The sequence below is a fragment of the Paramisgurnus dabryanus genome, chromosome 7, assembly GCF_030506205.2.
Source record: "Paramisgurnus dabryanus chromosome 7, PD_genome_1.1, whole genome shotgun sequence".
Classification (NCBI taxonomy): Eukaryota; Metazoa; Chordata; class Actinopteri; order Cypriniformes; family Cobitidae; genus Paramisgurnus; species Paramisgurnus dabryanus.
The window spans coordinates 10,241,692-10,313,780 of record NC_133343.1 but is presented as its reverse complement, the minus strand read 5'-3'; the positions used below and the strand labels follow the sequence as shown (position 1 = coordinate 10,313,780).

At 38.0% G+C, this 72,089-nt stretch overlaps 4 protein-coding genes across 5 annotated transcripts in view; 1 reads left to right on the top strand and 3 right to left on the bottom strand.

Annotated features, from left to right (window-relative positions):
• Positions 1-3,628: 3,628 nt before the first annotated feature.
• LOC135717835 (uncharacterized) lies at positions 3,629-8,490 on the bottom strand. The gene is made up of 3 exons (XM_065240073.1): positions 8,177-8,490; positions 7,585-8,095; positions 3,629-6,840 (listed from the first exon to the last, which is right to left on the bottom strand). Exons 1-3 carry the CDS (start codon positions 8,186-8,188, stop codon positions 5,495-5,497), a joined length of 1,869 nt encoding a protein of 622 aa, XP_065096145.1. The 5' UTR covers positions 8,189-8,490; the 3' UTR covers positions 3,629-5,494.
• Positions 8,491-10,038: 1,548 nt separating this feature from the next.
• On the top strand, positions 10,039-26,562 carry tgfbrap1 (transforming growth factor, beta receptor associated protein 1). Its single transcript, XM_065240074.1, has 12 exons — positions 10,039-10,198; positions 10,834-11,535; positions 11,681-11,875; positions 16,209-16,363; positions 17,743-17,825; positions 18,977-19,318; positions 19,568-19,625; positions 20,325-20,468; positions 20,559-20,705; positions 20,923-21,082; positions 24,107-24,543; positions 24,644-26,562. The coding sequence occupies exons 2-12, from the start codon at positions 10,848-10,850 to the stop codon at positions 24,836-24,838; spliced, it is 2,604 nt and encodes an 867-aa protein (XP_065096146.1). The 5' UTR covers positions 10,039-10,198; positions 10,834-10,847; the 3' UTR covers positions 24,839-26,562.
• Positions 26,563-28,598: 2,036 nt separating this feature from the next.
• mrps9 (mitochondrial ribosomal protein S9) lies at positions 28,599-60,303 on the bottom strand. Its single transcript, XM_065240075.2, has 11 exons — positions 60,146-60,303; positions 59,437-59,619; positions 46,145-46,207; positions 46,028-46,058; positions 45,853-45,932; positions 38,536-38,621; positions 38,365-38,440; positions 36,573-36,741; positions 35,357-35,465; positions 34,672-34,841; positions 28,599-29,179 (listed from the first exon to the last, which is right to left on the bottom strand). Exons 1-11 carry the CDS (start codon positions 60,242-60,244, stop codon positions 29,088-29,090), a joined length of 1,158 nt encoding a protein of 385 aa, XP_065096147.1. The 5' UTR covers positions 60,245-60,303; the 3' UTR covers positions 28,599-29,087.
• An 11,209-nt stretch (positions 60,304-71,512) lies between these two features.
• Positions 71,513-72,089, bottom strand: part of pou3f3b (POU class 3 homeobox 3b) — a 5,169-nt gene continuing 4,592 nt past the window's right edge. The window contains exon 2 of one of the 2 annotated variants that reach the window (XM_065240077.2): positions 71,513-72,089. This exon is cut by the window's right edge and continues 2,369 nt beyond it. The gene's annotated coding sequence lies outside the window, so the exon portion shown is untranslated. The other variant, XM_065240076.2, reaches the window with a different exon arrangement.

Below are 72,089 nucleotides of genomic sequence, written 5' to 3'. Positions count from 1 at the left end.
TTAATGGGTACCATCAACTGTGTGCTTACCATCATTTATCAAAACATTTTCTTAGTCATTTATCACAATACTTCCAAATATTTTTTTTCCTACTATGGAAGTCTAAGGTCACTTACTGCTGTGTGTTTACCATCATTTCTCCAAATATCTTTTTTTGTGTTTATCAGAAAAAAGAAATTCATACAGGTTTAGAACAACATGAGGATGAGTAAATGATGACAGAATTTTCATTTTAAAGTGAACTTTCCCTTTTTATTTTATTATGGCAAGAAGATGCACACAATACATTTATCTAACTCCAGATATATTTTTTAAGTTGAGTGTACTTATAATTTATCAATTGAGTGTACTTATATTTTATAAGTAATTTCAGATTAATTATATTCAGAATTGTAGCTAAACTATTTTGTGTAGAATTTACTCAATTTTTTATGTTCAGTACACTCAAATTAATTACATGTAACCAGATCAATTTAATGGTTTAATCCAATCGTTTTTTAATCTCTTATTCTATCTTAACTTTCCACATTTAACTGCCCCATTATGTTAAGCAAGTATTACTCCAGAGCACTCGTAGACAATGATTTTCAAGTGCTACTTAAGTAACGAAGCTTTTGGGAAACGGACCGTAATTTTAAGATGATTCGTACGATCATTTTTACGATCAACTTAGCCTTACGATGCTTTTGGGAAACCCGGCCCTGAATGATGGTAACCACAAAACTCAAAGCAGAAACAGAAACTCTTCTAAATCTCAAAGATAATTTAACCTGAAACACTAACAAGTCTTTCTTTTTTGTTAAAAACACAAAAAATAGCATTTAATTTCAAATTTTACTCTTCAAATGCAGTCCCACACAAAGCATGCTGGGAAGTAGAAGTTCACTGCCTAGTTAGTTATATTCAGTGTCGGCGCCACGAGCGGGCCCTAGGGGGCATGGCCCGGCCACTTGAGTCACTGTGCCCCCTTACTTCTCAAAATAATAATGAACTTAAAAAAAATGTGCTGCAAATACATTTGGTTATACAATGAATACTGATTAAAATTCGGAGTATAATTAATAAAAACATAATAATTAAAATACTAACCCACAATGCAATGCTAACATATAGTCAGCCAGTTACATACACGCAGCCACTACATTTGAACAACACAAATTCTTAAAGCTATCCCCAGTGTTTTGTCTGCACTGAAAGTTACTGTCACGTTCGAGGTCTCAATCGCCATGCGTGAGAACTCAATCTGTCTAAATAATGTACACTTGTAATTCTTGGCATTTGAGCAAGACGAAGAAATTTCGCGACAAATAAAAGGACCTTCTTAAAAAGATTTAAAAAGTCCTCTCGTCGCCTGCAGCTCTTCTTAAGGTAAAATGCATAGTTCATTCTGGTGTTAGATATGTCAGTAACATTGTTTTCTTTTGCTGTTATTTGGTTATGTACTGGTCTTTATGATTTGCGTGAGTTATCCAGTCTTGCACTTTAACGTCATTATAAGTTATGTTTTTACTATAGTGAGGGATTTATTTGTGACAACTTGGCTGGCTGTAACAATCCCGCTAATTTCACGGCTAGTTGCTATATGAGTAAATATATAGACATAACATTTTGATTTGATGTCTTTTATTAGCTTATTTTTAAGAAATACAAACCTTCTGGGAAAACGTTTCTTAATGGCTAAAAGCCAGACGTTAAAACAAGTTAAAAGTCAAAATACGAACATTCGGTTTAATCATTCTAAACACAATCTCATATACGTTATTAATTATGCATATTTATTCTGTATTAATTTGTAGATATTAAACTGTCCCTGTTAACGTGACTCGCTCGCAGTACCCGGGTGAGGCTGTGTTTCAGGCGGTTGTTCAAGGAATAAAATACCTTTGAATGTTGCGACTGGCCACTCAGTACCAAGCATTTTACAGTGCCATCCCATGTAGTAATAATAATAATAAAATAATAATCAGATGAACCTGGTGCCCCCCCAGTGAAACAGGATGCCCCCTCATTCTGTATTCTCTGGCGCCGACACTGGTTATATTTACTTAAATAATTCAAGTAGTCTCAACACAAAATTTCTTTCTTACAAATTTGGGTGGATTTTACATGATAAAATTAAGTGAAATTTACTAATTAATCTGTTAATTTAGAATTACTTAATTTTTAATTTTTTGTATTATTTTTACTTTTTACATTTTTTAATAGAATTTAATCATTCCTTTTTAATTAGATTTACTAAGGCACAGAATCATTTTTTTTTTCAGTGCGAAGCTCAGATGAGCAAACCTTCACCTCAAGGGACCTTCATCTGCGTGTTCCAGATTTGTTAAGGACCTTTTGCACCGACTACAGGACAGCGTCTGCGTGTTCCAGATCGCTAGAATCCTTTCTGTTCTTCTGGAGGTCAGCATTTTCACAGCACTTTGTGTTCAAACTGTTAAACTGAACCTGACTCTGTCCTCATTGAATCGTGGAAAAGTCTGGCCACCACTGGCCTGCTCATTCGACTGCACAGAACGTAAATATCACATAACCAAATCTTTCCTGAAACCATGGCATTTGTACATTCTATTAGTAAATATTTACCATAGGTGCTTTTCAATATTGCATAACTGATTTCTTTGATGTTTAGCAGATAATTCTTTAATTATTTGTGTTATGAAAATTAAGGTTTTCATCAGAAATAGAAAACATTAAACTCAGTCACTTTAATTTTTTATTCTTTGCATTTTACAGTTTATCTTTTTCTATTCTTTAGCATTTTAGTATCATTTAGCAGTGTTTTTAATTATTCTTGTTTATCTTTTGTTAATAAATTCCATTTTATTGCTACTGTGTTTTCCTTTTGTTTATAATACAGTTAAAGGTTCTACAAGCTGGCCAAAATCTCACAAATTCCTTCAGATAAATTAGATGACGAACTCCCTCCAATTGACATATTTTTTATTTGTTGAATGATGTACATAGATCATTCTTATTGTTAACGTGAAAGTCTTTAGCTGGTGCCCCGAAGTAGACAAGGGAGGAGTCATCTAACACACACAAGCGCACACACACACTTGAGGTGAAACCTCTAGTGTCATGTGTATGGCATAATAACCAATGGTTGCCCATGTGAAAATCACTAAATTGATTTGTGTCCATGTCAAAATCACTACAAAGCATTCAAATAAACGAACAAAGCAACATGCAGGCCTGTGTAACATCAAAAACAATAATACAATGATCCAACCTCGCCCCCTGGATTTCGTGTTCTGCAGTGAGGACCATCTCGACAAGCCTCCAAATGTGGCTCTTTTCTTCAAAAGAAATTTGTAGAGGTTTGTAACTGTCGGGTTTAAAATACTTATGAACCTTAACAGAAATAAGACCCACTCAAACCATGAATGGGGTGTATAATATTCTGCAGGGAGAATCCAGCTTGAGATGTCTCATATTAGGATATACTCAGACTTGAGCTTCTCTGCGGACTGTATTTATTTGGGTTTTAATCACTGGTTCACTCGGTTCATTCCGAAGGTCGAACCTCACATACTTTCAAAAACATTCTACCAAAAACAAGATAGTAACTTGATGATGCAGTAACCAAAGGTCATATGATAACAAAAGAACATTCTACGCACTGAGTAGCTAGTAAGATTTAATATGACTCTAATACACTCATAAATCTAAGCCAAGGATTATACATTCATAAATGGTAACATAAAATATTCAAAAATGTAATAAGAAATGCATTTTCTCCAACAGTAACCACATAAGAGTGTTGCATTTTTTTGCGTACTGTCCCTTTAAGGACATCGTAACCTAAAATAAAACTCTAGAAAGCTTTGAAATAAGAGACCTTTTAGTCATTTTTCATCCTCCAAAATACAAACCTGTTAGATCAATCTGAAAAACCCAAACAGGACTGTTTTATTTCATTTATACGTTTGTACTGTTGTATTTATCGGGGATATTGCTCATAATTTGATTATTTGTTCTTATTTTACTATTAACTTTTAAAGTTTTTGCCGTCATAACCTTAAGGTCACTGGTGCTTTACAAAGTTTGACTGTTGATTAACTCTTCCCACAAACATTACAGTGTAAGGGTTTCTCTACAGTATAAACTCTCTGATTATCTCTTCATTGAAATGGAAAAGAGAAGCTCATTCAACAGTGAGAGCAGATTTAAGGGCCAGGTATACTTTTTCCCGCATCAGCGCAGCTTTCAAAGCATACTTACTGTGGCTACGCGCGGATGGCCGTGTACACAATACAAATGATTTCTCATTCAAAGTTTTACTCTAACAGGCTGTCAGAGCCGCACTGATTTGGGACATTTACAGTACATAAAAAAAATGTAGGATAGGTGAAGAAAACTATACGATCCACCATTGCAAACAAAGTTTATTGTAGAAACAAGAAGAAAACATAGACCAGGAATCAAACAGTATGGTGACGAAAATGCCCCACAGCTTTCTGTTCTTGAATTAAGGGAAAACAAAGAAGAAAAAATGATAGTATGTGTGCAAATGCTGTCTTTTGCCTTTGTGTAATTGTTTGTAGTGGGGTGTCCTGTCTCAATATTTTTTCACGCATGCGCTGTTGTACGCGTACTGTCCTCTCAAATTTTGGGCCGAAAAATTATATCATACGGACGGCACGCATACACAGACGTATCTAGTATAGACCCTTTTACAATTGGTAAACAATGTGACATATTTGTGTGGGCGGTGCTTAGCTGGAGACAGAAAGATTCCCCTCAACGCTTTTTAACAGACGGTAGCTAGCGAGTTTTCTTAGCTTTAACCATAGCTGTCGTCGTTTTTTTTGTCTGGCAGTGGCAGCAGGTATCCGATAAAACTTCAAATTGCCTGTTCTCTGTCGATTCTGGCAACCAACAACACAACAAGACGACATTTTAAAAGCTCCTTGTGTAGCCGACCCTGTGTTGGTTTGTATTAGCCGCCTCCAGTAAGTTTTCCGTTTGTTTTGCCTCAAGCTAGCGCCGTGACGTATCTGTGACATCCGCAGAAAAGGGGTCTATACCTTTGGCTTTAAAGGTGACATAGAATGATTGAACGGGGTATTTATCCTTGTTCTGTGATGTGACATGTAGACAAACAGTTTTTTGTTTGATGCCTTAGAAGCTTCCTAAAAACCTCTCTCAGATAGCTCTATTAGGGTGGGGGATTTTAAACAAGTGGTTTTGCACCTATTTGCCTCCCCCTACTGGCTTAACTTGCAATCTCATTACTGATTGGCTGACTTTGCTGCCACTCAAAAAATGTAGCCAATTATTTTAAAGTGGAGGGGGAATTAGATGCCTGTGATGTCATAAGCATCAGTTTTTCAGATTGGGCCGTTTTCTGGCTGACATTTCTAAAAGAGGAATTTCTATGAGACTGAGATGTTTAGCATGTTTAGCACTTTTTGTATGTTTGTGAATGTGGGTAGACTACCATTATTCAACAAAGACAAGGTAAAAATGTTTTTTCCTTTCTTTGTCCCCTTTAAGGTTTCTTTCCAGTATGAACTCTCTGATGGGATTTTAAGAAACTTGACCGAGTAAACGTCTTGTCACACAGAGAGCATTTGAAAGGTTTTTCACCTGTATGAAGTCTCTGGTGCCTTAGTAAGTTTGACTGATTACTAAACGTCTTCCTACATACACTACAGTGATAGGGTTTCTCTCCAGTGTGAACACACTGATGAACTCTTAATTTAGATGGATTAGAGAAGCACTTTCCACAGTGAGAGCAGTCGTAAAGTTTCTCTACAGTATGAAGTCTCTGATGGGATTTCAAGTGATTTGAATAAGTAAACGTCATGTCACACTGAGAGCATTTGAAAGGTTTTTCACCCGTGTGAACTCTATTGTGATTTAGTAAGGTAGTCTGTTGACTAAAACTCTTTCCACAGACACTACAGTGATATGGTTTCTCCCCAGTATGAACTCTTTGATGTGATTTTAAGGAGCCTGACTGAGCAAACGTCTTGTCACACTGAGAGCATTTGAAAGGTTTTTCCCCTGTATGAAGTCTCTGGTGATTTAGTAAGGTAGTCTGTTGACTAAAACTTTTCCCACAGACACTACAGTAGTAAGGTTTCTCTCTAGTATGAAGTCTCTGATGGGATTTCAAGTGACCCGAATAAGCAAACGTCATGTCACACTGAGAGCATTTGAAAGGTTTTTCACCTGTATGAATTCTCTTGTGATTTTGTAATGAATTCCGTTGACGAAAACTCTTCCCACAGATACTACATTGATGAGGTTTCTCTCCAGTATGAACTCTCTCATGGGCTATCAGCTGATGTTGATGGCCATAACGTTTATCACAGTGTGAACATTGATAGAGTTTCTCTTTAAAGTGAATATTCTGGTGTTTTTTTAATGAACCTGAATCCCTAAAGGTTTTTCCACATTCAATGCACTGATACGGTCTCTCATTGGTGTGTGACCGCACATGTGCCTTCAAAACATATTGATGTCTATATCTCTTCTCACAGTGAGGACACTCAAATGGTTTTTCTCCAGTGTGAACTCTCTGAGGATTTTCTTTGATTTTGAAGTAATAGCCACATTCACAAATCTTCCCACACTGTTCACATTGAAACTGTTGCTTCTCTCCGTGCTCCTCTGAATGAAGTTTCTTCTCTTGTAAGATAGTACACCTGATCTCAGATCTGGTGCACGTGAAGAGTTTCTGTTCTGTGTGCTTTCTCTCATGTCTCTCTAAATGTATTTGCGAGCTGAATGTCTTTCCACAGGTGATGCATGAAAGAGGTTGTGCTGTCAGTCGCTCTTTTGATGTTGAGGACGTTATTTCTATATCCAAACATGATTCACTCTTTACATCTGAAATAAACATTAAACATGTAAATTGTCAGATTTAAAAAAGCAGGTCCCAGGCAGTCAAAAAAAAAAGAAAGAAAGAAGTAAAAGGAATTAATAAAAAGCCTTTATTAAGTATGAGTCATATTAAAATAAGTAAGCCAACATGTTTCAACCAACAAGTGATCTTCTTTAGGGCAAAGCAAATTAAATTGTCATGTCACTATTGTTTAGACAAAGAAGGATGAAGAATTGAAATTCTGTATCTTTTTCTAGATTCACACATATAGACAGAAGAAAGGTATCAGTCCTGTTATTTACAGCTGGGACATTGCACGTCAAAAAAATCAAAAATTTGTAAACATATGCAGCAATGCATAATTATTTGTGAGTAATCCACTATTTTGTAGAAGTAAAACGGACCAATATTTTTTATTTGTACAGAGACTTTCACAACAATTTTTGCATTACACTCTTTTTTACACACTTTTTAAAGGGATAGTTCACACCAAAATGTTAATTTGATAAATAAATCACTTCCCCCTGTGTCGTTCTAAACCCCCAAGTGCTATGATTGTTTTCACAACACATTTTTGGATATTTTTGATAAAAACCGGCTTCTGTCTGTCCCAATAAGTATTAGAGCTATCCTAAACTCCTTTAAAATTTTTGGTCTTTTGGTAAGTGAGTTTGTGACTGAAAACCCAAAATAGGTGCTCACATGACAGTTAAAAATGTTTAAGCACAACAATTATTAAGTAGACATACCTGATGGAATAAAATCATCATCTTCCTCAGTGCAATCTTCCTCTTCTGTGGGCTCAGTTTTTATTTCTGTGGGCACAGTTTTTATTTCTGTGGGCTCAGTTTTTATTTCCGTGGGTTCAGTTTTTATTTCCGTGGGTTCAGTTTTTATTTCCGTGGGTTCAGTTTTTATTTCTGTGGGTTCAATTTTAATCTTTATGGTCTGCAGGATCTGCTGCTGCTCTCCAGCGTTACAGGCACAATCCAGAGACTCTGTGGAGGTTTGATCATCCTGTAAGCTATGTTTACTGTCACACACTGTAGTGTCCTGATCCTGAGTGTCTGTGGGCTTTGACTCAGTATAAGAGAGTAACGTCAGACTGAGATCGGAGTCATGTGTGTGTCTGGATTTCTCTTCAGTGAGTTTAAAGTCCAGCAGTGGCTGTAGTGTGCGGCTCTGATCTGTGCTCATCCACACTGAATCCAGACCCCCATCATTAGTCACATCCACTGAAGATTCACAACAATCCACATCCTGACAACACACACAGACAGTAAGATTAGAAATGATTTGATGTTGTCTGATTCAGGTATATGATGTTTAAGCTGTACAAACCTCTCGTTTCATTTTTAAATCTCCTCTTGACCTCAGCTTTGTCTGCACGCCACCTCTTTCAGCTGAGATTTTTCTGTGATGAAATCATCAATATATACAGCATGGACAGGTCAGTTCCTACTGGTTCACAGTAGGGATGGCTGCCGCGAAACTGACGTTTCGACACTGTGTCGAGATCCCGAAGCGTAGATGTTTCGAAACACTGCTCCGAAATGTGATTTGAAACATCCATGTCACGTGATGAAGTGATTCGAAACACCAAAGTCACGTGACTATGGCTAAACGAAGCGGTGCATTTCACAAGTGTTTCGAAAGGTGGCGTACATGAAAAGAAGCAATGTTTCCTCATTTGTATGTAACAGTTAGGCTACTTACAAAAAATTGCATGTCAGCAACAAGTGTCCCTTGTGTGAGAATTTTTTTCAAAGGCTGGACAAATTATATGTAAAAAAGAAGCTGGCTGAGTCCATCAACAAAGAACAATTTTATATATTTGAATAAATATCTTTATATGTAAAAAATGTGGCATATTATGGCTTGATATATTTTATGAATCTCTTATTATTTATTTGGTATATCTGAATTCCATTTTTTTTTTATTAAATAGACCCGAATAGTCTATAGTTATCGACAGTTGTGAGCCTAAAGCTCATGTGGTTGTCAAGCAGATGTTAAAACAACAACAACAAAAATTTATTTTTTATGATGACGTAGAAGTCTATCCACTCTCCCATTCTATCACTTCTGTGTATCAACCAAACAACATGTGAGATACAATTTTTCAGCGCTCGTCTAAAATCTTGCCACGGCTGCTTCATGTAAAGACATGCAAATAACCGCTAGGTGTCACTGTGGAGGCGGTTTCGGATTGATGTTTCGAAGCCTCGGCACAATTGATTCAAGTGTTTCACGAAGCCTCGCTCTGCCCACCACTAATTTACAGCACATCTCATTTCTCAACATCTACACTAAAATACAATCAATGAAACACGCAAAAGAAAAAAACACTGAGGATACACAAACCCATCACGCGAGCGCTTTCTTTCTTTCTTTAGTTAGTTTGTCTGCGGACTAAAGAGCTGTAGCGCCTCCTGCTGTACTGGAGACAGAAGACGCTCGCTGCTTTACAATGGATTTAGCAAAACAAGTATGCGTCTCAATTATGGCCAGAAATCATCCCAAACTATTGTATAAATTAATGACTAAATTAAAAGAAGGGTGGGAAAATAATTGCTAAAAAATAAAGACAAAACATCAAACTTTTAATTGTGCCCTCCTGAGTCAATGTTTCCAATTCAATGAAACAATTTTGTGATTAAGTTTACTAAACCATGTTAATGTCCTTGTGAATGCATCAGAATCAGATTCTGTTTCTTTTCTTTTTTTTCCCTTTTTTATTTGAGTCTGGAGCTAGCAAAGACAGTTCAGATAATCCTCTGGCTCCCTCTTGTGGTAAGATTTACACTCATAATTTAATAAAATAAAATAAAATAACATTAAACATGGGTTTAAAACAAGTTTACGCATGTTATTTGCTCTTAAAAAAATGTCACATTCTGTTAAGAAATATAACGTTTAACCAAGCGCCACGTATTAATCATTAATGAAGCATTGATAACTGTAACTTTGTTATTGAGCTGATAAATTATCTTAATAAAAATCAAAATATAATTAATTGTAGTTTCTATGTTTTTTACTTCACAAATAAAAGATGTTAATATATGCGGCTCTGCGCAGACTGGACTGACTATGACATCGAAGTACAGCGAGAGTTAATCGACTGCAGGGCTTGCGATACTTTGATGTCACACACCGATCAGTTTGCGCAGCGAGCATTAAATCGAAGCTTCAACTCCTACAAGCTGGGGCACACCCACATCACATGGCCGGATACATTTCGGTGGAGAAACCGGAAGCGCTACAGCAGGGAGAGGGAGCAAAAGAGAGAGAAGGAGGATGGTGGAGTGAGACCGTGAAACCTTTGCCATCTCTCAAATCAGGACTGCACATACCATGGCTCGGGTATGACACGCGCTCGCCTCACCTGCGCTCTTTGCATTCCGCGACACACTCACAAGCATAGTGATCTGTCTACTTTGACATAATATTTAAATATCATTTTAAGAACTCTCCCAAAGCAGGGAAGGCAGATCACTTGATTTTGAGACGCGACCATAGACTCCCATAGCCACCTGTAATTAAAGCACTTGGTCTGATTTTGTCGTTCATATGAGTGTTCATGATGGTCTGTTTATGTGCATGTCAAAACAAGTGCTGGTATGTTGATAAATCTAGTTGTAATGGTTTTGCTAGCGTGGCCTTTGGCTGGTTAAACAAAATTGTTTTGCAAATAAATATTTTTTTTCTGTTCATAATGTAACCCTATGAGACTTGCACCAAACTAGGTGATATATAAAATGTTGTATTATGTCATGCTGTTTCTGTGATTTACTGATATGTAGACAAATGGCATTAGACAAATTAAAAGTCATTTTTTTTGACATAACATTGTAATATTGGAAGGCGATTTGAGACGTGCTAAGTCTAATTTGCATACTACTTTAGACAGGTAACTTAGTATGCAAATTGGGATGCAGGTATTCAGCATGATGAATTAATACTATATTACTGTTTGTCCCTCTCTTGTTTTGGCATAGATGTGGGTAGCGCCATGAGTGTGAAAGCTTTTGAGCTGGTTCCCGCCGTGGGGCGGGAGCAGGTGATGGGTGATAAGGTGCGCATTAACATTGAATGCATAGAATGCTGTGGTAATCACCTGTACCTGGGCACCAATGACTGCTTCATACATCACTTTCTACTAGAGGAGCACACGAAAGCCAAGGGAAAACTGGCATACAATGCCCAGAAGCTCCTCCATAAATACCTGGGCTTGAAAAAGCCAGTGCTAGAGCTGAAGGCCACCTCGGCTTTAGAACGTCTCATTGTCCTTTGTGATTCAACCATCACTGTTGTGAACATGGTTACACTGGAGCCTGTGCCCACCGGTGGCATCAAACTAAAAAGTGTGACTGCGTTTTGTATTAACGAGAACCCGGTGACAGGCGACCCGTTCTGCGTGGAAATAGCGGTGGTGTCGGCACGCAGAAGGGCGGTTCAGATCTGTTTGGTCTATGAGGATCGGGTGCAGATGGTAAAGGAGGTAACCACATCGGAGCAGCCATGTGCCCTGAGCTTGGATGGGTACTTTATCTGTCTGGCCCTATCTACACAGTACATGATTCTGAACTACAACACTGGAGCATCCCAGGAACTTTTCCCTTACAACTGTGAGGAGAGGAGACCCATTGTCAAAAGGATCGGCCGGGAAGAGTTTCTCCTGGCAGCCCCAGGAGGGCTTGGTGAGTTTTCAATTCATCCATAAACATGAATGATTCTTTTATAAATTCAGCCTCACCTGACCTGACATAATCTTTTTGGCTCTGACCGTTGTCTTGGTGATCCATCACAATGAGTCACGCTTCTCTCTGTATGTTTATCTCTCAGGAATGTTTGCTAACGCCGAGGGCATATCGCAGCGGGCACCGGTGAGCTGGTCAGAGAATGTGATCGCGGCAGCTGTGTGCTTTCCATACGTGGTCGCCCTGGATGAAGGTTTCGTGACCGTTCACAGCATGTTGGACCAGCAGCTCAAACAAACGCTGTCTTTCAGAGATGGACACCTCCTGCAGGATTTTGAAGGTTAGAGACCGACATATTTTGATTTTACTTGTGAAAATCTAGCTAAAGTCATTTTTGGTGATTTACTGTTTTCTGCACAAAATCATCCTATATATTGTAAAGAGCATTCTCTAAAAATATAACCTTGATAGCTTTAATAACAACTGAGTAAGGGCATGTTAAAAATTAGATCAGTGATTGAAGTTAAACTTGTATGTTTCGAATCGCGTTTAGCTTGGATTTCACAGACTGGGTCACAATTTGACCCTAGTGCCCTGTTCAGACCATCAGCAACTTTGGCCCTGTCCCAAATTGCACCCTACACACTCTGGTCTTCCTACAAGTCCGCACCTTCATGACATAACACCACTTTGACTGTCAGGAAGAACTCTGCTGCGAAGCGCGAACAAAAACACTTTTCTCATTAAAAGTGAGCATCTTTCAATAAGGTCGTTAAGAGGCGTTCCTAATTCTGGTTGTCATAAACAAATGAGTACCATAACTGATGTTTTAAAAAGTGATTTAGTTAACATTGAAAACATTAAACTATTTAACATTAAAATAATTTTAAGAAAAAAATATGTAGTAAATATTTATATATAATTTAAATGATGTATAAATATAAACATGTATATACACATGCAAATGTTTCTTAATTAAATACATCCAGATGTGTGTGTGTGTGTGTGCGTGTGTGTGTGTGTGTGTGTGTGTGTGTACACAGTACACCTATGTAAACATAATTCTGCAAATAATTAGTCGCGACTAATCGTGAGGCAGCACTAACATAAAAACTGTCTAATACCAGAACTCAACATAGTGGAAAATATTTATTGGACTGTACTGTTATCTCAGCTTTAACAGTTGCATTTTGTGTCAAAAAAAAGTATGCTTTGCAACTCGATGTGTAGTGCATTGTGTTGGCAAAACAATGGTCTTTTGGATTCAATCCACCACTGATCTATATAAATGACTGGATTGCGCATGACTTTACAACTGTGAAGCCACCGCGCCGCCATGTTGGTATACCCAAAAATTCTATTAAATCAATGGACTTTCAGATTTTAATTATAAAACATCACTTTACTAGACTCTGTTTTTATATCTGAAGTCTCTCTGTTCTTTATTTCAACGCAAACGTCCTACGCATGTACATAGTTATTTACTGAACGTTGTACATTTCACTTTTTAATTAGTTATTATACATTCATCTTTATTACAGTATCAGATCATTAGACATACCGCAGCATATTTTGTATTAATGATATACATGCTCATTCTGAAATCTAAATAAATAATCATGCTTTGTACCGTATGTGCACACAATAAATTACTGGTTTTGTAATTATGTGGTATTTACAAGTTACCTAAACTTATTTAGAGAAATAACGCTAACCGTGCAGCTTAATGTCAAAAAACTTTATGTATACCTGTGTCATAAACAGAATGCAACAGACACACTCACCTTAACGTTTTTTTTATAAATCCATTATCCTGCCCGATTTAAACATAAACATTGCAAATACCACCAGAATTAACAATTATTTTACATACAAATATCCTTAAAATTAACATTGTGTGACTAATAGCTGTAAAGCGGGTGAAATTAGATCATGTTTTTGAATGGAAGTCAATGACGCCCTCTGCCAGTTAGGTATACCAAGATGGCCGCTCGAACTCTGCGCTGGCTTCACCTCACGCTGTTACGTTAAGCGTTCTATGCACAATCCAGTCATTTATATAGATCAGTGGAACACACATAATGATAATTTAAAATATATACTGAGTTCACTGTAAGTTGCCTTGGATCAAAGCATTTGCCAGATAATAAATGTAAGCGTAAAATATTATTTCTGTTTACATTTACGGTGTAGCTAGTCATTTCTTTGCAGTCTTTGAGATAGAAGCTAAGGCCTTTTCTTGAGCTACTACACATGATGCATGCAGTACATTTTTTAATTCTCATTTCTCATCTAGTGTCATCTTTGATCGGCCATACGCAAAAATTAAAATTTTCTGCTCTCAAAATAATTTTTGCTTTTGATTTTTTTATAAATTGGGTAAGTGTGTTATCTAGCGGATAACCATGATATTACAGATTACCATAAAAATGTATACCATAATCAAAAATACCCCCATGGCATCCAAGATGTAGGTGACTTTTTTTCTCCTTCACTGCTCTCTTTCTTCCTTTGTGCAGTTCTATTTCAGGGGGTTGAACTTAAAGATTAGTGCTGCAAACGCGCAGTTCGTCAATACGTTGTGTGAATTCGATCTTAGCAGTTATGTGTCTGAAACTGGTGAATGTTGCATTTTTTACATATATATCTGTGGTGCAAAAGAGTGGAGGCGGGGACTATTTTGCATATATCTATGGTCCGAGCTGTGCTTTTGAATAGAGGCGTGGTCTAATTCGCATTTTTATAAATTTTCGTATACTAAATGAGGCAAGAGTGTAAAGTTACAATCAAGCTGTTTCATGTAGAAAATTCTGTGATGGGTAAAACTGCTCAAAGATGAGTATTAAAGGCACACAAGGCAAGTCTGAGTATTATCTCTCTACTAGCTCCCCCTAGTGTCTGGGAGTAAATGCGTTCTATATCTAAGACTATACGAGACTGAAGGACACCGGGTCGGATACAGCGAACTTGCAAGTGGGGTATTCTTCCTACAGACGGTAGGGGCGGGCGAGAGAGTCTTCATTCGTCATGTAATGAGTCATTTAAACATATACCGACTTACGAAGATGATTTATTAACATAAAAATGCTGCCTTGTGTCCCTTTAACTGATAAAATTATTGACAGGAAGACTTTAAAACTCCTCTTTGAGTAACGTCAAAAATGTGACCCTGTCTGTGAAATTCAGGCTAAAGAGTATCAAACTTTTGTGGGATTTCACTCATTGATTTCACTTTAATTTCAATCTTTGACATGACCCTAGTCAGTCAAAATTATATATATCATGGTTATATTTTCACAGAATGTTATTTACATTATGTAGGATGATGTTTTGTAAATAAACAGTAAATCTGAATATTTACTTTAGCTTGGTTTTGACAGACTGAGTCTCAAATTTGTTGTAAGCATGACAGGCTCATTTTCTGTGTTTAATGTAAACGGTAGATTTTTAGACTTAAAGGAACAGTTCACCCAATTAGGAAAATTCTAAATTTACTTGCCCTTATGCCAAACGTATATGAAATTGAATCTCATTGGTTTAAACTTACTGCACTGATCTGTATGTTTCAATGGATCTGCAACCAGGGATGTACACCGAATTTTTATCAACACCGACATCCGAATATGTATTTTGCTAGGGCATGCATCCCTGGGAAACTTGTGATTTTCTTACAGGACACAAGTTTTGTGTAGTCTGAACCTGGTAATACGCAGACTTTTACGTTATCAATTTTCATCCAGAGCACATCGCTTATGCTCCTACAGTCTATTTTCAGTATTTTTTTCTTGCAGAAATCTTTGTCACTATGTTCACATTATGTTCTGACTTGGGTAAGATGGTATCTTAAAGGACAAGTTCGGTATTTTAGACTTAAAGCCCTGTTTTCAGATTGTTTATGGTGAAATAGAATGGTTTTGACTGAAATTTCGACATTTGCGGCTGCCCTGAGAATTTTCGCGTGATTGTGTTTCACCTCACACCTCTACAATGGATTTAATGGTGCACTGGAACAATCCTTCCTAAAATGCATTAAACTTTTGTTTACAAAGACGTGAAACTCACCAAGTGTTTAGGGGTGTTCACTGGTATGCTCACACAAAAATCGCTGCAAAAGATGCATTCCAACAGGTTTTATCGTAGTTTTTACCAACTCCATTGACTTGTATTAGATGTTTTGTGAGGTACGGTATTACTCCGTGCCGGGAACTTTGTTTATATTCTTGCAATTGGCAATGGCGGATTAGCGCCACCACCTGGGCTGGAGTGTCTATTATTCAAGCTCTAAGCGGAAGAATGTACGGGTGTGAGGCGTTTGGAAAAATAGGTCCACAAGTTAACAACGAATGCTAAAACAGCTGTTGGGAAGCATCTTTTGCAGCGATTTTTGTGTGAGCATATCAGTGAACACCCCTGACCACTCTGAGAGTTTCACGTCTTTGTAAACGAAAGTTTAATGCATTTTAGGAAGGATTGTTCCAGTGCACCATTAAACCCATTGTAGAGGTGTGAGATGAAACACAAACACGCGAAAATTCTCAGGGCAGCCGCATATGTCGAAATTTCAGTCAAAACCATTCTATTTCACCATAAACAATCTGAAAACAGGGCTTTAAGTCTAAAATACCGAACTTGTCCTTTAAATCTTTCTCTTTATTTCTTGTCCTTTATCTCAGGTAAGGTGGTCTTGGCCTCTACAAAGGCGGTGTATATACTTGTGCCTCTTCCTCTAGAGCGTCAGATCCAAGACCTGTTAGCAAGCCATCGAGTCGAGGAAGCGATGACTCTTACGGAGGCCGCGCAGAGAAACATTCCCAAAGAAAAGTATCAGGTACATTAAACCTTGGTAAAATTATGAGTAAATGAAAGCTTTTGTTTTTAAACAGTTGTTCAACAAAATTTTAAAAATCTCTCATAAAATGTACTTACCCTCATGCCATCCCAAATGTATATGACTGTCTTTCTTCAGCTAAACACAAATTATATATATTTTTTAAAATTAAATCTTATATGTTTTTATTGATTTAATCTGTATTTTCTTATATTTGGCTCAAAATGGTTAATCTTCAGAAAGCACATACATCCATTATTCTAGTAGTCCAATTTACTCCAGTGGGTTAATATCGAGGGGCAACCTTCCGATCTCTCTGATAAAGCCAATACGAAAGTGGCCGCTCGAGGCTGGCTCCAAAAGGGAGTCAATTCCCAAATACCCCCATGTTGCAATGCCCAACTTTACAATAGAAAATAATATGTTTTCAGCCTTGTACAAAAAGTGTTTTTGTGTTTTTGGCCTACATAGCTAATTTTGCCATTCATCACTAACTGTGAGGGGGAGAATTGTTTTGTAACTTATCCTTTAATATATTAATCCTTAAAGTTCTGCATAATTAAGGGCGTGGCCACTTGAGTGGCGGGTGAACTGCCACTGCTGTCACTAGAGTCGAGCTAGGCCGGCATAGTTTCAGGAACCAGCCACCTCAGCTTCAGCAACGTCCTGCCTCTTTACCCAATTTTGGTTATCTGCGAGTGATGCAACAATGTGCACCGCCTAACATTGGCTTCAAAAAAGCTTATGGGTGACGGACACTACATCCATATTTTTAACAGTTTATGTTTAATATATGAAGAGCTGAGATGCAAAACCCCAAGTTTTCTTGTACATTAGCATGTTTTATCAGGCTCTTAATAGATTCAAGGCCAACAATGAATGGCTTAAGACCGGTATTAAGCAGATTTGAAGCAAAAGTATTTAATGAACATATATGACGTGCCATGAGAAATCGTTTATTATCATTATCTCATTTTTGACCGAGGTGGCGTTTAGTGGCTTTTGCAACTAAGCTCCTCATATGTCTTTTGAAACAAAACAAGATGATTAATATTTTGAGGTTATTTAGAGATTAATATGTTGTGAATTAATGTTAACGTGCAGATTGGGAAAATGTCAGTTTGACTTTCAGTCTTGTTGGCTCTTGTTTAGTCAAAACACACATGGCGACAAATCGAGAGATGCAAAAACCAATGATTTTCAAACTATCGAAATGCCACCATGTTTTTGTTATGTACAGCAATTGTTTATGTTCGTTCGAAGAAAGTAACTCATATACATCTGGGATGATGCGAGGGTGAGTAAATTATGAGAGAATTTTCATATTTGGATGAAGAAAAACTTGAAATTGATTTTTCCTTATCTCTTTTTTGTTTCAGAAATTGCACAAACGAATTCTCCAGCAAGCAGGATTCATCCATTTTGGCCAGCTTCGATTTTTAGAAGCGAAAGAACATTTTAGGTGATGTTCACTGTTTGGTAATTAATACTGTTACCTGCCGCATCGGGCCCAGATGTTTCATTGCATGACTGAATGGAGTTAATTAACTTCTTTGCTAATAGCTGCTACTCCCTTGATGCACCTGACCCTAATTGCTGTATGCTAATATAGATAGAGAACAGAAACTTCTAATAGCTGAGTAGATGGCTCTCATAAATATTAGCGAATCTGCCGTGACGCATTTGGCATATTTTAGGTGCCGCATCTGTCACATGGCAAAAACTGTTAATGCATTTGAATCACATATAATACTATATTCATATTCCACTTCGTATAGGGATTGTGAGATGCAAATTACTATGTACATACATGACTATCAAATAGAGTTAAACATAGAATGAATTCACTATACTGTATGTCTATTTGAAATAATTAAACAAAAATAATGCATGTTAATTTCTTTAGTAATATGGAAATAATGTTGGTGTCAACATTAAAAGGATAGTTCACCCAAACATGACAAATCTGTCATCATCTATCCACCCTCATGTTGCCCCACACCTGTATAAATTTGTTAAGTTGGGTCATTCTTAAAGGGATACTTCACCGATTTAGCATTCAGCTTTGTATCTGTAGAAACCCGGCAGTATTACTGAATGAACATGTTTCCCTCCATCATTTCCCCCTGAGAGGAGAGATATCTGCATTTTGGTTCTGCAAAAAAGTCCTCCGATGATGCAAAAATCGTCATATTACATCATCGGAGGACTTTTTTGCAGAACCAAAATGCAGATATCTCTCCTCTCAGGGGGAAATGAGGGAGGGAAACATGGTCATTCAGTAATACTGCCGGGTTTCTACAGATACAAAGCTGAATGCTAAATCGGTGAAGTATCCCTTTAAGTCATAAGTTGGGTATGAGCGCCACCTAGTGGATAATAGCGAAAATACTGATTACCCGGTACAAAAACTCGGAAGCGTTTTCTCTTAATTGACGAGTTAACTCGTAAATGGCGAGCAAAGAGTTAACCAATCCCTTGAAGCCAGGACTATCCCCTGGACTATCTCCTTGCGTAATAACTGATATGTATTACAGCTCTAATCATATGCATAACCAGAAGTGTTTGTTTTACATTACATTAAAAGTTTGTTGTACGTTGTGCCCATCTCAGGAAGGGGCAGTTGGACGTACGAGAACTGATCTCTCTGTATCCGCTTCTCCTGCCTGCATCTTCCTCCTTCACGCGTTGCCATCCACCTCTTCACGAATTCGCTGACCTGAACCACCTGACACAAGGGGACAAGGAGAAAGTGCAGCATTTCAAACGTTTCCTCATCAGCTACCTGCACGAGGTACGCAGCTGCGACAGCGCTAACGGTTGTAGAGAAGACGTGGATACGGCGTTGTTAAAGCTTTATGCCGAGACAGGCCACGAGAGCCTTCTGGATTTGTTGGCCTCCGATAACGCTTGCCTTCTTGCAGACAGCGCCCCCTGGCTGGAGAAGCATCACAAGTGGGTACTCGCTTTAATTTGCCTTTGCTTGCCATTAAACAAAACATTCCTTTTAATACTAATCTTAAGAAGAACTTAAAAAAACACTGTGACTCCTTAAATTATTATGATGCATTAGTCATCCATAACCTCTATGTTCAGTTTCCATAGCAGCACATGAATTAAGCTTTATAAAATAAATGTCAGCGATTGAAATGGTTGAATACATGTGTGTGGTTTGACTGTTAATGGTGTTTTTTTTCCATTCAGGTATTTTGCTCTTGGGCTTCTGTATCACTACAACAGCCAAGATTCTGCTGCTTTACAGGTGAAATCTGCGTCTATACATTTTCTGGGTTTGGGTAATAAAGTTTACTGTAAACGCAAAAGGAGTAGTTTGGGTTAAAAACTAAAGATCTGATATACGACCCAACATTAAATTAATTACAATGTTAAAAACAAAGTTTTGTGTTATATGCTAGTAAATGCAATATGATAGCATTTAGGCTGAAGTTTTACTATTGACATTACAGATAGGTTATGCAGGTCCATACTGAAAAAACACAAATAAACTTACTAGAACATCCATTTACAATCTCCGAACAATTTGTTGTTCCTCAAAATCTGTATCTTCGTCTGATATAGGCTAAAACATATTGAACATATACGGTCTGTTTGCTTTAGTAGCTGCTGATAAACATTAGCAGTGCTGTGAAACAGCCAATCAGAGCAGAGCTCAACATTATTGTTCATGATGTTCACCCTTCCAAATGAAGTAATAACAGCCCATTTAATTCTAGGGACAAATCCTAGGGTTGTAAATGGACATGTAAAACCGTTTCTGTATCATTTTTGCACTTCATAAAGTTACGTACCTTCTATGTAAATATCAGAGAACAATTTAACATATTGTATCAATGCATTCTATGGCACCTTTAAGCAAGTTCTCATTCTAGCGTGTAACGTCACAGTTGGATAGGCGATAGGATTGGGTGATTGATGGCAATTTTCTGTGGTCCCATTGTAGATGTGGATTAAGATTGTCAACGGTGATCTTCAGGACTCAACACGGACCGATCTGTTTGAATATATTGTGGATTTTCTTATTTTTTGTTCCAACCCTGACCTTGTGTGGCGGCATGCAGACTGGGCCCTACAGAAAGATCAAAAGGTGTGTGTTTTATCCTTATCATTATAAATGAATGCATAATCCATACAGATTGAGTGTCATTGACCTACAGAACTCTTGTATCACTCCCAGATTGGCGTCCATATCTTCACCAGAAGGCCAGTTTCTGAGGACAAGATGGGACGGCTAAACCCAGATGACGTGATCACGTATTTGCAGAAGCACAAGCAAGCCCTTCTGCTGTACCTGGAACACCTAGTACTAGAGAAGAAACTACAGGTAACATTGCATGTTAAGTGTCTGGGCAAGCAGAAGAAAGGTTATAGGGTGTAGCCCTTGTGTGGGAACAGACATAAGGATTCCCTTTCAACATAATGCTTGGTAGCCAAGTATGTGATCACAGCTTGCTGTTTGACGTTTGGAGAAAAGCACCTACACAACAAGAACGTATTTTAAAGCTGGTTCTTTAGCACATTTTGTGTCTCTGTTATTACAGAAAGAGAAGTATCACACAGATCTGGCTGTGCTGTATGTAGACCAAGTTCTCAGCCTGACCTCACAACCATCTGCCACCAATGAGCAACTGTCCGCCACTCGACAGAAACTTCAACGGTTACTGAAGGAGTCCAGTCTGTACCAAGTCCGTCTATTACTCAGTGGGTATCTGTAAATCAAAATATTGGATGGTCCATCCAGTGGGTTTTATTTCTCCAGTAGACTTTTTAAGTGTCTCTTAGTCTTTAATCAGATGAATTGACTCAGTGGTTGAAATGTAATTGGTTTTCTTTCTGAGAGACCGAATGCATAGATAAGAGAAGTGGTGGTTGTATTAAGCTATACAGAGATTTATTTAAATTTCAGACTGTGGCTCATTGTACTTTGTGACTGTATGGCTTTTCCTCCACTTTTACAACATTGGAGTTTTGGATCCTTGCCAATGTTGCCTTTTGCTTGTTACTGGGAGATATATGGGTGATTTATGATGATGATGATTTATATATTTATTTATATATTTAGTCCATAATCATAATTTTTTCTTTTTTTTAAATGGTTATATTTTTACAATCACAAGTATTTACAGGTCATAACAATTAGTGCTTTCAAACGATTAATTGCATACAAAAGTAAAGTTTGTGTGTGCATAATATGTGTGTAATTTTTTTGTATATATAAATATACACATACATGTATACTAAAGGTCTTCACTGGTCCACGTAGATCTGAAAACCCGAGGTCCGACCCGAGACCCATTCGGGTCTAAAAAGTTCAAGTGTGCCTCGGACACAGGTTGGGTATAATATAGTGGCATCAGGTCTTGGGTAATTTAAAAGGAATGTGTTTTTGCCGAACGGACCCGAACTCTCTCGCGTGTGTGCGTCAATGTCTTTTTCAAACCTCACCTCTGTTTGCCAAGAGCGCTTGGTGTGGCTGGCGGTAGGTTAATTTTCGTTGAGTAAAACAAAGTCAAACAAATGGAGCAGCTCACCAAATTGGTTGCGAGACCACCGAGGTTTCTTTCTGTCTTACTGCACACTGCTCACACGCCGGTGCCGTTTACATTCAGGTCCAAGTTAAAAAAAAATGCCACTGGTTCAGGTCGGACTCGGGTCTAATTTCCTAGAGTTTGTCTCGGGTCGTGTCTTTCTTTTTGAAAAAATTATTTATGCTCGTCGGGTTCGGGTATAAAGTGATTCTGGTCATTTCGGTTCCGGTACATATCTTTGGACCCGAGAAGACATCTAATGTACACATTTAAGAAAAATAATATAAATATATATAAATATACACAATTTTTTTCAAAAGCTTTTGGGACACCCCTCTAAATCATTGAATTCAGGTGTTCCAATCACTTTCAGTGAAAGGAACTCTTAATGCTTCATCATACCAAGACATTTTGGACAATTTTATGCTCCCAACTTTGTTGGCCCCTTCCCGTTCCAATATGCACCAGTGCACAAAGCAAGGTCCATAAGGACATGGATGAGCGAGTTTGATGTGAAGCCTTGACTGGCCTGCACACAGTCCTGATCCCAACCCAATAGAACATCTTTGGGATAAATTGGAACAGAGACTACAAACAAGACCTTCTTGTCCAACATCAGTGTCGGACCTTACAAATTTACTTTCAGAAAAGTCAAAAATTCCCATAAACACCCTCCTAAAACTTGTAGTCTTCCAAGAAGAGTTGAAGCTGTTTATAGCTGCAAACAGTGTGCCAACTCCATATTAAACCCTATGGATTAAGAATGGGATGTCATTCAGGTTCATGTGAATATAAAGGCAGGTGTCCAAAAACTTTTGGCAAGATATTGTATATTCTCGTAAATGTTAATTTAATATATACATGAATGTGTGTGTGTATTAAATATAAGCATAATAATTACACACAGTACACACTAGAGGTCTTCTCAGATCCAAAGAAATCTACCCAACACAAAATTACCCGAATCACTTTTTACCCGAACCTGACATGCATAATTTTTATTTTATTTTAAAGAAAGACCCAACCAGAGGCAAACCTGTCAAAATTAGACTCGAGTCCGACCCGACCAAGTGGCAATTTTTTTTTTACTGGACTGGACCCAAATGTAAACTGCACTGACGTGTCTGCAGCCCCACACGCACCAGTCAGACAGAAAGAATCCCCAGTGGTCTTTCAACCAATTTGGCCCGCTGCCACATTTATTTTCATTTGTTATCTGACAACGACACCAAGTTAACCAGTTACAGTGTCTGTTCAAAATTGATTGACAGGTCTGGCTCAATGAAAATTGTCGCAAGCTCTTTTGGCAAACAAGGGGGTTGGAAAAGAACTTGATGCACACACGCAAGATAGTTCGGGTCTTCTCGGGTCCATTTGGCACAAACGCACACATTTTAAATTACTTGAGAGTTGAGACCTGAGGCTGCTAATATTACACCTGACCCATGTCCCAGACACGCGTGAAACTCTCTGGTTGAACCTCAGGTTTTCGGATCTAAATGGACCCATGAAGACCTCTAGTACACATACATATTATCCAAACACTAACTTTTATTTCAGTTTGACTGACCTTAATATTTTCTATAAAAGTGTCTTATATTGCTGGAAATCATGATTTCCTGTTATCTAAATTAGTCTGTGTCTGTAATATTACCTTCAAACTTTGTTACCAAGCGTTAACAGTATGTTACAGAACTGGCAGTCATACACAGAGAAATGGACACTTACTCTTCTTTTGTAACAGAGTTTGGCAGTAAAAGAATTGACACTGACTAATTTGAAAAGGAAATCATGAACTTAAGACTATAATCAGCTGTAAATGCAGAAAAAAAATAATGACTTTGAACACCAAATGTACCCAAATATAGAATCGCCCTTACATATATTTTAAGCCAAAAGATTTACATTTTTGTAAGTTGCACTGAATGTTACGCCCCCCCCCCCCCCCACACACACACACACTTTGGCCCTCACACGATTACATAAATTATGACATTTTTGCAATCTACCATGTCCTTCTTTACCTGTCTGTTAAATAACTTTACTATTTCTCATTTTTTATTTAAAAGTTTTTTTTTAATATTTTTGAATATATCCTGTTTTTGTGCTGAAATATCTTTTGTATAGCTGCAACAATACACATTGTGAAAATCTCAAAATTAAATTGATAATCTGAGAGCTGTTTGTTTGCAAACAGGTAAAATCCAGGACTCTGAGCTGCTGCTAGCCGAACGAGCTACACTACATGGGAAGTTAGAGGAACATGACAAAGCTTTGCACATTTTAGTGCACCAGCTCAAAGACTCGCCTGCAGCTGAGGAATATTGCTCATGGGCTTCTGGCTCCCAAGACCAGGTGTACCGCCAGAACCTTTTTCACCAACTTTTGAGCATTTACTTGGACCCCGATGTACCAGGAGGACCACAAACCATAGCCGCTGTTGACTTGCTTAACCGGCACGCTGAAGATTTTGATGCGGTGCGAGTGTTGGAGCTCCTCCCGGGGGAGTGGTCTCTACCGCTACTCCGTCCTTTTCTTTGTGGGACAGTAAGGGCCAGTGTGCATGCACGGTATACCTCACAGGTTGCAGTGCGATTGGCCCGTGCAGAAAATATCCAGCTTAAACATGACAGGGTGAGTTCAAGCTAACATTCATAAACCTCTCAACATAGATTTTCTTTTTGTTTCTCAAAAAGTGTCAGCATTAATTAATGCTTTTTTGTCTTTTCCTCAGCTGAAGTATCGAGGTGGTCCAATAGTAGTTTCTGAAAAGAAGGGGTGCCGGCTCTGCCACAACACCTTTAGTGAACCAGACTGTGTATGCCTACCTGGCGGAACCCCTGTTCATATTCACTGTGTGACTAAAAAAGCCCAGGTCTTGCCAGCTGAGCGGCCACAGGAAAGTGCGCACTACAGTAATCACACATGAAACTAATGGATATTTTGGGGGCTGTCTACTGATTCTGGTGTAGCACATGTAGCGCACAAGGGCTCTTGTCCAGAGCCCGATCAAGAGCGCTCCGTATGACCAGGACCTTGCTATACAAATCTGTTTGTATGCTTGTGAAGAAGTCAGTTTGTGAATGAGCACGCGTGAGAAACTATTTGTTCTGTTGTCCCTCTGTGTGTGAACGCAACACTGATGATGAATATGAGTGATCGTACGTTTTAATGAACATCAAACTAAAAGTTTAACTACTATTGTGTCTTGTTTAGTCTTTTTGTTATCATAGCCTTACAGTGGCTGGTTGAGTGGCTCTTTTGAAATCCTTTACTTTTAAATGGGTAAAAATGCATTGTAAATTCAAAATTCATTGGCTGAAGATGTGATATCTTTGCTAAAAATTAACTATGGTTTGCCATAGTTCTTCCAACACGCAGAATGAACAAAAATGTGTCTGAATACACTAAAAAGAAAGGATACTGGCCTGCAGTTTTCATCAAACCCCAAAGTTACTTTGTACTGAAAATGACCGGTTATAGCCTTACCTGAATGCTTGTGCTTTTGTCATGGTGTATTATATATATATATATATATATGGGAGGAATGGTAATATTTCATTATGAAATATCATAAGGAAGATAGCGAAGTTACACCACAGTCTTATGGAAACTTTTCCTCAAAGTGTATGAAAATGTGCAATACCCAAAAATGGATGGTCTCATGTTGGTCTTCATGGCTCCTGAGCCGGAGGGTTAATTTGGCTTGTTATTCCCTTTCGAAGTTTAAGATACCAAGTAATATTTGTCATTGTCATACCGTGTTCAATCAAACTAAACTGATTGACACAGGATGTTGTGTTTGTATACACGTTAGACTTGGATGCTTGGATTGCTTGCTACATCTCATATATGCATGTGGTGATGTGGGCATGGTTGCTTTTTCTCTCAAGAATGCTAAACTGTGATTAACTTTTTGATTACAATTTTTTTTATGTAAGAAATTAAATTTTTTAAGGTAAGCAAGGGTTATAGATGTCTTTTGCATAAAATAAACATAACCTCATACTTGGGAAAATCTTTTTTTTTAGATTTACAGCATTGTGCAGATGAGGGAAGGGTTTTTTGAAATGTTGAAGGGTTGGCAGAATTGGTTAGTGCAAAAGTGATGAAAAGCACACTGCCTCCTTAAACTAAAAAGACGTCGACCAGGACTGATCAGGGAACAGTTTAATAAGCTGTCACCTTTAACTTAAGACAATGGGAGATGTGAGAACTAGGGATGGAACTTTATGCTAAACTGTCTTACTTTATTCTCACCCCTCAATATAAAAAATACTACAATACTTTGAGTGTTGTACATTGTTGTGGACCCTTTACAAGTTAATATGGCATATAAATCTTGACATGTCTGTGTAGTAACATTTTTATTTAAATTTGCAAATATTCAATCCCAACTGTTTCTCGTGCAACAAATTCTTCCATTCCATAACTGTCTACAGAGAATCTTAATAGTTTATTCAGTTTAAGCGATTGTAATGAAAATCTTACATTGCTACATATCTTTATATCCACTGAAGTATTTTATATATACACAGTAACTGGTGTGTACATACTGTATTAATACTATGTGTTGCTTTGTAAATCAATGCCAACGTGGATGAAATGTACAGAATGTAAAGATGTCCATTTTAATAAACAATACTATGCTTACATGTATAAAGCGTTTAATTTACGCATTTGAGATATTAATTATATTATTATATGTCATAAATATTATATAGGAACTGTAATTTGAATAGATTGCTGCAAAATCCAGCTAAGACCAGCTGATGAGCTGGTTTTAGCTGGTCTCCCAACTTGGCTTTAGCTGGTTTTGCTGGTGTAGCAAGCTGGTCTTAATGTGTTTTGGTCACTTTTTAAGCTTGTCTAACTGGACTTAGCCGGTCAGGCTGGTAGATCAGCTGACCCACCAGCTTGACCCGCTTTGCCAGGCTGCCACCTTAAACAAGCTAAAATCAGCAACCAGCTTATGCTGGTCTTTTCTGGATTTTTCGGTAGATAAATATTGTCAGACTTTTCCATTAAAACCTAATGTTCCCTATGCGGCACAATGAAGCAGAGACTTCTCTAACGGTTATGGCTTTTTATACAAATTAACCCACAATGGTTACAGATGAAGGTGTTAGTCATCCTCTCTAGAATAGGCTACACACTTGTGCGTTCTTCATCCTTTAGGTCAGGAATTTGTCAGCCGAACCGGAATTATTTACTTGAATTACCCCAGAGAATAAAAGCATGTTTAACTTCAAAAACATTTCTTTCTTACCTGTTTTGAAATTTTGATTAGTTTTACTTTACCTAGTTATTGTTGTTATTAACTGATATTGGACCTTCATCTGGTAAGTTTCTTTTATTGGTGCAGGAAACTGTCAATTTGTCATGAGTTATCAGTTTCCTAAGCTGGTTTTAGCTGGTGTAGCAGGCTGATTTTAGAGGGTGGTCATGGTAACATAAAAGGCTGAAAGCTTAGCCAGATGGAAGTAGCTGGTCTTCCGGCATGACCAACTAAAAAAGTGTCCAAAACCCTTCTAAAACCAGCCTGCTTAACCAGCTAAAACCAGCCAACCAGGTTAGACTGGTTTTGGCTTTTCAGTAGGGATTGTAGTTTTGTGTAGTAGTTACATGGCATGCAGACTAAAATAATAAAAAACAACATACAATATTTTACCTTTTTACATTTTGTGATAGAATTGTAATATTTTTTTTCATAAACATGTGACCCTGTGCACTTCCCTTAAATTTCCTAGGTTTGGAAATGCAAACAAAAAATAGCACACATTTTATTTATGTAAACTACAAGGTGCTTTAAACATTATGTAGTTATGCAGATTATGCAGATGCAAGCACCTCACATACCACTGACTGACTTGCATAATTCACACCCCGACAAATTTAACACGTCCACCTTAAGAGGACGGTTCACATGAGCATGGGTCCAACTCTTTCAACGTGCCCCCCCCACTGTGTATGGTGTATCCCTTTATGCCCCCCCCCCCCAAAGAAAATGTATGACATAAAACATTCCAAAAAAAACCCCCACATTTAATTATACAATCTAGTGCTGTTGGTTAGCCTTAATTTTTTGAGGTTTAATTAAACAGAATTTATAACAAATTAATGTATTTTATAAAATGTCATTTAACTGGGTCCCCCTGGCACCATCTCATGCCCCCCCAGTTTGAGAACCACTGAGTTAGAGGGCACCATGAAGGAGACCACCGAGTTGAAGTATTCAACACGTCCACCTTATAAGGGCAGTTCCCAAAAAGTTGAAATAATGTTGTGCCGTTGTCATGTGTATTTGAGTTGTCTCAATAAAGTCACGTTGTTGTTGTAAATACTGATAGGTATGGAGCTACAATTACACATTATTCTACCCTAAAACTATTATTATTTTGGGTGCTTCTAGATAGCATAGAGAGAGAGACCTAATTATTTTCTCTAAAGGTGAGTGTTGTTCAGTGTAATGAGTTTTTGTGTTTATGTGCAGGTGTCATCTGTGTTAATTGGTCACGCATGTATGGACACTATGACACATAGATGCTTTAATTTGGTCTCTCAGTAATCATTGGTAAAAGCAACCATCAAAATATCTTACAAGATTATTTAGACAGTGGCCCATTTCAATTTACTGTTCATCAAGTATTCAAATGTGAATTAAAACCAATCAAAATCAGTTTGGTTGCAAAAGGTTGTATTTTTGTATAAATAGCTTTAAAGCAATCCATGAAACAAAGTTATAATGTTCATTGATCACAAATACATAAAATAAGTCTCATCTCAAATTATAATATGGACAAAATTTGACTTCAATGCAAATGCTTTTGTCACCCTCTTGTGGTATGTAGAAAGCAGTAAACTAATCTCACAAACATCTTTTTTTTTTTTGAATGAAAAATAAACATTCACAAACATTTTTTTATTTTTTAAGTTTTGACAATATTTTAATATAGTATAAATATACACAATCCACACAGATGAAGACAGCAGTGTCAGCAGAATTCAGAGATGTTCAAAATAAACAGCAGTCATATTTAATAACTGCATGGTTAAATGCAGAATGACTGAATTATGCCTTTGTTTAGCAGGGTATGGTTACCGCAACCATAAAATAGTCCCACAATCTTTGCCTTGTCATCCTGCGATGCCACTGTGCTGTACTGATCTGGTTCTGTTCACCGCTTTTTCCAAGTGAACTTCTTGCGTGCTCCCTCCTGGCCTGGCTTCTTCCTTTCCTTGATTCTGGGGTCAGCGGTCAACAGGCCAGCTATATGGGTAACCAGAGAGAGTAGAAAAGTACAGGTTTTAGTTTTTTGGGTAACTACGGTATTAAACTAAAAATATTCTTGCTTGCAACTTCATGTCAGTGTGCAACATCTGTGTCATTATATGGTAGGAAATAAATATAAATAAACCTGGCCTTTAATTTGTAAAGGGATGAAAAAGATAAAAAAAAAATAACGTAGTACATTTACAGAAGCCTAGCAGAAAAGAGGGCTGGAGGGTTTAAAATGTTTTAAAAATGATTTAACTTGTGTATTCAGGGTTCCCACACCATAGTTCACTTCAAGTTCAAGGACCTTTCAAGGACTTTCCAGGTCCAATACCCTCAAATTCAAGGACTAAATGTGGGGACACATTTCAAGTGACACATTACATCGTGTTACCTTTAAAGATACATTGTTACAGTTCCCTTTCGAGGGAACTCGCGCTGCGTCACTGCGGTGACACTTTGGTAAGTGCGTCTGAATGTGTATATCAAATTCAACCAATGGTGAGGCTTAACGACAAAAAGGGGGGACATTGGAGCCAGGAAGCAGGGTTTCCCGCAGCACTTTTCAGTTCGGGAGGCCCACCTAAGCTGGGATTCCCTACCACCTTAACTAGGTCGTCCAAAAAAAAATAATCATTGTACATAAGGCTGTCAAGTGCATCTCGGAGAATAGCATGGACGCGCTTCACACCGCGAGCGGGCACGCGCCACATGGCCGAAATGAGAGAAAGACATGGTCCGTCATTGTCTGGAGGATAACTAGCCTGTTGATAAAACAATTAATTAAATAATAATCTAGTATGTGTTCATTTTCTGTCATAGTTTCTTCAAAATTGAGTTTAATTTGAGTGTTTCAAATAAAATTAAAACTGCAAGCAGTGATGGAAGGGCCCTCGCACACCTGACACCGCCACGCCGTGGCATGAGAAGAATTAAAGGGAACAGTAGTAAATAGGCATTTAAGCATGTAAACATAGGTGAACCATTTAAAAGTGTAGTATAATGTGCCACATTTCCTGTTGCTAATTACAAATGACAGCGAGGTAGCATCGTGTAAGATAGCATGAGAGAGAGAGAGTGAGTGAGCGAGTGTGTGTGTGTATGAGTGACTACATGTAAATATTGGCACGTAGATGTGTTCTGTCCAGGACTCTTATCAATCATGTGAAGTTTGGGACAAATCCGACATTGCATTATCATTGTAAACATGTTACTTCCTGTTACCAGCTGGTGGCGCTATGACCGTAACTGACTATTGGCATCATAAGTGACTATCAGTGATGGGAGTAACGCGTTACTGTAACTCCACTATTTTTTTAAATCAAGTAACGCAATTACAATTACTGAAATTTAAATGAGTTCGTTACGCGCGTTACTCTATTTTGTAAAAAATAGACAAGACATATCTGACGTCGCAGGACTGTAGTTGGCGGCGCAATGATTCATTACACTTCATCATAGCTGACAGTGCATATAAAATGAACATGAAAAATCTAAACGGGACAACATACCTTTGTTTAAAAATTGTGCGCAAGTCATAATCCATCCGGTCTCATGTTTGTAAATTATCTTCACCAAGCAATCGCAGTATGACATCAACTTGCATTTGTAGTCCACAAAGGTAATAAATCTAAGAAATGATCATATATTCTTAGATGTTTACATCGGCTTCATGGAAGAGAACGATCCGCGATTGTTGTTTCCACTAAAATATTCACACTGCGGTGTACACCCGTGTTAAAACTCCATAGTATGTGTGAGCTCGCTTTTAGTTTTAGTTTCAGTCTCTCCGTATCCGAACAAAAAATCCACTCGCTCTGTGTCCATCTGACAAAACAATCCACTCGCTCTGTGTCCGTCCGACAAAACAATCCACGTAGCCTACTCGGTTTTAGGAATAAATATCTTCCTTTAATCCTGTGTATCATTTAAATCCAACAGAAAACAAACAATATATGACCAAAGAGCGCAGTCCCTGTGGCAAGCTTCACAAGCTGTGTTCCAATTCAAGTGCTGCACACTACTAAGCATGCAATAAAAGGTGAGCACTTGCCCATTCAAGGCGCTCAGAAGTTCGCGAAGAGAACTGAAATGAGACTGTCTAACCTTCGGAGGACCCATAATTTGCCTCATCTGCTGCACACGGATCGTGCCTGTCAGCAGGACACAGCGGAGACGTTTCTAACTTATTAAAATAAATATGAAATCAGAAAAATTATAATTTATTTTAGAAAATTTGACATGTTGACACAATTGTCTCCAAATTTTTAAAGAGACACTACACAATTTTAACACATTTTATATTTTTGTAAACATGCAGAATATTTGTCTAAATGGTCTAAATGATATACATAAATAAACTAAGTTTAAATATTAAGATAATTTCTAACAAAAATATTCAAAGGTTGAATCTAAAGCAAAATAGGCTCCTACAGTATGTGATATATTGGAGTCTTACGTGTAAATAGCCCATCCATATCATTTTACTGTTTGACTGTTCAGTACTGTTCATATTTACATTTAAAAAGCAGACATAAAAGTAACTTAAAAGTTACTTTTCTAAGTAACTAATTACTTTTGATATACAGTAACCGGTAGAGTAATTCAGTTACTTTTAAAAGAAGTAATTAGTAACTATAACTAATTACACATTTTTTAGTAACTTGCCCAACACTGGTGACTATTGACATGTAGATGTGTTCAGTCCAGGACTCTTATTAATCATGTGAAGTTAGGGAAAGATCGGACATTGCATAATCAGTGTAAACATGTCACTTCCTGTTGTCAGCTGGTGGTGCTATAACCATAAGTGACTATTGACATGTAGATGTGTTCAGTCCAGGACTCTTATTAATCATGTGAAGTTTGGGACAGATCAGACATTGCATAATCAGTGTAAACATGTCACTTCCTGTTGTCAGCTGGTGGCGCTATAACCATAAGTGACTATTGACATGTATATGTGTTCAGTCCAGGACTCTTATTAATCATGTGAAGTTAGGGAAAGATCGGACATTGCATAATCAGTGTAAACATGTCACTTCCTGTTGCCAGCTGGTGGCGCTATAACCATAAGTGACTATTGACATGTAGATGTGTTCACTCCAGGACTCTTATTAATCATGTGAAGTTTGGGACAGATCAGACATTGGATAATCATTGTAAACATGTCACTTCCTGTTGCCAGCTGGTGGCGCTATAACCATAAGTGACTAATGACATGTAGATGTGTTCACTCCAGGACTCTTATTAATCATGTGAAGTTTGGGACAGATCAGACATTGGATAATCATTGTAAACATGTCACTTCCTGTTGCCAGCTGGTGGCGCTATAACCATAAGTGAATATTGACATGTAGATGTGTTCAGTCCAGGACTCTTATTAATCATGTGAAGTTTGGGACAGATCAGACATTGGATAATCATTGTAAACATGTCACTTCCTGTTGCCAGCTGGTGGCGCTATAACCATAAGTGACTATTGACATGTAGATGTGTTCACTCCAGGACTCTTATTAATCATGTGAAGTTTGGGACAGATCAGACATTGGATAATCATTGTAAACATGTCACTTCCTGTTGCCAGCTGGTGGCGCTATAACCATAAGTGACTATTGACATGTAGATGTGTTCAGGTCATGACTCTTAGCAATCATGTGAAGTTTGGGACAGATCGGACACTGTATGCCTGAGTTCCAGCAACCTGTTTCATAGCGAAACATCAAACTTTGGCTGGCCGAAATAGACACAAATTTTAATATAGAATCAAATCCTTCGCAATTTAGCATCACAAAGGCCTTAAGATGACACTCGCCAAATATGATAATGATTCGACGAAAACTGTAGGAGGAGTTAGTTAAAGTATGACTGCTGGAAATGAGAAAAACTGAGCCAAAATCTGAGAAATAATTCAAAATAGCTGACTTCCTGTTTGGTTTAGGGCGTTGCTCCAAGAGACTTTTTTGTAGGGCTTTTAATAATACATGAGCATACCGAAATTCGTACATGTAAGTTAAACACAGTCCAAGGGCTGCTTCATTCAATATTTGAAAGTGGCGCTAAAACATGTTCCTTCAGGTTGCCAGCTGGTGGCGCTATGGCTATAAATGAAAATTGTTATGTAGATGTGTTCAGGTCAGGACTCTTAGCAATCATGTGAAATTTGGGACAGATCGGACACTGTATGCATGAGTTCCAGCAACTTCCTGTTTCATTGGAAAACATCAAAATTTGTCGGGCCAGAACCGACACAAATTTTTACGTAGAGTCAAATCCTTCGCAATTTAGCATCACAAAGGCCTTAAGATGACACTCACCAAATATGAAGATGATCCGACGAAAACTGTAGGAGGAGTTAGTTAAAGTATGACGCCTGGAAATGACAAAAACTGCGCCCAAATCACAAAAATAACTCAGAATAGCTGACTTCCTGTTTGGTTTACGGCTTCGCTCCAAGAGACTTTTTTGTAGGTCTTGTCATGCTACAGACGCGTACCGAATTTCGTAATTGTACGTCAAACACAGTCCGAGGGCTGCTTCGTTGAAAATTTGTAGGTGGCGCTATAGAGCCATTTTCTCACGCCTAATTCTAAAGCATACACCACATGTAAATTTTCATCACTCTTGACATCTGTGCAAAATTTCATGAGTTTTCGAGTATGTTTAGGCCCTCTAAAGTCCCGCTGAAGTCGGAGAAAAAGAAAAAAAATAATAATAATAACTCCTTGAAGAACAATAGGGTCCTCACACCCCGGTGTGCTCGGGCCCTAACTATTTTCATCATGACGCGTACGCCCCGCCCCTTTGATTGCCACGCCCCTGGCCCGCCCACCGGCACAACCCTACCACCTTAACTAACACATTTTCTGCCGAAAACCCTGAGGAAGTATATCGCTATCTGAAATATTGCCAATAACTGCTTTACAGGGACGCAGGAAGTATAACAAGGGAGACGCAGCGCCTCGCTCCCTTCTCAGGGAACAACAGTTACATACGTAACCTGACACGTTTTCAGTTGTCAAATACAACTATGCAAAAAAGCATTTTGGTATGAATCAACATTCGCATACAGAAGATACAAGCATTTAAAGCAAACTTTTTTAGTGTTTTTTTTATGATATTATCCTACACTACACAGGGAATAATATGGATTTTTTTCCAGAAAACTTGCATAAAACAGATTCAAGCACTTTCAATGACCTGTATCTATGTATGTAGATTTTTAAAAACTTCTGAGGGCCTTGAATTCCCCCCCAGATTCACAAACTTTCAAGGATTTCAAGGTGGCGATCAGATTTTTTGTTTTCTGTATGCCACCTTGCTATACCCAATACTATCAATGGACTTCGATAAGACATTTTAATTATGAACAGAATAATGGTGGTCTGTGGCCTAATAAAATTCTTGCCTTAATAAATACGGCGCCAAAAAAGTGATATGGACTAGCGTATATATTATTGAGTGCAATGCTGCAAGTGTTTACTCACCTTGCCTCATTTTTTCCATTTCTCCCTCGGACACAAAGCTGAGCAGGGCCCGTGAGATGGCCAATCTCAGAGCTCCAGACCGAGAAGAGTGACCGTTTCCATCCACGCTGCCCTCGATGTCGAACCTGCCCAGCATGCCCACGAAATGCAGAGGAAACATCAACTGCTCCCTGAGATAGAAACAGGTAACAACAAGGTATTAGGAGAAAGACATGAGTAACAAAATATACATTGTTGCAAGACAGAATTAATAACATGTGTTTCAACATAAAATTGAAATGATCCCCCTAAGTGATAATCCTTCACTTTCAAAACTACTAAAAGAATGCAATGCAAGTGTGTGCACAAGCGTGTGTCTGCGCAAGCGCTCGTGGGGACGGCCCGCAATGCTGACAGTCCCCTTCTGCTCCAATTAGGCCTGTGTGTAGCGGACAGGGTGATAAGGGTGAGCAGCGGGCCGCACGCTGACAACTGCAACTCTAACTCACTCATCTGTGTAATTAACTTTTCAAACACGCTTAAAAAAACACGCGCCACACACAGCCTATCTGCATAAATGCTAGGTATGAACATTTTGGGGTTTGGAAGGTGTGGGTCTCATTCACAGCATACTAAATACAAAAAGCACTTGATATGATAAGAGCAAACAAAGATGTGATGAATACGGTAACGGGGACACACACACCTGTCTTGTAATAAGGGAAAGTACTGTAGGTAGTTCTTGCCATTGATTGTGATGTTCCCAGAGACGCTGTCCCTGAGGGTGATAGTGGCTTTGGCAGATTTCCTTCTGCCTGTGGGAAGGAGAGAGAGTTTAGGGAGTGTTTAAAGTCAAAACAGTGAGAGAAAAGTAACTTTTGCAGAGAGAATATTTCTAAATTTTTTTAGATTGCAGATGAAGTATCTACTTGCAGGAATTGAACGGTAAATAGGAATAAATCACCCAAAAACAAAGTCTATCATCTTTTCAAGTCACACTCGTGTTTTAAAGGAACAGAGGAAACTTTTAATTGTTGGATGCTCCTTTGAATTATGAGACGTTAGGTTTTTGGATTTTTTTGTGAAGGGCGAGTACCATAAAGCCACTGTATGACTATTGGCCACAGAAGATTCGGAGGAGCATCGTATAGGCCAAATTTAAAAACTTTGTGTTCAGTATCATGTTTTAATTTTTTCTAACTCTGTGTTTTGTGGATGAATGAAAACCGTATGGTTTTGAGGTCATGATTGCAACCATAGGAGGGCGATTAAAGGGATAATTCACCCAAACATGAAAATTCTGTCATCATTGACATTTACTCACTCTCATGTTATTACAAACCTGTATACATTTCTTTGTTCTGATGAACATGAAGGAAGATATTTTGAGGAATGTTTTTTAGCAAACCATTCATGAGCCCCATTCACTTCCATAGTATTCTTTTTTCCTACTGTAGAAATGAATTGGGCTCATGATCGGTTTGGTTACAAACATTACTTAAAATATCTTTCTTCATGTCGATCATAACAAAGAAACGTATTTAAATTTAGTCATTTAGCAGACTTACAAATGAGGTAAAAATAGAAGAAATTAGAGCAACACAAGAACAGCAATACATAAGTGCACAAGAACTAGTCTCATACACAGTAAACATTGATTTTTTTGACAGAGAAAGTAAAGATAAATATAGAAAAAAAAGATATTAGCAAGTGACGTGTTGGTGGAATAGATGGATTTTTAACTGATTCTTAAAATTCACTGTATAGTTTTATAACAACATGAGAATGAGATTTGACATTTTTGGGTGAAGTCTCTTTTTATATTGCATACATTTCATTTTGGGTGGACTTACACATAACACTCATAGTTTCACTACTTTAACATGTAAATCATAGTTTGATGTCTATATCTCAAAAAGTACCATTTGCAACGCTGAACGCGACTCCCTCCTGGTCGTACTGTATCGGGGGAATGTCCTGTTTACTGGCCTGAACCTCCAGCTGCCTGCGAAACCTCTCTACAAATTCCTCCTCCAGCGAACAGTACGGCATGGCCAACAGTCTCTCCATCAGCTGAATAAACCGCATGTACTGCGCAAAACAAAAACATGTGTGTCAACAGCACCCTCCTGTGTTCATTCTGAATAAAAACAGTGTTTCTGTACCTTAAAAGGATACTCCAGCAAAACATCAAAATGATCCTATGATTTCTTCACCCTCAATCAATCAAAGATACAAATGTGCATCATCTTTTAGGCAAACACATTTTGAGTTCTTTTAGTAAATGTTCTTGCTCTTCCTAGCTTTGTAACAATAGAAAACAGGGATCAGGGAACAACTTCTGACTTCTTTAAATCCCACAAGGGGTTTAGGGCTGTGCAAACAATCGGCTGCGATTCTCATGCGTGTTTCATCAGTAAAGCAGGTTCATTGATTAGTAGTAAATCGCCATCGCCTGCTTTCAGATGGAGCGGCATTTACTACGCAGAGCCGTATTTCACAGAGAAGCTAGGCTAAATCGTGTTCATAATCGAGGAAAATCGACTCCGATAATCTATGCGATTTTGCCTAGCTTCTCTGTGAATGCCGCTCCTTCTGAAAGCAGGTGATGGAGATGTACTACTGATCAAGGATCCGGCTTTACTGATTAAACGCGCATGAGAATCGCAGGCGATCTTTTGCACAGCCCTACCACTAAAGTGCCCATTCTTCACAGAAATAATCCACACAGCGATAAGGGGTTGTGCACACCAAAACTTTTAAACGCGCCTGGAGGACACCGATTGTCAGCTGTTTTTTCAGCCGAGCGCTTTTTAGCTGTGATACTGAAGCTGTTAGCCGGTTGGTTGTTGTGATTGGATTGGATGGCAATGTGAGAACTGACATTGACGCGCAGAGCTTTTCACCCAAAGTTGAATCTCTTTCAACTCTCGACCCTCAGCAACAAATGTGGAAAAACCGCCGAGCTTATTTGAAAAAAGCAGAGTTTCCATTGGAATCAATCAAAAACATGCACCTGGCACGGGCGTAAAAGCTTTGGTGTGCACGCCCCCTAAGAGTTAAATAAAGGTCTTCTGCGAGTAATCAATATTTTATAAACTATAGTAACAAGCTTCCGGTAACGACGCCATCTTGGACTCCTGGCACACGTCAACTCGTAACCATGGCAACCAACGAGAGAGTTTTAGCATAGTGAGCGTTGGTTGCCATGTGTATGTTGCACAGTGACTCTCATGAATCGCATGAGTCCAATATGGCGTTATTGCCTAAAAGTTATTATAGTTTATAAAGTTTGAAATATGGATATTTACCCATTGTTTACCCGCAGAAAACTTTTATTAACCCCTTTGATGCTGTGTGGATTACTTTTGTGAAGGATGGATGCACTTTTTGGGGGTTTAAATCAAGCGTTGTTTCATGAGCCCAGATTTCTATCGCTAAAATGCTTGGAAGAGCAAGGACATTTACTAAAATAACTCAAAATGTGTTTGTCTGAGAAATCATGGACATACTTATCTCAGATGGCTTGAGGGCGAGTAAATCATGGGGTAATTTTAATATTTGGCTAGAGTATCCCTTTAACTGACTGGTAAAAGTCACAGGTTCGAACCCAGGAAAACCACACTGTATAAAAAACTCTGTAACTTAAATGCACTTGCAAGATGCTTGGAGACCCCTTAGAGAAGGTTGGTTAACATTATGTTTTGTTCTTACATCTTCATCCGAAATATTCTCCACCAGAAGCTCCTCCATTTCTTCTTTCAACAGCCATCGGCTCCCAGTTAGTGAACTGACGAGAGACCAAAAGAGAGAAACAAACCATTAAAATCTTCACTGAGCTTTAAGTAAAAACAGAGTTCTTACGGTAAGTTTAAAAATCCTTACATCTGTTTGGTGTCCAATGTAAAGAGGCCTTTATTTCTCATCTTGTCCTGATGTCTCTCTATAGCCAGTATCTTGTCATACACATCCTAGGAAGAGTAGAATACCATAAAAAGCATGAACATGGATTTTTTGACTAATGTCTACGAATACACATAAGAGCAAGGCATTCTTCTTCTTCATAGAAATTCAAGAATCCCTCAGAAGAAAAGATGCAGTGAAGCAAAAGCAGGGATTTGAAAATCCCCCTGACACGCACGCTCAAACAGATACACACAAACACAGGGGAGTCTCCATTATAAAACAGATTCCATCTTTCTCTTTTCAGCTCTGAATTTAATTGTGTGTGTGTGTGGAAGGAAAATTAAATTGGGGAGCACTTGGGTCTTAACCCCCACACTTTCAACACACACACACTTCTGACAGGAAAATCTGCCATGCGGAGCAGGACGGCATCCTCGGGCACACTTGTCTAAATTGGCATCACGCCCGTGAGTGCCCGTCAGGCGTGGCGGTGCCGGAGCGCAGCGGAGCAGGGGTCTGACACAGGACCCGTCGCCGGCATGCAGCTCACGTCTGCACCTTCCTCACGCCCGTGCGAGAATTCATTTCCCCCTCAATTATCTCACAGCTGTTTGTTTAATTCGGTCCTGATAGAGTGAGTATAATCCACCGCTACTCGCCAAAAAAGCAAACATTGGGCAAAAACCAATTTTCAGCACAAAAAAGGAGGAGTAATAGAAAAGAAAGGCGGGAGGGAGAGAAAAGCGGGGGAAACGCGCGTTACACGTCCGTGATCACGGCGCCATAACGAATCCGGAGAAATTCAAATGCCTTCAGGAGGGGAGAGAGGTTCCACGGTGTGAGGTTGGAGAAAATGTTTTAATATGAGCTTTGAATGTTGCCTTTTGGTTGGACGGGACTCTTTAAAGTCCAACAAATCACGGTTAAATCGTGCGACCTCGCTCCTCCCAAAGCGCGTACAGGGTTTTTGTAGAAGGTTAAGACTCTGTTGAAAATACAATGATGAACGCACAATGAACACTACAGTACAGAAAGGATAACTAATCGTGTGTGCATATGCTTAACTGCACTTTGGTCAGTTTGACTGATCATGCACTCAACATATGAACAAAAACGGAGTACTCGGAGAGGATGAAGAGTGGAAAGAGGGGATATTTTATGTAGAAATGTGTAAAAAGGACATCTATGGCCAATGTATTGCATCACTTTTTTACTGTTTCTTTGCAGTTTTAACATGTTAAAAACTTTCATTCAATTGCAATTAATAAAAATATACACTCTTAAAAATAAAGGCTAAAAAATGGTCTTTGTCTGGCTGTATGGTTCCATAAAAAAAACTTTAACAAAATATAATGTACAACTAAATAACTATATATTAATGATAATGACTACAGCATCAAAACCAAGTATATACTGTAAAAGCGTGTGTTATTAAAGGTCAGGCTTAAAAGCAATGCTTTTTTAAGCAAAATCTAACAACAATATTACGCATAAAGGTGCTTTGCAATGCCATAGCAAGGTTAATTTTGGTTTTGCTTTTTAAGTAAGTTTTTATTTAAATGTGCTGCTCATCTGAGTTTAGTTAGTTTCATTAAGATTTTGATAGTTTAAGTGTAGCTTTTATCAGTGCTGGGCAAATGATTAATCGCGATTAATCACATACAAAATAAAAGTGAGTTTTTGCATAATGATGTGTGTGTACTTTGTGTAATTATTATGTATATTTAAATACACATGCGTACATGCATACCATACATTTCAGAAAAATTGTACATTTTTATTTATATATAATATAAATAAATATATATACTTACACACACGCAAATGTTTATTAAGCGATTAATATTTTGCCCACCACAAGTTTTTATTGGTTTTTTCAAGAAATTTTTATTTAGTTTTTATATAGTTCAGATTTACTTTAAGTTTTAATAATTATAATTTAGCAGGAGCAGTATTTTGCTCGCAATATCAGTTGTCTAATATGCTACAGATGCAGCTACAAATTTTTTGCAATAGAATGAAAGCTTGTTAATTACAAAAAAACTAATATTTATTTTTCAGCGTTATATTATTTCAGTTTGTGGTTGTCAGTTTAGTTTTAGTTTTTCATGATCTATTTTTATTCAATCACATAAACGTCGCACACCTGTGTGCGATAGGTGCGTAGGAAAAAAGGACTCGAAAGTCCAAATATAGACAAATAGAAAAGAGAGGTCCCGCACACTATCCACTTGCAAAAATAGAAAAGATTTATTGCAACGTTTCGATCTTTCGATCTTCTTCAGGCATCAAACATCTATTGTATGTATATGATGTTTGATGCCTGAAGAAGATCGAAAGATCGAAACATTGCAATACATCTTTTCTATTTTTGCAAGTGGATAGTGTGCGGGACCTCTCTTTTCTAATGATCTATTTTTATATCATTTTATTTCAGCTTACAGCTTATTTTGGCTGAATGGTTCCATAAAGAACTTGTAACTCTTTCCCTGCCATTAACGAGTTTACTTGTCAATTAAGAGAAAATGCTTCTCTGCCAATGACGAGTTTTTCCGGCAATCCGTATTTCCGTTATTATCCACCAGGTGGTGCTCTTATAAAACCAACTTATAAAACCCAGAAGTATTCCCTTAGGGCAAACAGTTCAAACTCTGTGTATGTTTTAAGGATTGCTCTGATTCGTATTTCTATCAAAAGTCCTTCACAAAAGAAACCTACCCATATTTGAGAGGTGATATAAAGAGAACAATTGAAGGTAGAATTAAAAATTTTTAGTTTGAAAGCAGAGGGTCTATTCTTTTTATTTGATATATTGTATGTTTATATATTTAAAAATTATTTTCTGGAAGGAATTAAACTTTTGTGAAAATTATAAAAAATGCTGCAGCTTGCTGGTAACTTTTATAAAAACACGCTGGTGGGGAAAGGGTTAACATCCGTAGAACCTTTCTGTTTCACAAAAGGTTCTTTGCAGTGAAAAATATTCTTTAGACTATAAATATGTAAAAAAGAAATGGTTCTTTGACTGAATGCTTCTTTGAGGAATTAAAAGTGGTTGTTCTATGGCACTGCTGTAAATAACTCTTTGCAGCACCTTTATTTTTCGCAGTGAACTCTCTAACCCCCTCGGCTTCAAACCGTACTGTGATATATATGAAACAGACCCGTACAAACTAGAAGTGCTTGATAAATGTCCATATTTATCTTCCTCGCGTCTGTGAGAGAGACTATTTATGTTTTGCTTTCCCTCATTCTAGATAAATATCCCTCTCGTTGGGAACGGGAGTTGTACGTTATTTTCTGCTCACTGCGGGGTTTCTGAGCACGGAGCACCTCTGTGCGAATTTGGCTGGATGAGGGAGCCTGTGCACGCCGGCAGATTTGACATACCTATTTAAATTAGCAGCAGGGGTCCCAGCCACTGCAGGGCAAATGGGAGGACGAGGGGTTTGGACAAAAACCGAGGACAATGGCACATTAGTCAACTCGCACGCAAACTCTTTACTACTACTACAAAGATGTCTTAGCCCAAGGTCGAGTCCAGAGATGAATGGTAGAGGAGAAAGAAAAAACTAAAAACAAACAAACTTTGAAAAGAAATTAGCTGTGGAGACAAAGAGATGGGGCTCTTTGGGGGTCTCGCCATCACAGTGACATCCTGAGGCACACTCACAAATTTATACACAAAGACTTGCATATGTGCACATGCATTCACAGTCACCCCATCAGGACCTTTTCAGGGGAACAGAGACGCCCAGTTGGAGTCTCGCCTCTCACCCACCTTTCTTTATGCCCCTCCCCTTATCTGTGGTCTGCACTGCACCCTTCCTACGCACTTGTCTACACCACTCCCTTCATCCATAGACTACATAAAGTAAAATCTCTCTCTGACCCAGCTCAAAACCATTTTACCTTCAACATGAGAAACAGTGGCTTCCAACCATTTTGAACCCCAACAGTATGTATTTAGTACGTCTATCTCATCAAACATATATAATTTATCTCATTGGCTTGTTACTAATGTACTGCAATTCCTTAAAAGAGTGTGTCAAGGCAAACAGAATCATGTTTACTGTTGAGGGTCTTCCAGGAACAAGGTTGCGAACCACAAATCTTATACAAATACTATGACTTTCAATTATGCTGTCCAGATTTATCGAAGACCCTAACAAAATTAAAAGTAGGGGTGAGCGGGGCACAAACTATGTCTGAGTTGGGTGTTCAGGTAACGAAATTCAGTTGAGATGGGGGTCATTTATGGTAATTTTACCATAAAATCATAAATGTGATGCCAAGTGTGTTTTAAACAGTAATGACTTTGAGCAATTTTACAAAAAGCAGTGAAATATAAAAAAACACTGTTGCCAGAAAACTGCGCTGTCCACTCTCTGCCCAGCATAAATTAATCCTCTCGTTATCATCTATTTTAATAATCTTGAGAGAAACAGATTTAATTGTGTCTATATCTGTCATTACATGGACCAGAATGTGGATTAAAAAGAGTCTTGAAGAGATTTTGGTCATAAATGCATGTAAAGTAATGTGAACCCAAAACTGTACAGTATGCGCTGCAAACGCAGCCGGTGTAAGCACAATGGCCACGCGCGGCAAATGCTCTCCACATACGCGCTGCTCAGTGCTCACGCTTGCGAAGTAAAACCGCCGTTTGAATAAACTAGACACTGATTAGCTACTTACTCTACGTTTATTTAAAATTAACAGCAAGACAACTAGCATTGAATGTGCTTTCAGGAGAGTTAGTAGATTAGCATGGAAGGATTTGAAATAAAAAGCGGAGTGTACTGATGCCTTTCCGTGGTTATAATAACATTCCTTGTTATGGTCATTCATGTTTATTTGATGCTATAAATTAACTAGAAGGAAGAGATTATTTGAAAGGTGAGACTTTGTTTAATATGTTTCATCTCAAAAGTAACCGAAAAGTAACCTGGTCTGTCCTGTATGTCAGCGCATTGTCAGTGTCTGCTCCGGTCTGTATTTTTCACTGCGTGAGAACATGGTGGGGTGTGTAACACAGACTGTTAACAGTTGTTTTTAATTAGTATTTAAACATTCTTTATGATAAAAAATATAGAGTTATAGAGTTCTAATGACGGTGTTCAACTATAACCGTCGGTCTCACGGTTATTTAATGACCATCACACCCCTAGACTTTTCGCATAAAAGAAAAATCGATAATTTATGTAATGTATTTTTTGCTCTTTCTCCAAATATACCCATATTGTCTTATGGGGCTTTTCTATTGCACAGTACCCCACGGGTCAGGTCGGGTCAGCTCACTTTACTTTGGCTTGGTTAGCTTTTTCATCGAGTTAGTAACACTTCATAGTGGGAGGGATTTTAGGTGTTTCGTTATATTTGCACTGCCTACTGCTGTGACATCCTACAAGTGAGAGCGTTGTTGGAATGCTATACATTCCCATATAATAATTTATTTATCAGTCCGCCACAAAAATAGATGTTTGCACATCGAGTTTATCACTACCTCTGTCTCACATGACAGTTTTTGGACAAACACCTGTGGCGTCAGTCATTTAAGTTGCATTTAAGCATATATGCGGACGTGCACGTCGCGAATGTGCCGCCACAAACTGCAAGTCTGGAAAAAACTGGTATGGTGTTCCTGATTGTCAACCTGTGGACGCTTTCATCTATTTTGTGAACTAACAGCAAAGCACAGATGACAACAGGTTTACTCCAGAAAGTGCAAGCTAGCACGAATATATTACATTATATAGATGACGCTGGTAGTGGCGATTCTCTCAGACCAATCAGTGATCTACAGCGGCCATTCCCAAACTGTGGTCCGCGGACCACTAGTGGTCCGTGAGGGTACTGCAGGTGGTCCGTGTAAAGGCAAAATAAGAATATGTATATTTTAAGAATATGCAGTGTTGTGCCTGAACGAGTTCATTGAACAAAAGTTGAACGTGAACTGAACGTACTGTATTACTGCCTGATGAACGTTACTGTGAACTCGTTCATTCTGATGCCTGTGAACACCGGCACGCGCTCTCAGTTTAACGTCGTTCAATAGGGTGCCAGATTTCTATATTCTTCCAGGCGAAACCCCAACTAAAACACACTGTAAACAGGCCTTAATGTGTGGCGGAAAAAACACCCAATCTGGCAACACCGCCACCAGTCAGTGTTCACCAGTCACGCTGCATGCGTCATCAAAACAACACAGACGCTCCTGAAAATCCTGCCACCCCACTCAAATAGTTTAACATTAAATAACATCATATTTGTCTTAAATCGTTAACGATTAACATAGGCTGCTAACGCATATTCTGGATCTTGAAACAGACTCTGACTGAGCTCACGCTATTTAAGGTGCACGTGTGATGTGCAATACCTGCGAGTTGTCATACACGCAATGCCTCGCAGCAGCGCTTCTCGCCCGGTGTGCGACCCCCACCCGGCTAGCCTTTCAAGGTATGTGCAAGCAAATACAACAATTAAAAGACAGTCAATGCTTATGTAAACCCTGGTTGGATAAGGATTTAAAGTCTGTGGTTCTATATGGGCTATAATGGCAATCAATAAAAAAATTATAATATGGGAAAAATAACTACAAATTAGTTCATTTTTGGAACTGTGCACTAGTTCAAAATATGAACTATGAACTGAACTAGTTCATTTTAAAATGTGTGAACTGTGAACTAAACTAGTTCATGTAGAAAGTGAACTTTCCCAACATGGGGAATATGTATATAAATAATATTGATATAAGACTATTGATATTAATTTTAAATTAAATTGTCAAGTTATTGTGCGTTTACTAAAATAGGCCAGTGGCGCTCGGCGGTGACATTCAAGTTCAGAGCCGTACAAAATGGATTGGCCGTTTTGTGCAGTAAACTTTCTGTTAAGAAACCTGTTGTACTGATGTGATGACCAGTTATAGTTTCAGTGCTAGTAAGACGATTTAGATGTGCAGATTTATTCAGGACTTTGTGTAGACATATTTTATGATGAGTATTATGAGGTGGTCCGCGAAAATTCTTGATTACAAATAGTGGTCCACACACACAAAAAGTTTGAAAACCTCTGATCTACAGGGTTTTCATGTCACATTTTGGTATCAGCTCGGCTCGCTTGGAACCCCAACCGAGGTGTTACTTAAAAAGTACCGGGGACTACGTACTCCACCTAGTGGAAAAGCCCCAAAAGTATGCCGACCTGACCCAAACCGGTACTATGCAATGGAAAAGCGACATTAAATTTAACCCTTTGCACAAAAAAAACAGCTGAAGAAGAGTGTAAACTCACATGCATGAGAGAGTAGTAGGACTGTTTCCCTGTGTAGAACAAAAAGTGAAAAGGACGGCCATCTGCATTCCATTGGACAGCTAAATAAGAGAAAAGGGAATTTAAAAAAATCATCACTGGGTATTGACATGCTTACATTTCAAGTGCAGAGAGAGATATAAGACAAGTACTTTACCTGTCTGTTTTGGGAATATTTGTTCCGGATGCTAAAACAAAAAGATGAAACATGGGTGTTGACTGTGTGTCTATTATTATAAAGTGGGGGAACAATAAAATCTGGACCAAATCTCACCTTCATGATAGGTCTTGCTCGCTTCTCAAATAGTCCGGAGGGGAAAAGATAAGCAATGCTCCTCTGGGGACAAACAAAAACATAACGTTTAATGACTTTATAGCTTTTCAGAGACTGCGCAGCTGTCTTATTTTTGAAATGTAAAACATCCACAATTCAATACTTTCGCATATAATTTTTTTTTCTACAATATAAGTAACAGTAATTGATATCAGAGGTGACTGTTTAACTGTCCATATTGCATGAATGTACAGCTCTGAAAAAAAGTTGTACCACAGAGAATGAGCCACCTTCTCTGCCTTTGGGCCTCTGACAATGTATTTCAGGACCGAACCAAGACGACGAACGAAAAAAAAAATGAGGTGATGGCAGATGAACTCCAAGAGAACCGTCCTCCATGTATAGAAGCATCAAAGCCAGTGGGTGAGATAAAGTGAGTGAGATAGAGAGAGAAACAAAGAGACAAACAGACAGAATGGTGCAGGACGCTTGACAGATGAAGGCAGCACCTGTTCGCACCTTGAAAAGCAATATGGCCCAAGTCCCTCAGGGAGGTTTAGCCTCGTCATTGTGTTCTAGAAACCTCAGATGCCCGAGCTTTACACAGCTCCAATCTGGATAACAAACTTCCTACTCGTACTCCCTCCACTTTACTGAACAGTTTGAAACGTCTGACCACTCGCTTCATGCACACATATAATAACCGAAGCATCAAAACTATGTATATGACCTTCCAAGGTGACAAGGTGACATCCATGTTAATAAATTCAATCTGGCTAGTACAGTTTGACCAACAGTACAGACTGACCAAATTTGACATCATATCCTTTTTTATTACACGGACTTTGAAGCGTTGCATGCTGCTTTCCTTGTTGTTGACCTATGTTTGTCCAGGTTTTCTTGCTACACAGACATAATTTGATACCCTTTACCCTCTCTCTGACCCTTGCAAGATAATTTTGCATAAAAAGTACAGCGTTCCAAACTTTGCCAAGTCTGTCCTCCAGGGTTCAACTCCAGGTCAGATAAAACCAGTTAGAAAGTCTTTAGGACCCATGGGGGCGATTTCCCGGACAGGGATTAGACTAGTCCTAGACTAAAATAAATGTAAGAGCTGTCCAAACTGAAAACAACTTGCACTAACAAATCGTTTCGCCTCCAAATGCACACAATAAATGGTTTTAGTAAAGCATATTTGTTCAAATTAGATATATTTCCTGATTAAACTAAGGCTTAGTCCTGGCTTATGCAAATCCCTGACCGGGAAACCACTCCATAATGTTAGAAACAGTAGTGGAAAAGTTTTAGGCTACCGCAAGCTATTTTTTGTTCACTTTATTAAAGGTAGCAATGAAATCCCGATCCCACCCTCAAGTCAAATCGCCATCCAAAGTCACGCCTCTTTCCAAACACATGAACACGCACAGATCAGACGGTCACGTCTCATGTCTCATTCACCAGTGAGAAAACTTTGCAGTACAAAGTGAATAACACTTCCAAAATAACCAACATAAACAACTGGTTTACATCAGAATTAGTTTAAGCACACGTTCGATTGTGTAGACGTAGTAACTATATCGTTATGCTAATCCGGAAAACGAACACAAATTTCATAAGCAACACAACGTTTCATCAAAGTAGAATATCTGAATCCATCTCAATACAAACATATCGCGTACCTACCTTACCAAAATAAACAGTGCAACGACCCTTTCAGACCCTTTGCCTCCTGTAGCTGTTTGCATCTCGTGGTAAAGCAGTAAAGTTACAGATGTTAATTTGGGTTTTTGCTCTTGCTGATCCAGGCAGTTTTTGCTGTTGTTGTTATAAAAGATGCATTTAGTTTTGTTGCTCCTGTGTAGGTTGTCAATTCAGCAGAAAAGTTTGCTGTTCTCGCTGTTTACAGACAGAGCGCACGTGAACACGCCGATGACGTATGGTATCTGCGTGGACTCGCTGCGCGGTGGGAATTCAAATTACGCTTACGTATGAGGGACATAAAAGGAAACGTCCGTTCGGACCGAAATCTATGATTTGTTGAACATTTTTTGGTCCTACGCCTTTCACAGATGACATAAATTTTTACAAATACATTTAAACAACTTAACACAGTGAATGCTATCAGAATGTGAGGAGACTTTTAACCAGCATAACTAAAAATGTTTCAGGATCAAATCTGTTACCCTACCTTTAAGATACAAACTAAAAAAAATGAAGGTTCTGGTTGTTTTCTAATAAATAATTATATATGGTCACTCTACTGAAAAAACAACAAATCTAATGGTGGCCCAAGACATCTGCACAGTACTGTAGCTCACCCAAAAATAAAATTGTCATTTTGGAAAGTGGCAAAATACTTAAAGGCAGTGTGCATGATCTCCGAAAGGCAATGTTGACATTTCAAAATCAACAAACAAACAAATATGGCCCTACCCAAATACAATCTGGGCCTTCTTTTGATGGACCCGCACCACACATACGCAACTCAGGCAATGATGTTGGTTTGGTAGACATGCCCCTTACTGCTGATTGGCTACAAGTGTGTTTTGGTTCTCGGCCTGGCTCCCTTTTCCAAAGCGTTTCTCAAAAATCGTGCACCCCACCTTTAATAGTGGCTGATATCTAACATGATATCATATTGATATTACGCTGCACCTGAAATAGTCCCATTGGTAACTTTCAATAGGGACTATTTTCGGGGCACAGCGTAATATCATTGCGCCTCCTGCAGCCATGTTACGGCAGCAAAGTCATTGATTATTATGCCAGAATGAGAGTATAGATCCTAGCCTTATCTGCCTAGAAAATCACAACTTTTAATTTTCCGTCGGTGTTAGTACACAATGTCACTTCAGGAGAGTCAAGTTTTAAAAAGAAAAAATATCAAAAGACTCTTTGGTTATTTTTTAGCGCAATGCTAATGGTCTTATCAGATTCAATGGATTATGCTAAGCTATGCTAAAAGTGGTACCGCCAGACCTGGAGATCAGTTGAATCCAACACTGTAAAAATCAAATGTTTAATCCCTTTTTTGTTAGTTTTCCTAGTATGAAATGAAACAATAATTAACGTTAATTTAATTTTAAGAAAACTTAATTAAATCATGTTGAACCAGTGCCCATAATTGAATTAAGTAGATCCACTGTTGTTTTTAGTGCAGAGTGAGGAAAGCGATACAAATCCCTAAAAAATATGCGAAAATCCAATGTCGCACTTCCAGAAAATATTTGGCGCAGTCTGGGGGCCTGCGGTTTGTCACATGATTAAAGGCGCTCTAAGCGAATTGACACGTTTTAGACCAGGGGTGTCAAACTCAAGGCCCGCGGGCCAAATCCGGCCCGCCCCCTCATTTCATCTGGCCCGCGAGAGTTTACAAATTATGTTAATTATGTGGCCCGCGAGAGTTTACAGATTATTTTATTGTTATTATAAGTTTTATTTTTGCAGGTTATTTCCTATATAGATTTTTTTTAGCAGCCACCAAAACTAATTTTTGCCCCGCCAAAGTCTTTTTGTAATGTAATTATAGTGATTATGTTGATGATTGCATGAGAGAGAATGAGCAGTGCCCCGCACGCGCGCACTACCAGAATGGGCGTGTCTGAATGCGAACGCTGCAGCGTCCGGAGCTCGCATTTCCAGGCTGCATACGTCATCAAGACTGTCTTGTTTCAGAATATTAACAATTATAAAGTTAAATATTATTCTTTGTTTATAGTAAATAGTTGTAATATGCGTATGACTTGCGAATGTAATGGTCAGTTAACTTAAATAAACCAGGCTTGATGACGCTGCCTATGCGACCTCCGCATATGGAAACGGACAGGATCTGCTCGTTTTTTCTCTCCCTCTCTCGCGCCCGCTCACGCGCATCCAGCGAAAAAATGTTTTCCGACTCGTGTACAGAAATGTTTCGCGATGTCCAGCTGGGATTAGTTTACAACGCGTCTATTTCCGCCGAACTAATGACCCATCTGACTCATTAATAAACGATTGAATCTATTGATCTGTAGCCTACAACAATGAACTCATGAGACGTCAGTCAAACAGTCAGACACTCAAAGCCAGGTAAAAAAAATCACAGCTTTTTTGTAAAGAGGGCAAGAAATGACAAGCGAGGGTAGATGTGTTTTAATAAATGCCTAATTTTGTGGTGGAGATGGTAAAACTCTTTAATAGTATCTAAAATGCCTCTCATTTTCTGACCTGCACAATGAAGGATAACATAACATTTTGAGTGTACTGTACTCACATACAACATGTGTTTTTGTCACCACAATTATTTTAAAAATAATCTGTAGAATAGTTGTACTCTATACACTTTGTCATTATTTGCCTGGGCTTCTACTTTCAAAGCTAGGTATTAATTGAGTTATTAACAAAACCAATAGTAAGCAAATGCAGAGAAAATTATGCAATATACAGTAATAAAAGAGTTGATACATTCATACAGTCATTCAAATACAACCGGCCCTTTGAGATTAACCGTAATGCTGATGTGGCCCGGGATGAAATTGAGTTTGACACCACTGTTTTAGACCATAGAATTTTTTTTGTTACATACCGAAAACATCTCCTCACTATCTGCTTGCTGCCTGTCCGCTGATCAAACTGTAAAAAAACGCGATCTCTGTAGACAGCCCAGGCTTCACAAACGGCAATATCAACATAGGCTACGTTCATACTGCAGGGCTTAATGCTCAATTCCGATTTTTTGAAAAAATGTGATTTTTTTGCAAGGCCGTTCACATTTCCAATTAAATGCGACCTTTTGTGATCTCCTGTGTGAACGTGAAATGACCCAGAAGTGACCCGCATGCGCAGAAGAGTACTCAATGGTCAATGACGTCACTTGTTAACTAACGTTAAACATGGATGTCAACATCAGTGTAGTCCAGGGCCGCTGGAAGTAATTTTGAACAGGGGGTGCTGTGAATTGTTTTTTTTAACAAAAAAACCTATGAGCCTATAGGCCTATTTAAAATACATTTTAAAAATAAATACATTGAGTTTCACTACTTTATTGTCATATACACTTCAGTGTACACAGCCAGGGTCTGAAACACACAGACATCATCAGTTATCAGATAAATATATGCGCTATTAATCAGAAACAGAAATACTTTTAATAATCCCAGGGGAAATTACTTAAGTTACAACTTCAGATAGCCTACATACAACATATTTACATACAACATATAATATTATAACAACATATAATATTAATTAAACTTTACAATTTTCAATGTCCATGCGGACGAACATATTTTACTTTCGTAAGATCGTAAGATCTTTTTTTTACTAAATAGTACTGTCTTTTTTAAACTTATAAATAATTCATAAATTGAAAAAAAATAATAATGGGTTTAGTTCTGATAGTGTATACTTTTATAAAGATATACATAGTGTATAATTACATTTTTAGAATATATTAGGCTTTATATAAGGTTTGTACTCTAAAAATACTATTTGTTACAAACAAGAGATGAGTTCTCATCTCACCAAATCCACAGATTATATACAAAAAATTCGTGGGGTAGCATTTAAAAACATTTAAAAATAGATGCATTTGTTTAAAGCAAAGCATTTATTTACTTAGCTACAGATGAAGCAGCTCTTTGCGCCTTCTAACGTCTCATAATCAGTCCTTATTTATGTCCAAGAGACTCAATAATAACCTTTTACATTTTAATCCTTTAATTTTTTATATTAAAAAGCGTTTTTGTGCTGCTTCGCATCCATGTATGTGAAAAGCAAACCCGCGTTGTCATCCCGTTAATACTGTATGCGCATATTATCAACGCGCTCTTTACTCTAGCAAAAGACACTAGCATCGAGCATTGCGCCGGTTGTATAATAAAGTCCAAAGTCTCTCATGAGCTAGGGGACGAATGCCCAGGGAGTTCAGAATTTCTGTGTGGGCATGCATTAGCCAAAGGTGTGTCTATTCTGGGTCATGGTGCTGATGCCCGTATCTTCAAAAGACGCAAGGCGGAGAAAGTGCGCTCGGATGAGGCCACGGAGATGCACAGACAGTAATGAAATTAAAATCCAAAATATACGTAATAACCTACGTGTGTCAAAAATAATTTCCTAAAATATTCATAAGTAATATATAAATTGTGCAAAAAATCTCCCCAATAACAAAGGGGATCCTGCCTTGGAAACTCCGGCTACAATTCAGTGTTTTTATTTAATTTGGAGATTTAGTGCGTCAAAGCAGTCATGACAAAAAAAAACGACAAATGAGAAATGACAAATACTTTGTGATCGTTACTGTAAATAATAAAAACGAAGCTTTATATATACAAATCATTAAACGTTAATTTATAACAAGAAAAACACTGAAATTAATGATTTTATAGACACTACGCGTAGCAGATATTTTCCGTTTCAGCACCGAAATTTAAAGAAACGGCTTACCTCTGTTTAAATACATTTAATATTTTAAAAACTTATACCCGTCGAAAAACATCCGTGTTTGTATGTTTAGTTTGATGAACTTCTAAATATGTGACGCAGAACACCTAGCCCGTTCGGCTAAATTGCATGCAAGCATTGCCAGCACGCAAGCGCAACATCGATACAACGAAAAGCAATCCAAAATTTACAGACTTAAATTAGATCAGAATTTACGTTTATGATAAATACATTTTTTTTTAATAAAATAAAGTCAGAAGTAACAAAGTGCAGAACAAATGTGCAAAATGCCTCAAGTGCAAGGAAACAAAACACATGCCAAATAGATAAATCAGATAACCCAGAGTGATTTATAAATAAAATAAAAAAAGTAAAGAAATTATTAAAAGAACGAAAGTATAACCAGAATTGCCAGCTTTGTCTTTTAATGTAGAAACAAAGAGGCAATGGTTTACATAAAAACATCTTATGGACGTGTAGCCCGGTCACAAGGGTTGTTGGATTTATTAACGCATTTTAAAAATATTTATTGAAAGCTGCTACTTCACATATTATTTGCAGCATTATAATAATATGCTGTATATTAATATAGTGGGAGAAGCCTGTTATATGTGAAATCAGATAACGTGTGATACGGCCAAAATTGAATGATCCTCATTTCATAACACATCTGCGACGATACGACTGTGAGATTTGCAGTCGAATCAGGCTTCTCCTATCGATGCATTGAATCTTCGACTATTCGGGGTCACACCTACAATCTTCTCGTTTAAAAAAAAATAAAAAGAAGGAGGAGAGCAAGGTTTTTGGCCATGGCGTTTTGTGGAGCAGTGTTAGCAACGTCCGCCATGGTTGTTGTTTGTTTCAGCCTACTTCAACACAGAATTATGACGTATGGGTCGGATACATGTGGCCTGGCCGTTCAGACGGAGGACGCATTTCAAAAGATCGGATACGTATCGGATTCAGGACCACATACCCAAGTGGCCTGGGTCACATTTGAAAAGATCGGATCTGTGTCGTTCAGACTGTCATGAAAAGATCAGATACAGGTCGCATAAGGGCAAAAAAATCAGAATTGGGTCGTTTCAGCCTGCAGTGTGAACGAAGTCATAGTGGCCAAACCTAGCAGCACAAAACAAAACAAAGTATTCCAGCCAATAACCGACAAAAAGGATTTGGGGGTGGGGGTTGGGCACGTTCATGAAAGCACGGAAGGGAGGGGGAGGAGTTAGCTAAACAGTTCAAACATCAACAATAACTAACGTCTCGCAGATTCGCTTAGAGAGCCTTTAAAAAACAGTAGAGCCAAAAATTAAAATCTACTCACTAATGTTAATAAGAAAACATATTTAACAAGTGACAAAAGTTTAGATATCATCCACTATTCAGTATTTTGAAACTCCCCAATATAAACAATGATATTTTTCGGTCAGCCTTTTGTTTAGGTCAAGAGTTTTAAATTAGACTTGTAGGGTGCACATTTTAAGTCCAACCCTTTCATCCATGATAAGCTACAAAAAAGATCCTAGTGATGTGTGGGTCGGGGTTTTTCCAACCCGCGAGTCAAGCTTTTATACATTTATTTGGCCCGCCCACACCACTGTATTTCTACAACCCGCAACCATTAAAAAGACATACTAGGCATTGTAATAATGTAAATTAAAAATGACATTGTCCTGTAAACTGGCATCAACATACGCTTATGAATCATAGAAACCAGCATGGCCATATTAATAACATTTTTAACATTTACAAAGCAGTGTTTGTATTCATCTGTATAGAAGAATGACCTTAATTTCTCACGCAGCATGTCCTCCATCTTCACTTTTATTACTACATTGGTTTTGTTGTTATGGCTGGTGGCGGGAACTGCTTGGCGCTTTCGTGATGTGAGGCCAAAGGTTTGGGGCCATCACGCAAGTTACGTTGCTACGTAGTCCTACATATGGTAGCCTTATCAAAGAACCTAATAAAATATGAAAATATAAATTCCCAAATATTTAATATAGGCTATAGGGAATTGCATGCAACATACATGGGTTTTTGTTTTAAATGACTCACCCTGCAAATAAAGTTACAATTTCTTTACCACCCCGACCTACGGGTTATGAGAAGACCCACACATCCAGCTTCCAGAATGCCACAATTACTTCCACTATATTCCAAGACTTTTACAATTCCAACACATATAGTTTTAGGAGAGGAACAGATTGAAATACAAGTTCTTCACAAATCTGTGAGACATACGCACCTTATAGTGCCAAGTTTATTTGTGACCACATTAGGGCGATTAAAATATGACAGAATTTTCATGATGAACTTTACTTTTACCATTCTCATGTTGTGACATCTTAAACTTATTTGAGAATGACATATGTTGCATGTAAGTTTCAATAGATAGCTTGTGGAATTGGGAAGAGCTTTGCAAATTCTGCGTTCCAAAATATGTAACAGTTAAACCAAGTCGCAAAAACTCAGCAAATTTCTTCCCAATTTCAGTTCACTTTCCAGCGCATGGACTCTACGGACTCCGCAAACTTCAGAGCCCACCTGACGGGTGCAAACACAAGCGCGTTCGCGGATAGACGATAGTCAGCGGGAGAAGGCAGGTGAGGCTTGCAGTCTTTATTAATTACTTCCTCCTGGCAGATCTCGCTGTGCAGCTGTTTCACACCTTCAGCGCATTCACGGGAACGTCATGTCGGCTGAAGCGCTTGGCAGACACGCTGGTGCCAGCTCAGGCACAGACGCCCCATCTTGTACTTGCTCTGTGCCCTGCAGTCGCAGCCATTTTCCACCCCTTACCCACTGATCAGCTGGCAGAGGGAGGGTACGTGTCAGCTCCTTTTAGCCACACTTACTCTGAGGACTCAATTCATTAATGGTGACAGAGATCGGGGAATAATGCTAAGAATCGAGAAATCGGACCAAATTAGTGGAATAAATCCATTATGGACATTTCTCAGTCTGGCAGAAAAAATGTTACTGGACACTGAACTTATAATTTACTGTTTTTATGTGTATGTCAGCTTGCCAGCAAAGTCTTTTCTCAGAAAATGGAATATACATTATGTCTTGTGTGGCACTGTAAGTCGCTTTGGATAAAAGCATATGGCAATTGTACAAATGTAAATGATAAACTATGCAAAACTATATAATTTTTTTCATGAAAATAATAAAGTTTCAGATTCTTTTTAGAAAAGAACGCATCATCTCTGTCTCATCAGTCTCTCTGCTAAAACCATCAACCTAAAACTTTGATGATACACAAGTTGTTGAAATATTAAAGTAATAAAGTAATTGTATTCCGATGCAATATTCATGTTGCGATGTGATTATTTGTGATATAATTTTGATGCATCTTGCTGCCCTAACACCTAGCATAATCAAAAAACTTGTTTTTAGGGACAAATAGGGTGAAAGGGAATTGACCTGACTTAAAAGTAATTCCCATATGTTGTATATTATACACAGCCCCCTATGCATTAAACATCTCAATTTTTTCAAAACAGAAAGAGATGTGAATTAAAAGTAGGACCTAAGATTACTCTTTAAAAAGCTAAAAGCAGCATTAAGGAAAAGTAAGTCTCACTCTTAAAGGGCTCCAATTATGCTTTATCACATTTTTAAAATTCTTCAGTATGTAATGTTAAAGCTACAAAGCTCAAAGTCCACTTCAAAGAGAGTTTCTTTTTAAAGGATTAGTCAATTTTCTTAAAAAAAATCCAGATAATTTACTCACCACCATGTCATCCAAAATGTTGATGTATTTCTTTGTTCAATAGAGAAGAAATTATGTTTTTTATTTTTTAGGAAAACATTCCAGGATTTTTCTAATTTCAATGGACTTTAATGGACCCCAACACTTAACAGTTGTTTTCAACTGAGTTTCAAAGGACTCTAAACGATCCCAAATGAGGAATAAGGGTCTTATCTAAAAATAAAAAATATGCACTTTTAAACCACAACTTCTCGTCTATCTCCGGTCCTGTGATGCGCCAGCGTGACCGCACGCAATACGTCATCGCGTCAAGAGGTCAAACTAAGCCCCAGTGTTTACAATTGTGGAGAAAGAGGACCGTTCCGACCTTGTTGTATGTTGATTGATACTAATTAATGTTTTTGTGTCAGTTTATTTTTTAAAATGGTCCACAAATGTGCGTTTCATAATATATGTAACCTTTCCACATCATTACGCAATTACATGTGGTCGAGCTTGCAGATCACAGGATCAGAGATAGACGAGAAGTTGTGGTTTAAAAGTGCATTTTTTTTTTTCTGGTCAAAAATGACAATCCTTTCGCTAGATAAGACTCTTATTCCTCATTTGGGATCATTTAGAGTCCTTTGAAACTCAGTTGAAAAAAACTGTTAAGTGTTGGGGTCCATTAAAGTCTATTAAAATGAAAAAAATCCCGAAATGTTTTCCTCAAAAAACATAATTTCTTCTGGAATGAACAAAGAAAGACATCAACATTTTGGATGACATGGTGCTGAGTAAATTATCTGTGTGTTTTTTTTTTAAGAAAATTGACTAATCTTTTAACTGAAAACATTTTTTAAGAACTACGACTTTAACAACAAAGTGCAGAAGAGTCAGATGCTGATTCAAAACCCCTTTGTTCAGCTTTCCTATTGCAAACGTTTTTAGCTGTGGGGTCACTATCACTTTTGTAAGCCTTGGTTCATCATTGTTTTTGCAACAGCTACACCTGTTCTAAGAAAAGACTACTGATGTTTTTCTTTCTGTAAAGAACAGTGATCACCCCATGCCCTAATAACCCAAGGACTTTATCTTTCGCTGTGAAAGCCATTTTGTGTACTGGATGTTGTGTGGATGTGCGCAAACCTCATGTTAAAGTTGTTATAATATAACTGTTGTTATAACAGTTGTTATAATATCGGAAATGTTTAAGACATAAGACTGAGAAACTGAATACCAAAACGCACTCTCTCTAAGTGGGTGACCAATCACAACAGACTGTGCCAGCGTGACCAATCGAAAGAGGGGAGCTTTAAAGGATCAAGAGCTTCAACACAGGGTTCAAGACATGACTTTGAAAATATGTGCTGCAATACTGTAAAATAAGTGAAAAATAATGCGTGTTTTGAACAGTCAAGCATAAAAACCTATTCTTGTAGACCCAAAAACAAATTAATTTGCAAAAGGGCACTATAAGATCCCTTTAAATACTTTTAAAGTGATAAATACAATGATGATAACCCAAAATAGTTGCCCTCAATAAACCAAATCAGCCAATAGAAGGCCTATCCACCTTAATCAGGGCAATTTCGCTGTATCACCTGCGATAATACATGTGATATTTCCCAGGTTGTCAGTAAACTACGGCTTTGTTTAGTAAATCCCATTCCATCTTAAAGCAGGCGATGGCGATTTACTCCTAAACAAGGAACAGAATTTTCTGACGAGATGCGCATGACAATCACATGTGATTTATCTTGCAGCCCAACGGCCCAGTCAGACTAAATGACTAGTGTGGATGAGCAAGGACAGTGGGTGTTCTCAATTCTTATTTGGGAATCCTCATTTCCCTTGCGAGGACAGAGGAGACGAAGCAGTAAGTGAAATGGCATATCCTCATTCCTCACTCTCTGTACAAAGTTCATCCTTTATTATCAAGTGCATTAAAAACCCAAAATATTTAATAAGAAAAATAAAGCTAAATACACACTCGAGTTCATAGCCTTACTAAATGAAAGCTCCCATAACACATCCTTTATATCTCCGAAGAGTCTTCAGTTTAATCAGATTTATAAAAGAAAGATAAGCTTTACCGATTCTTTCCGATAATTTACGGAAAAAGGAAGAAGGCAGAGTTACTGCCGTGGGAGGAGTGAGGACGAGTTTATACATCACTGTTTAACTTATGATTCACTACATGTTCGTCTCGTTTATATAATATGCACTTACAAATTCCAACATAACACCGAAGTCTTACTTACCGCATGCAACTCACGACCCGGTTGGGACTTTTCAATAAAATCCAGCGTATCAAACACACATGCAAACTCAGCTGCTACCCCCGATAAACAAACTATATCCATTGTTTCCATAAGGCTGGCTTTCTTCTCCTTACATGCAAAAACACATTTATGCCATTGTTGAGTCTTGAAATTAAACAAAGCTGTCGCGTGATGTGATGTTTGTAAGTTCTAAAGTCTCCCGCTGATTGACGGGTGGGCGGGGTTTCCCAGGGGAAGTGGCCATAAAAATAAGTGATGTGTATAAAAACCCCTGAAACGTCAGCTATGCCCGTAATCGAAAAAACTTTCCGAAACTTGTACGAACCCTGGGAAAGTGCATTCGGCACAAAAATACTCTGTAACACGCCCAACTGCTTTTTTGACACTTAGCCTACGTTTAGCATGAGGAAACAACTCTTAAACAGTGTTAATAAGTCAGAATGCATGAAAAACCATTGAACCACCCCTTTAAAATAAAGAAATTGTTAAAAGTGCGATAGAGATCATTTAGAGATCAGTGGTCTATACATGAATATTAAATATACTGTTTGAAACAAGTCCACATTTACAATAATTTAACGATTAATATTAAGATATTAAGATTTATACGTGTATCAGGTTTAGTTGATAAAACGCTTCCACATACCAAACACTTCTCCTATAAAGAAATCAGATGTCCTACATGATGGCGTAGATCGATCAGTTTCTGGGTCATAGTATGTATAATACGACGTAGGAGTGTGGAAGCATATTAAGAAGCAGAGATCAGCTTAAAAAAACGTAGTGTTGGTTTCAAATAAAGATGTTGATTTTACTTATACGCTTATATGCTACTGTATTATCTTACCTACATCACAGAAAAGTATAAAAGTGAGGTAACTTACATCAATATCCTCCTGCGTAAATGTCTCTGGGTCTTCCCCCATCATGTTGGCCAGGTGACGTTTGCCAATCTCAAACTCCTCCACCTGTTTCTTGATGAACTCCTCTGTGTATTTCTGTGGGCCTGCAGCTGCCAAGTTCTTCCTCCACAAAGAGGTAGACACACAAATGTGTCTGACTGGTAGCTAGAATAAAAAGAAGCAGCACTTGTTGATCAAGTTCAAAAGGTAACGTTAAATCAAAACTGGTAAAATCGGAAATTATTTTAAAAAAAAAGAGGCAATGCCATAGAAGAAATCAAACATTAAATACTGGTTTATGGCACTATTTAATTGTGTGTTTTTTCCAAAAACGGACTCATACAGCCGGACTAAGTACTACGTTTCTATAATACCACGCATGCACACGCGCTAATATTTGTATTTACGAACAATAATTTGTGGCTAATAGGTCAATAGCTTGCTTGTCTGGCATGTCATACCATAATATACTCATAAAACAAATAATTTATACTTATGCACAACGAAGGTACAGTTTATTATATACTGTCAATCTACAACAAGTTCTATGCATACCCTGTAATAATTTTATTATATACTTTTGAGCCACAAGGACAATATACTCTGCAGCATTACTAACAATCACAACTAACTAGTCGCAGAAACGGCTTCAAATTGTCCATGATCAAACACAAGAAAGTGCCGTTTTTACCTGCAGACGCGTCTTTGATAAAGACACACATGAACCCTTTTTGCAGATGTCATACTTCCATAAGAGCGACCTCACGCATCTGCTACCGGAGGCAGCCATGTTTGCTGTGCGATTACAGGAAGTGGTGACTGCGTCACATCCGACAAGAAGCGCGGGAGCCGTTTAGCTGTTTGGCTACAAGAGTACACAATAAGTATTTTTCTTTTATTGCATAAATTATGTTTCTGTGCAGTTATATTAGAAATTATATAACATTTATTAAGAAACTTAACATCTAAACTTACCGTTTTTAGAACTCATAGAACCTCATAGAATATATATTTCAGATTCATACAAAACAACTTTCTTTGACTTTTTTAATTAATGATTTCCAAAAAAATCAATGTGCTGCACACTGGTCTATGTGAGCAAATCAGATGGAGGGGCAGAGCCACGGGCTAGCATTTATTTTGGAGAATGTATGTGTGCACTGTTTGTAATGAATGTCGGGTCTTCACTCGTGATGGAGTTGTTGTAAGGGTTTGGTAACATTAATCAAAGTGAAGGGACACACGCTCCTGGTTTGTGCCAGTCAATGCTCTGGCGAACTAATGTGGCGCAATGATGAACTACGTTTGTTTTCAGGTTTAGCCACAAGCGTTAGCAAAGAAAAATAGACTCGACCCCTGGTCTCCAATTCACCATGGGGGTTAGTGAGAGTCACATAAATCACATGCTAAGTCCGGCCAAACTCCGCTGCTGACGGCATGTTTTTGTAAGCAACATTCTTAAATATTGAATATGCCAAATGTCATAATCATGTACAGCACAGAAGTAAATAATTATATTTATATATTTGATTTACTTTTTAAGGCAAGGATGCTTTAATGGTTTTAGTATTAATACCATATTTGTGTAAGTTCATACTTGCATAACACAGTACTTGAATCTCACGATTATTATGTTATTGACCAACAAAATGTGACTGCTTTATCCCTCTTGAAGGGATAGTTGAAAATTCTCTGTTGTTTATTCATGTTGTAATTTTTCAATGAAACCAAAGGAGAGGTTAAAAGGTTTGTAACAACCTCAGTCAACATTCTCCTTAATGTCGTTGAGAAAAGATGTCATACTATATGGGTGTGGAACAACATGAAGGTGAAAAGCGATGACAATTTTTTCATTTAAGGTTAAACTAACCTTTTTACTGTATTGTGCATGATGTCATTTCGACAGGATCTTGTAAAGATGGTTTTGCTGTCTATTCGAAAGATTAATCAATGCCCACAGTTCTTCCTGGAATTCTGTGGCTGCAGTCCAAAAAGAAGGTTCCTTAAAAGGCAAAAGCGCTGTGTGGTTTTAGAGAACAAGAAAAGAATGGCAAATTCCACAGGCTGAAATGTCGAAATGATGCCTTTTCGAGAAATATTGATTTACCCTGGAGAAAAAATGGGTTAGTGGTGGCAGGGCATGAGAGGGCAAAAGGAGAGAAAGAGAAAAAAGAAGGGTGAGAAAGAGAGCGAGAGAGATGGGCCTGGATTCTTGAAGCTTTAGTGGTTGTATGTTGGCTTATTCCAGTCATAATTTCCATCACGCTTTGCTGTGATTTTCTAATATGCTTACTGGCTCGTGATGGGATAAGCACATCTCACAGCGCGTGTCGCTTTCACCTTAAAGCTTTCACACTGCTTACAGCGTCCATTGTGGCTGACACAATCAGTCATAGGGGCAGTCTGCTTAAAACAGCTTTTTTGGTATTTTGCACACTGTATCCCATTCCATTCATGAGGGATTTATGTTATGTAAAAAAAAATATGGTGGTTTCTGCTTTCTGCTAAGACCCGATGTAATTATTTTGTTTACCCAGCACCAGAGTAAATGGCAACTGTCCAGATATTTTTAAAATAGGCTTTATTTTTAATAGGAAGTAATACTACAAACACCACAAATGTTTGCTGTTGAATTTGCATAATGTGTTGCAAATGGCTATTACAATACAAATGTTTATATGAAGGCCTTTATTTAACAGTCCAGCATTTGAGAGTTTTATTCTAAAAAATATATAAGATGTCATTCTACAGGTTTCCCTATAAAAGTCTTGATTATAAGCAAGATGAAAAAACACAGGATGACAACGAATCAAATTAAAATGTCGTTTGTCAATTCATGGCTTACCATTGATTAATACTAAAGACTGCATTTGTGCTGCTTTTTAATGAACACTTCTCCAAAAAAGCCACTTTATACTCCAGGGTCACTTTTTTGTAATGCTTTTTTCTACTGGCCTGTCACAAATAATACAGCTTTTTAGTCATTATAATGCAGGGTTCACACCAGACGCGGTAGAGGCGGCAAGCGCGAGCGATTTACATGTTAAGTCAATGCAAAGACGCGATTAGGCATCCTGCTGTAGTAGTGACGTGATTACAGGAAGTGAGCGGGGTCTCAGCGGAGTCGCATAAGCCCCTCCCATGACGCGAATTTTCTCTTGAATGACTAAAATTCATCTTGAATGACTAAAATTTCAATCCAAAGTCGATTCTATTTTAGATATTTTAAAAATATCTGGACAGTTGCCATTTACTCTGGTGCTGGGTAAACAAAATAATATATATAGCCATATATATATATATATATATATATATATATATATATATATATATATATATATATATATATATATATATATATATATATATATATATATATATATATATATATATATATATATATACTGTTCTTTTTTATTAATATAGTATGTGTATTAAATCTATATTCATTGAGTTGAATCGAGAATCGAGTATAAAAACCTACCTGAGAACCAGAATCGGAAATTTAATCGAGAATCGGAATCGAATCGATTTGATAGCTTGTGAATTGAAATCGAATCGATCTGGAACATCTGAATCGATACCCAGCCCTTTTATATATATATATATATATTAGTCATTCCATTTAGAAAATGTAATCTTCAGAATTTAGTTAATGCAAGTTAATATAACCACCAAACTATCGGCATGTGAATTGGCCGATAGCAGTCTGAATAATCGTTATCGGTGGAAAAATCTAGTCGTTATCGGAGATCCATGTAAACCCAGATCTTTTTGATCAATGCTATTATGTGTACATGAAATTTTTCAAAAACACAAGGGATAAAGGTTTTCATTTTGTGTAAACGTAGCATAAGATGCACCAGCTTGGAGGGAGTTAGGGCAGTAAAAGATTGAAAGAAAAACAACAGATTTCTCTTTCCCCCTTGAACACACAGTTGCGTATTGGTGGAAGTGCGTGAGTATCTGTGTGTGTTTCTTTGTCACGGGTGCGAGTGCTCCTGTCATGCCCCTGGGCCATGGAAACTCGCCCTGTGCCCCTACCCTGCATGAACTGGCAAATGCACTGATTGGCTGCTTATCTGTTGGGAGAAAGAAGAGGTAGAGAGGCAGTGATTGGAAAAGGCAGCCGGAGGATATGAGCGGGGCCCAAATGAAGTCCTGTCTTTAGAGACCCAGACAGAATCCAGGAGAGCCGTAATCCACGCAGAACACGAACGAGGGACGCAAACAGAGTGTTAAAGCACACGCACATGCAGCTGTGTGCACACACACAATCGACTAACCTACAAAGTATGCCAAAAGCAAGATGCAAAAATACAACCCTAGCGAGAGCCGGCATTTAGGAAATCGCTATTTTATTTACATTGTTTTTTACTAACAGGCTTATTTAGGAAATGGACTTTTAATGGAAACGGCTCTTCAACTGAGGCCTTTATAATGCTAAATCCCGCTGTATTGTTGTAACACAATGCATCCGCGGAGAACGCTTATCCAGATTTCATATCTGCCCTCCGTCAGCCACGGAAATCATCCGGCTGATTATCAAAGAGCTGCGCATGGAGTGGTCTTTAATTGATAGCAAAAGCTCTGTAATAAATAGAGACGTTTTGCTGAGGAGCGGAGAGAAGCTGAACTGCCAGTGATTACCTGCTGGAATCAGGCCTCATCAATATCAGCCTAATTACAAAGCACTTCTGGCAGTGCGTGAAACAAATCGACCGCCGCGGCAGATTGGGCCGTGGCCACGGACGTCCACAGACATTAGGGCTTTTAGCGATGGGCCTGTGGGGGGCTACCTGAGTATTGCTCCCTACACGCCACTGATAAGAAAGAATGGAGTGATTTAGATCGGTGAAGTGCTTTGCCTGTGCCAGCTTTGCTAATGTCTAATGCAGGCTTCTGTGCCTTCCCTTCCTCAGTTTCCCTGTGTATTTCTATCTGATTTTATGGCCTTCTGTCAATCAGTATTTTGTACGGGCACTATTTGCAGCAAAGACAAATCACAATACAAATCTGTCAGGTTTATGTGATTCCAATGTGTGAGACTTCCTGCGCAAGTCTCCGTGTCTGCATTTCACTCTTACTCTCAGATGGAACCACTTTGTAGGCCTATTTGACCCCCCAACATACACACACCCGTGAGGCTGTATTGGGTTTCCACCCTGAGACGAGTTGAAGGGTTCCTTCCCTCCTTCCCATGGATGAAAAGACCAGTGTCTCTTTCACCCTCCCTCATCTCGTGGCTGTCTTTTTTCCCAGGTAAGCATCCGAGATGGGGTCCCGGTGGCGACTGCAGGAAGGAAGCCATTACAACGCAGTGCGGAGAGAAGGGTCGTGGGATGCAGCTGCCTGCCACTGGGGAGGAAGAGGTTCAAGACCCCAGACAGGACGGGGGTAATACGACCCTCACGAGTAGCTGAGACGGACCTTAGAAAAACTTCCTACCGCTTCATCTCATGAACATTTCCTGCTAATGGACTTGCCCTGCAAAGCCCCCCTCCCATTCTCATCCTTCTCAGCACATACCCTTTTTTTTTGAAGGAACATAGCAATTTTGCAATTGACTTTACAGAAACTTTTCTTCCTTCTAAAATAACTTTTGTTTTGCCTTGCAAACCTTTTATTCACCATTCCACCGGTTTTAACAGGTGGGTCACGTTCACGTAGTTACAAACAACAAAGGTGATTTAAGCAATGATATCTCACTACCAATCAGGCATAAAGAGCAGGCCTGAATAAGAGAAGGATAATAAGGACCGGAGTCTTGAGACATCTTCCTCTGCTGATGAGAGGACACCAGTTCTACAGCTACCACTGGGCTACCCAACATCTGCACCGGCAATTTAAACCCACTGTAGACTGCAAAGGTTAAACCACAAAAATCTAATATTTGCCTGGAGGGGGTCATGGCACTGCAATTACTAGCTACAATCGGCAGAGCTAATCAGCTTGGCTGGCTTGCAGGGGGCCAGGGTGGGCGAACAGGCCCGTGATCAGAGTCTCTGTCCTCTTACTGTTCTGTTTACTTATTAAACTCCATCTTGTGTTCAAGGAGCCGCGCGGCCACCCCGCACGGGGGGCAAATTTAGCTCCTGACACTCTCAGATACCGCCACACACTTCACAAGAATTCATGTTAATCAGTAGTTTTGTTCTTTGGTCTGTGAGGGAAAGGGATAAATCAGGCAGTTATTAACATATAGAATGCCGTCCACATATGACAATCTACCGATAATGTAAACAAGAGCTGAAATGAGTTCGGGATGTTTCTGCTACAGAACGAAATGCAACATCGTAAAACAGTTGCATAGTGCATTCTTTGATAAAGCGATACTTTCTGTGCGAAAAAAAAGAATATAGGATTAGAGCATAATGCATTATGATTGTCTAGTCTACACCCCTTTTGAGCGAGGCTTGGGGAACAATTACGGGTAATTAAATATGTGCCAGTACAGAAAAAAAGATAATTATGTCCTTTGTGTATTACACCAATTAATTACTATTATTTCTGGGAGTAATGCCTTTAATGACTTGAGAATCTGCTCACTCAATGGTTGTGGGTGCACTACAGATGTCTAAGTTTACTGCAGTTCTTATTTTAATCTTTTTAAAGTGTGTTTCTGGAAGACAATTTTGTTTTATTGCTCAACTGCATATCAGAGCGAGTAAGTGAGTGTACGGTGGGTGTCTGTCCAACAGTGAATGAATTAAAAGTTAAATCTAAGCCGCCTGGAGCTGGTGAATGAGTGACCAGGTACTAACTCTCCCACACATGAAGTTGTCCTAATGAAGGCTGCTGTTGAGCACCTTTGAGCTTTCCCATTCATTTTTTTCTCAAAGACTTTGAAAAGTCTTTAAAGAAATGTGCAAACAACCAAACTTCTCTCTCTCTCTCCCTCACACTTACACTTTTTTATTACTTTTTCCCAATGCTGTGTTACTGATCTCAGTTTAAGCAAAAGAGCTGTCGTTTCTATTCACAGTAATCTATTTATTGGCTCCGGGCACTAATACCTAACCTACGATATGTGGGTCCAATTATTAGTAATCTATTAAACCCTGGAACCTATAAATGGTTACACTGCAACCCTCCGAGCTAAAGACGACTCAGATACTCTAAATCCCTACCTGGTTAATGAGACATTGAACCTAACAGCCCCTTCACTAGAACCTCTGCCCTCTCCAAGGCCTCTGAGAATACCGTAATTCCATCTTCCTTTTTGTCCAAGTGCTGCTTATTCATCGGGATGTATGGAAAAGCACATGTCTGTTCAAACCAAAGGACTATAGTGTTCAGATGTGTGCGTGTGTGGAATGGATGTCATGCAGGCTGCTGCTCCTCCTGCGCTAAGCACTATTGACAAATCCATCAGGGAGGTGATGCATCAGCTCCCTACAAGCCCGTTCCAAGCAGCCAAAGCTCTGACATACTGTCACCTTGGTAACTGCTCCTGACGAGAATGGCCTGCTGGGATAGCTGACCTCTGTTGGCGGACCGCCATGACGCAGAGGCGGGCGTGTGGCTGGAGATGTCACCAGACCCCAGAGGAACAGACCCCCTCCACAAACACCCCTGGTCATCGATCCCTCAACATCTCCACTTCCATCCATCCTGATAGGCTAAATTTATTCTTCTCAAACAAGAGTGTGGCAACGTAATATTTGTGATCAGACGGGGCATGTGGAAGCCGTGGATTCGAGTGATTAATGGAACTTCAATAGCCCTAAGTCTGAAAGGGGGTGCACAACTCTGAGATCATCAAAGCTGGAGAATCTAAATTCAGAGGCGAAATACAAAGTTACATTTAATTGAGAAACACATTTTTGCTGAAAGCTCAATGTGTTCATGCAACTCCATAGGTAGAGCTTTTGTGCTAGTAGTCCGAAGGTCTTGGGTTCAATTCCCAATAGACTGTAATAAATGAATAAATAAAAAGCTTGTAACTGTGTAAGTCGCTTTGGGAAAAAGCATCTGTCAAATGGAAATGGAACCAACAGCATTCCCTATCTGCATAATATATCTAACATTAGCTAGTTACTTGTATACACAGAACGATTAGTCAGATAACTTAGTATCGTAATGATGTATCCTTTTTGCTTTGCTGCAAACATATCCTGTTGAAACTTTTGGTGTAGAAACATTGTTGGAACACTGTTTTGGTCAGTGACATATAGTAGCCTACAGGGCTCTTTAGATGAATGTTGCTTACAAAATGTGAATAAGCAAACCGATTTTTTCTACCATTAATATAAGTTATACATAAAAGAATAGAATATTTTTTCTCCAGAGCAATCAAAAGTAATTTCCAAGATGATCATTAAAATTTACATGTTTGGATAATCAGTAAAAGTAGTCTAATAGTTCCTTTATATAAGACACATTTACATCATTTCCTGACACATTTAATAGCTTTAAATATATGCTATATAGTCATGTTACGCATCAACTTATGACAGAAAATTACTTTTTGCATATTTCACATCAATAAAACATGAAAAAATACTTTAGCTCTTTGTAGAAACGCACAAATCGTCTGACCTTGCTAATTTATGTAAAGTGAATCTATTTCTTTGATTTTTTAAAATCTTTAGGAATGAAGTAGTTAATGTCAGAATTACAAGAAAGCAGTTAGTAAAATTGGGTTTAAATGAGGGTCGCTTGGGTGGAGCAAACGAAGTCTATAAATGTGTAAACATAAAATATATAGAGAATACTAAATCAACCTAATCTTTGAAACATATATGACATAACACATCCACACGAAACGGCAGATGGCGCTGTTGGGCCATGGATATGTTGGCCCGGCTGTTTAATAGAGTGTAGCTTATGCGCGTTCATGCAATGACTTTACAAAGAGAAGAGAAAAGGGAATTTCCTTTGTTTGCCAGTAGTCAACCCACTAAAATAATGTCTCAACAAGATGCACATTTGCTTGCATTAATACTTCACTTAATAACACTGTGATTTACGTGTCTACTTTTTATTTCAATACAGTGAGAAAGGAAAACAAAACGCCTCGTGCATAATTATCAGTTGGCTAATACTTACTGTAATGACAGATTTTGTTAAATAATAATTATTATTTATATAGGCTATTTATTTAAAAGGTTTGAGTATGTGGATAAAATAGTTTTACTAAATCGAATCTCCTTTCAGAATAAACGAATGCAAGCAAAACTTTATTAAAAGTGAGTTTACTAGCGGTCAACTGTCAAAACATTTTAAAAGTGTATCCAATGTAATAGATAGGCTACGTGCGCTTAAGAATATATATTATATAATTATATAATTCAGCTTTAAACGCTGTTGGGATTTAAATAAAAATAAGTTAATAAATAAATAAAGTGCATAACATAACCAGAAACATAAATTACGGTTTATGTAATCTATTTAGCCTATATTCAATTCGATCATATTATACATCATATTTTAATATCTTAAAAAAAACTTCACCCTGTTAGATGGCACTTAAAAGTTGTAACTTGTAAAAGTGGTTTAAAGCTTCTTGATCAATTAAATACACTCTTGGACTCTCCCTCACCTGTCAGTCTTTTTGATCTTCTCATTGTATAGAAAGGAAACCCCGCACGTCACGTCACTCTACATACATATTTTATTACCTTCTATTCTCGCGCTCGGGAGCGGCGGAGGGCACGCGATGCCCTGCATGTGCACGCACTATACCGCATAGGCATATGATCCGGAGCGATCGGTTTCACCACTGGCCTCATGGTTCCGTACGATTTTTGAATGCTGCTTTACTTATAATTTAAAAACTATGGTATTTGTGTTGTGAAACTTAGCTATAGGCTACAGTCTTTCCTCAGCGCTCTATAGTCGCATCAGCACATAAGAACTCATTAGACACCACCAGGGACCCAATTGACAGCAGCTAAGTCTGCACAATTCTCTGTCTAAACAGTCTGGGATCTCAATGAGGCACCATGATGCAAATTATTACTAACAGTAAGGGAAAACATCTTTAATGTTTCTTAACAACTCAGAAGATATAAGAAAATATAAAGAATAAATAAAAAATAATATAGACTATACTGATAAGTGCATTTTAAGTGTAAATGCATGTCCGGTTGTAACTTAAAAAAAAGACACAACAGGGCAGGCCTATATAGTTTTACTTCTGCATAAATGTATCTTGTTATTGTTTCACATGACTTCAGGAGGCATGTGATGGAAATGTAATCTCTGGTTTGCAGAGGGGGGTAGCACCTGCGCCCGCTGAACATGAACGACGTTTACGGTGTATCTCCTTAGGGAGTGGGTGCTCCTCCAGACAGTACAACTGGGGACTTACATGGAGTTCTGAGGGCCTTTCCTTATGACACACCGCGACTGTCATAAGAGTTTCTGTATGTGGTCTGGAAAAGTTTTTCATTTTACACGTGTATCCATTTAACGCAGATAAAAACAGTTTAACTCTTATTTAAAACGGTAATTATTGCAATATTACTTTGTAATAAAGACGAATTATGTAATTACTTAAAACATTATTACTATTAATAATATTATCCTTAAAGAAAATGTGCTTGGAACAAACATATCAAAATACTTGGGATAAACATACTAAACAATTCTGGCGTGCATATAACCTCATTCAGTGCTTTAAATCCAACTGTTGTAAGTATGGTAAATATTTTCGCAATTAAAAATACGTTTAAATGAGGCAATTCGATTAGCCCTATAATAAACAGGACTTTTAAAATTCACTTCAGTTCAGTTATGTCATTTGATAACACAATGTTTTTAAATAAACATAAATGCAAGGAACGTAAATAAGAAGACTGCGATGTCGTTTTGGTTAAAAACAATACAAATTTGAATATACAATAATTTATTCATAATGCTTATTACCAACTCGATAACGGAACATGGATTAACAAAGGGGTCTGGGGGACGTCTCCCCACTGAGAAATGTCCCATGTTGCATTATAGGCCTACATGTACACAGCACTAGGGGTTAAGAAACAAAAGAAACGCGAATTATCTGGACATGTTTTGTAATGTACACAAAAAATTTAATCAAACTAGCAGTGCCAAATCCATGCGATTACACGAATATTGTTTTGACACTGAAGAGTTTGCGTTTGTTTTGTTCAATTGCGAGGTCACGTTCTTTTTGCATCAAACTGTTGGTTTATGTGATATTTTGTGCTATTTCATACCACATTGCAAACTGTTTTATAGTACATATATCTTCGCTTAGTTAGGCTACCTGATGCATGCTGCCAAATTTTCTGTTCAAAATTAATTAGCGTTAAAATGTATTGACCTATTTTAATAGCCCCTAATTACACATTTATAAATATTTGATGCATTTAGAAATATAGATTTATCAAAGCTAATTTTATTATAGTTCAATGTAAACTTGTTGGTTTCTCTTTGAAATATTACCACAGGCATTATTTGGTATAACTTTTATTTATGTCTTGATGCAACTGTTTTAACGTCGTGAAGCTATAGATAATCTTAAAAACTATATGTTTTTTTTTTTTTTCATTTTTGTAGTGTGGCCTACTATAACACACTATGTCAATGTAGTCGAGGTCAAAATATTATACATTTCGTAAGGGTTTAAAAAACTAAATAGGCATGGCGCGTCTTCAACAAATTGGCAAAATGTAAAATCTTTCAATTTAACTTTAAATAGGTTTAATCCGACTAGTTTTAATCAAGTGTGTTTTGATTTTTACTGTTTTTGAAACATTAGGTTGAGATCAAACACTTTATTTTGAATTAGCATTATTTTGACACGAAATTTAAAGAAATTTGTTGCAGATATTTAAACATCTTTAATATATTATTAAAACAGATAATTGTAGCCTAATTATAAATAATAAATAAAAATCAACTAAACATCTTTTTTAAAATATAAGAACTTATAAACAATTTGAAAATATACAACACTTATTTTATCGTTTTGTTTAAATGTCTACGTTTTCAATATAAAGACCATAGCCTGTTAGATTTTTATCTTATCATTTTTATCTTAAAATAGGAGAAAATTATTGATCAATTTGTTGAACATTTTCCAGATAGTGTTATTCGCAGTTCTTAGTGATAGTATTTTATCACCAATGGACACATCTGAACACGTGGGTTGAAAGTCATGTGACAGTCGACTATGTACTTTTGTGCAGTTTATATCATCTGCTTGCTAAAATCCATATTCCCGGTCTCAATCTATTTTACAAAATCACACACTTTCACTTTAGATTTACAGTTGCATAATATTGTACAGATTAAAATGTTAAATATTTAGTTGTGCCATGTAAAAAAAAACAAGTGCCTAGAAACGCCCCTGAGGACATCTGAAATAGTTAAACAATCCGAAACAGTTAAACAATTAAAACTGAACAAAATCAACGTTAGGTTTAAACAAGAAATTTTCACACAGCCATCAAACTCATACGTGTAATTATTTACATTTTTAGACATTTTTAATTTCCTATATTTAGCCTACTTTTCAACGACAGAATTAATTTGACTCGTGTATAAAATCAGTTTTAATGTCAGAGTGCCACCTTTATTAACAGGGACAAAGAGAGGGGATACATACTTCTATAACATTGATTGAATTTAGTTGCTAAGCAACTAGTGTATGGGAATTCATCCGC

Bases quoted from the DNA above. Each gene is read 5' to 3' on its own strand.
- LOC135717835 (XM_065240073.1), bottom strand. The intron at 6,841-7,584 runs GTATGTCTACTT...TGTTTATTTCAG, and splicing joins TGATGATTTTATTCCATCAG to ATGTAAAGAGTGAATCATGT.
- tgfbrap1 (XM_065240074.1), top strand. From the start codon at position 10,848: ATGAGTGTGAAAGCTTTTGAGCTGGTTCCCGCCGTGGGGCGGGAGCAG. The intron at 11,536-11,680 runs GTGAGTTTTCAA...TTTATCTCTCAG, and splicing joins GGCAGCCCCAGGAGGGCTTG to GAATGTTTGCTAACGCCGAG. The intron at 16,364-17,742 runs GTACATTAAACC...TTTTTGTTTCAG, and splicing joins TTCCCAAAGAAAAGTATCAG to AAATTGCACAAACGAATTCT.
- mrps9 (XM_065240075.2), bottom strand. From the start codon at position 60,244: ATGGCTGCCTCCGGTAGCAGATGCGTGAGGTCGCTCTTATGGAAGTAT. The intron at 59,620-60,145 runs GTAAAAACGGCA...TTTTTATTCTAG, and splicing joins TATCAAAGACGCGTCTGCAG to CTACCAGTCAGACACATTTG. The intron at 29,180-34,671 runs GTGAGTAAACAC...TTACCCATATAG, and splicing joins AATGGAAAAAATGAGGCAAG to CTGGCCTGTTGACCGCTGAC.